The following is a 70,351-nucleotide window of genomic DNA, read 5'->3' as shown; positions in this document are numbered from 1 at the left end:
ACCTCGTTGCCTGATCTTGGAGTCTCATTCCCCATGAGCCTCTGAAGGTGTTCCTGTGTTTCCTCGTGTATTCAGCTCCTGCTGATTCCTGTTTATTCCATTGTGGTTTCCAGACCACTTCAACTCTCCTGTGTTCATCGTGTCTGCAACCAGCTGATTCCTATCCGCTGCCTCCGTTGCTTCTACAGAGTTCCTGCTCACTTTAACTCTCCTGTGTTCATCGTGTCTGCAACCAGCTGATTCCTATCCGCTGCCTCCGTTGCTTCTACAGAGTTCCTGCTCACTTCAACTCTCCTGTGTTCATCGTGTCTGCACCAGCTGATTCCTATCCGCTGCCTCCGTTGCTTCTACAGAGTTCCTGCTCACTTCAACTCTCCTGTGTTCATCGGGTCAGCGCTCCGCTGCTTCCATCTATACGACTGGATATCAGACCGCCTCAACTCTCCCGTGTTCTTCATGTTTCCAGTTCCACTTACTACTGCTTCCTGAGTATTGCCTCGTTCATGCTGGTTTACCTACCGTGCGCTGCACCAACCTGATTACTGCTTCCACCTTCCAGTGGTCTCTCCTCCTAACGGCCTTCAGCCGTTCAGGTATCCCTGCACATCTCTCTGACAGCCTGCTCTCCTGAACCGCGGTATGCATACTTCTCATTGACTTTGCTTGTGTATTGCATATCTAGCTGGACTGAGTTGTGTTCTCCTCCGGAGTCTCCTATCCACTGAGACTATTGCTACCATTGACTTTGTTTCCTATTGCCTGGATAGTTATTGTGACTTTGTATATTTAAGCAGTGCTGCTCAGTTATCATTGTATTGTGGATATCATCGTGGGATCAAGTTCTGTGTGCCCCGTGTATACTCTGCATTGCATTCATCTCCTCGTGCCCCTCCTCACTTATATATTGCAGTGGTACAACTTGCTGATGCAGACCACTGACTCCTGTTCCCTGTGACACCAGTTTCAAGTATCCTCTCACATAAGCAGTGGTACAACTTGCTAACGCAGACCACTGACTTCCCTGTTACCTACCTTCACCTGGATTCCATTCCTTCACCTAGACAGCGGTACAACTTGCTATACGCAGACCGCTGACTCTCACCAACTCCTCGCTACTCCTGGACATTCCTCCTCACTATAGCAGTGGTACAACTTGCTATACGCAGACCACTGACTATCCTCATGTTTCCTTGTCCATCTAGTTCCTTGTGTACAGTCATCTACTCATTACCAGTGCTGCTAGTCATAGACTTTCCTCGAGCATTCTCTCACCATCTGCTGTTTCTCCTGTTCCGTTGTCACCCTGCTACCAGAGTACCATATTACCAACTATATTACTCTGGTAAGTCCATCATCTGGTGATATCCTGGGCAAAGACTCCTAGTGCCCGTGACAGTAAGATCAGGCCTGACAGACCCAGATGCGGAACCTACAGCTAAAGAGATGCTGCAGCATCTGGTTACCCGTATGGAACAACAGGATGCTCGCCAACAACTTTTGCTGCAATGTTACCAGGCATTAGCCTCCCAAGGAACGTCTGTGCAAAATATCACAGCTACTGTTGATGCTCCTGTGCTTTCCTCCGTTTCCCCAGTGCCATCTACGGTGTCTACGGCTTCCACGCTTCACCTGCCTACTCCGTCAAAATATGATGGAGACCCCAAAACATGCAGGGGTTTTCTAAATCAATGCTCAGTTCATTTTGAGCTCCAACCTCAAAATTTCTCTACTCATCGTTCCAGAGTGGCCTATCTCATTTCCTTGTTTTCCGGACAAGCTCTGGCATGGGCTTCCCCTCTGTGGGAAAGAAATGATCCATTATTACAGGATAGTGCCAAATTTATTTCCATGTTCCGAAGTGTATTTGATGAACCAGGTCGTGTTATTTCTGCTGCATCCAGCATCCTCCGTCTACGTCAGGGTTCTCGTACAGTAGGCCAGTACGTCATTCAATTTCGGATATTAGCCTCTGAACTTCAGTGGAACACTGAAGCGTTAATTGCCGCCTTCTGGCAGGGGCTTTCTGATAAAATTAAAGATGCACTGACTACTCAAGAATTACCTACTTCGTTAGAAGATTTGATTTCTCTTTGCCACCGTGTAGACATGAGATTTCGTGAAAGAGAGTCTGAAAAAACAACTTCAGTTAAAGCACCTCTTCGCTCAAGTTCTCAACTTCGCCCAGCTTCATCTCCGGTGATACCCATGGAGATAGGTCGCTCCAAATTAACTTCAGAGGAGAGGGACCGAAGAGTAAAAAATAGACTTTGTATCTATTGTGCTGATTCCACGCATATGCTCAATTCATGCCCTAAAAAATCGGGAAATGCCAGGCCCTAACCAGTTCTGGAGAGGTGAAGTTAGGGTCCCTGGAGTCCTCTCCATGTTCTACGAAATTAAAAGTTTGTGCTTTTGATGTTACAGTTTCCTTTGCTACCAAATCCTTTAAGTCCCAAGCACTTATTGACTCCGGAGCTGCGGGAAACTTTATTTCTAAATCCCTCGTGAATCAATGGTCCCTACCAGTGATTACTTTGAAGACACCTATTACTGTGACTGCTATCGATGGATCACGCATTATTAATGGTCTCATCACCCAGAGTACGTCTCCAGTAACCCTTCAAATTGGTGTATTACACCAAGAAGAAATTTCATTTTTAATTCTTCCTGTTACTACCAGTCCGATTGTATTAGGCCTTTCATGGCTTCAACGTCACTCTCCCCAGATTGACTGGCACACTCCTCAAGTTACGTCTTGGGGAACTGAATGCCATCATCGTTGCCTCTCTCAAGTTGTTCCTCTTAAAATACAGCAATCCTCCATTTCACCTTCCTCACCGGGACTTCCTCCTCAGTATGCTTCGTTTGCCGATGTATTTGATAAAACTCAGTCTGAACGTCTTCCTCCTCACCGTTCGTGGGACTGTCCGATTGATCTTCAACCTGGCAAGATTCCTCCCAGGGGTCGTGTGTATCCACTTTCGTTACCTGAAACTCAAGCTACATCTGAATACATCCAAGAGAATCTCCAGCGAGGATTTATTCGACCTTCTACCTCTCCCGCTGGAGCCGGGTTTTTCTTTGTAAAAAAGAAGGATGGATCATTACGCCCCTGCATAGATTTCCGTGGACTTAATGCTGTAACTATCAAAAATCGGTATCCCATTCCACTTATTACTGAGTTATTTGATCGTATTAAGGGAGCTCGGATCTTTACCAAGTTGGATCTTCGTGGTGCCTACAATTTAATTAGAATCAGGTCCGGTGACGAATGGAAGACAGCTTTCAACACCAGAGACGGGCATTATGAATACTTAGTAATGCCCTTCGGGTTATGTAATGCCCCCGCTGTTTTCCAGGGTTTCATTAATGAGATCTTCCGGGACTTGTTATATGTTTGTGTCGTCGTCTATCTGGACGACATATTGATCTTTTCGCAGGACCTGCCTTCTCATCATCAACATGTGGCAGAGGTCCTTTCCAGACTCCGGAAAAATTGATTATTCTGCAAGTTAGAAAAGTGTTCATTCGAGTTGCCCCAGATTCCATTTCTGGGATATATTGTATCCGGAGTTGGTTTTCAGATGGATCCAGAAAAGGTGAATGCTGTGTTACATTGGCCTCAGCCAACTACTCTTCGTGCAATTCAGCGTTTTTTAGGTTTTGCCAATTACTATAGACGCTTCATTCAAGATTTCTCCTCGATTGCATCCCCTATTGTGGCCCTAACTCGTAAAGGGGCCAATACTAAGCAATGGTCCTCTGAGGCTCTTCAAGCCTTCCAGTTTCTTAAAGAGTCCTTCTCCTCTGCTCCTATTCTTCGACAGCCTGATGTGACGCTTCCCTTCTTCCTAGAGGTAGATGCCTCTAATGTTGGTTTAGGAGCCATTCTCTACCAAAGATCGGAGCAACAAAAATTCCATCCTTGTGCCTTTTACTCTCGGGGACTTCTGCCTGCGGAGAAGAATTACACCATCGGGGACAAGGAGTTGCTGGCTATTAAAGTAGCATTAGAGGAGTGGAGATACTTGTTGGAGGGAGCTCGTCATCCTGTGACAATTTTTACTGATCATAAGAATTTGTCATATTTACAGTCTGCTCAATGTTTGAATCCTCGTCAAGCAAGATGGTCTCTTTTCTTTTCTCGTTTTGAACTAATCATAACCTTCAAACCAGCTGCAAAGAATAAAAAAGCAGACGCTCTATCTCGAGCTTTTGTGACGTCCTCAGACGTTGAAGATGGTCCCAACCACTCTATATTAGACCCCAAATGTGTTTCTCTGGCTGCTTCTTCCACTAAGGTGCTACCATTTGGGAGAACCCTCGTACCTCCTGCTCTTAGGAAGAAAATCCTTTCGTGGTTTCACTCTTCTCGTTTTTCTGGACACTCTGGTGAACGCAAGACCTTTGAAATTCTTTCTCGAAGTTACTGGCGGCCTTCTATGAGGAGAGATGTCAAAGATTTTGTAGCCGCATGTGAATTGTGTTCCCAGTTCAAGACTCCCCACAGAACTCCAGCGGGTTTGCTTCAACCACTACCCATTCCGTCCAAGCCGTGGACCCATATTAGTATGGACTTTGTTACTGATCTTCCTCCTAGTAAAAACTGCAATACTATTTGGGTAGTGGTGGACAGATTTTCGAAGATGGCGCATTTAGTTCCTTTGTCTGGTTTGCCTTCTTCTTCTACTCTGGCTGAGTATTTCATCAAAGAAATCTTCCGTATTCATGGATGTCCGTCCGAGATTGTTTCAGATAGAGGAGTACAATTCGTTTCCAGATTCTGGCGGGCCCTCTGTAAGACCTTGGGCATCCGATTATCACTCTCATCCTCCTACCATCCTCAATCAAACGGACAAACCGAAAGAGTCAATCAAGATCTTGAGACTTTTATAAGGATGTTCTCTTCAGCCAACCAAGACAACTGGGTAGAACTGCTTCCATGGGCTGAATTCGCCCATAACAACATGTATCATGAGTCATCTTCTAGAACTCCATTCTTTGTGGTTTACGGTCACCATCCGTCTTTTCCGGAACTTCCTGCCCTCCCTCCCACCCAAGTTTCTGCTGTAGAGACTGTTTGTCAAACCTTCAAAAATATTTGGTCTCAGGTAAAACCTGTTTAAAGAAGACATCTGCCAGATATAAGTCTTTTGCAGATAAAAAGAGACGGGCTATTCCACCACTGAAAATCGGAGATCGTGTTTGGTTATCAACCAAAAATATTCGTTTGAAGGTCCCATCTATGAAGTTCGTACCTCGTTTTATTGGTCCGTATAGGATCATTCAAGTGATAAATCCAGTTTGTTTCAAACTTCTACTTCCTAAGAACCTTCGTATTTCCAACGCCTTCCATGTGTCTTTGGTCAAACCTCTTATCATCAACCGTTTCTCGATCCCTCCTTCAGCACCTCGGCCAGTTCAAATTCATCAAGAGGAGGACTTTGAGATTACTCACATATTGGATGCAAAAATTTCGCGAGGAGTTCTTCGTTTCCTCGTTCATTGGAAGGGCTTTGGTCCTGAGGAGCGTTCATGGATCAAAGCAGAAGATCTCAACGCTCCAGCTCTTCTTAAAAAGTTTTATTCCAAGTTTCTGGACAAACCCGGTTCCAGGTGTTCTGTGCCCACCTTTAAAAGGGGGGGTACTGTCACTCACCGGACTGTGAGTGCTACTTCCCGTGTATTCAGGAACCGTGGCCGTCCGCCATCCTGAGGGTCTGCGCATGTGCAGCCCTTTCAAGCCTTCAGTACCTGTTGCTTTTAGTTAATTGGCTGATCAGGCAACACTCCCTATTTAAAGCACCTGTGGTCAATACCTCGTTGCCTGATCTTGGAGTCTCATTCCCCATGAGCCTCTGAAGGTGTTCCTGTGTTTCCTCGTGTATTCAGCTCCTGCTGATTCCTGTTTATTCCATTGTGGTTTCCAGACCACTTCAACTCTCCTGTGTTCATCGTGTCTGCAACCAGCTGATTCCTATCCGCTGCCTCCGTTGCTTCTACAGAGTTCCTGCTCACTTCAACTCTCCTGTGTTCATCGTGTCTGCAACCAGCTGATTCCTATCCGCTGCCTCCGTTGCTTCTACAGAGTTCCTGCTCACTTCAACTCTCCTGTGTTCATCGTGTCTGCAACCAGCTGATTCCTATCCGCTGCCTCCGTTGCTTCTACAGAGTTCCTGCTCACTTCAACTCTCCTGTGTTCATCGTGTCTGCACCAGCTGATTCCTATCCGCTGCCTCCGTTGCTTCTACAGAGTTCCTGCTCACTTCAACTCTCCTGTGTTCATCGGGTCAGCGCTCTGCTGCTTCCATCTATACGACTGGATATCAGACCGCCTCAACTCTCCCGTGTTCTTCATGTTTCCAGTTCCACTTACTACTGCTTCCTGAGTATTGCCTCGTTCATGCTGGTTTACCTACCGTGCGCTGCACCAACCTGATTACCGCTTCCACCTTCCAGTGGTCTCTCCTCCTAACGGCCTTCAGCCGTTCAGGTATCCCTGCACGTCTCTCTGACAGCCTGCTCTCCTGAACCGCGGTATGCATACTTCTCATTGACTTTGCTTGTGTATTGCATATCTAGCTGGACTGAGTTGTGTTCTCCTCCGGAGTCTCCTATCCACTGAGACTATTGCTACCATTGACTTTGTTTCCTATTGCCTGGATAGTTATTGTGACTTTGTATATTTAAGCAGTGCTGCTCAGTTATCATTGTATTGTGGATATCATCGTGGGATCAAGTTCTGTGTGCCCCGTGTATACTCTGCATTGCATTCATCTCCTCGTGCCCCTCCTCACTTATATATTGCAGTGGTACAACTTGCTGATGCAGACCACTGACTCCTGTTCCCTGTGACACCAGTTTCAAGTATCCTCTCACATAAGCAGTGGTACAACTTGCTAACGCAGACCACTGACTTCCCTGTTACCTACCTTCACCTGGATTCCATTCCTTCACCTAGACAGCGGTACAACTTGCTATACACAGACCGCTGACTCTCACCAACTCCTCGCTACTACTGGACATTCCTCCTCACTATAGCAGTGGTACAACTTGCTATACGCAGACCACTGACTATCCTCACGTTTCCTTGTCCATCTAGTTCCTCGTGTACAGTCATCTACTCATTACCAGTGCTGCTAGTCATAGACTTTCCTCGAGCATTCTCTCACCATCTGCTGTTTCTCCTGTTCCGTTGTCACCCTGCTACCAGAGTACCATATTACCAACTATATTACTCTGGTAAGTCCATCATCTGGTGATATCCTGGGCAAAGACTCCTAGTGCCCGTGACAATTCCTTAGGATGAACCAGCCAATGATTGACAACCCCTTGGACATTCCTGAGCTTGTAGTAACGGTCAGTTCTCCAGAGGCTCTACTTCAGTTGTACCTCCCGTGAGCTCTATCTACCTATTCTACGCTCTTTCTCTTGTCTTTCACTGGGAACTTCCCTAGAAGGCTGCGACCTGAAAGTGGAAGCCGCAAAGTCCATATTCCCTTTCGGGAATCACTGGCGAACACCTTTCGCTTGTTAGACTCCGCGCCCCTAGCTGAAGTCACGACAATCCCAGCAGAACTACCAGGATCCAGTTGTCCCTCATTGGTATTGTGACATTAATACTTTGTATCCAACAACCTAGTCCCACTGGGAACATAAATACATAACATAAGTAGCGTAGTTTGGCAGGGTGAAAAGGGGTTATTCTGTGCAAGGAAATATGTGGAATGTATATGTATAAAAACAAATAACTTATCAGTAGGAGGACCGGAGACAAAGTGATGCGTACACAGTTCCAGACCCTGGCCATGTATGCATGAGGTGTGTAAATGTGTTTCACTGGTGAGATTGGCTGACCTGTGTGGAGCTGCATTTCATATTGATCAGAGTGTGTATGATACGCATGAAATAAAAACATCAGCAAATATATTCTCTATTTGTGTACAAGCAATGACATTATTGAGTGATTACAGCCTTTTGGGAGCCGCTGACACTAAATACTACCCAGGTGAGATCTGCTCTGATTGGATTGGATTCAAAGTTTTGGGATGTCTCTTGGCTTTCTTTTCACTGTAGACTCTTTGTTCAAGGAAACATGAAGTACAGTAATACCGATGATTGTTGCTCCCCACGGGAGGAGTATATGGGGAAGGTGGAGACCATGGACCATTTCATTCTCAGGTGTCCTTTTGAATGTAGAATTTTATAAGAGTGTTGCTAGTGCTCTGGGTATTCCGTGCCTTTTGGAGTTTAGTTACCCTGAGTTTTTTTTTTTTTTTTTTTTTGCTCAATATGCTCAGGGAGGGGTTTTGAGCCAAGCTCCAATTTTCTAGTTAGCATATTGGTTAGGTACTAACCATGGAGCGCATTGTGCCAGGTTTCTATCAGACAGAAAAAGCCTTCATCTGCAAATAGCTGGTGGGTGATATTCCCCATAAGGTTTGGAAGAGAAGGGGTATGGAGAGGCTCTGGATGGAGGCGTCAGTTGGGCCAGGATCTGGCACCAACTGAGATACTATTAGTGGTGCCCAAGATCAGGGGCCTCTTTATCTTCATCTATTGACTTTTCTGTTTTATGTTTAACATATGGAAATCTATGTGGTCACTTCTAATTATGAGGCATTGATTTTGCTGGTTTGCAATATGTACAATCCATTGTTTAGTTTATATAACAAATGTAAAAACTTATTCCGGTATTGAAAATGACTGCTCAGACGAGGTACCAACGCTGGGGATCTGCACCCCAAAAAATATATATATAAACACCCAAGGTAAGCGATGGAATACCAGATCTGCCACCAAGTACTCATGCACGGTATATACAATAAAAAGGTGTATTATTTATTAAAACATTCTAAAATCCACATTGTAATGGTAAAAACAATATGACCACATGTTGGAGATATCAGTGCCAATTAGAACATATAGCAAAGTAGGTGCACCTACACGATGTTCAAAAATCTTCAAAAATGTTGGTATATAACCAGTCCAGCAACTTCTGCAACCACTGCTCTTATTAATATATGGCGCTCAATAATATATGTTGCATGGAGACAAAGTCCCTAATGATCGGGGAGCCGCAGTGTGGAGCTATAAACATTGTGTTGTAGGAGGGTATCTTGCATGGATGGTAACAGGATTCCAAATAGTGTAATCAAAGGTATATCAAAGTCTCTTACCAGATCCCTGGCGTCATAACACAAGACCATATATTATTGAACGCCATATATTAATAAGAGCAGTGGTTGCAGAAGTTGCTGGACTGGTTATATACCAACATTTTTGAAGATTTTTGAACATCGTGTAGGTGCACCTACTTTGCTATATGTTCTAATTGGCACTGATATCTCCAACATGTGGTCATATTGTGTTTACCATTACAATGTGGATTTTAGAATGTTTTAATAAATAATATACCTTTTTTATTGCATATACCGTGCATGAGATTTGCTGTTTGGAGGTTTCTGGGTTACCTCTTTGGTAAGTTGGCTCTCAATTTAAAAACACATATGTATGGCCCAAATATATGGGACTCTCATTGTTTAGTGTAGGACCATCCTATTAGCAAAAGCGCCTTGGCGTGGCGGATGGCTTAAACATACATTTGCAAATGTGTGCAACAAAGACTTTTGCATTTTTATCTACAGTAGAAATGGCAGATCTGTTGCTGGCTATAGCAGTGTGCTGGGGGAAAAAATGTTGTGTGTATGTTCCTTGCAGGATAACCCCACCCTTTCAAGCACCTGTTATGGCCTATAAATTGATTTGAGCAGCTTCCACTTTTGTATTGGACTGGTTATATACCAACATTTTTGAAGATTTTTGAACATCGTGTAGGTGCACCTACTTTGCTATATGTTCTAATTGGCACTGATATCTCCAACATGTGGTCATATTGTGTTTACCATTACAATGTGGGTTTTAAAATAATTTAATAAATAATATACCTTTTTATTGTATATACCGTGCATGAGTACTTTGTGGCAGACCTGGTATTCCATCGCTTACCTTGGGTGTTTAGTTTATACACCCTCATAAGTGTTTTGATATTTTTATTTGGGTGAAGAAGCACCAATGTTTTAGGTTGGATTATGGATAATAATATGGTCATTACTAATTTATGTGTGATTTGCATTTGTAGCAAATAATTAAATACATTTCCACGGAGGAAAAATTATGTCGGAGGTTGTGATTCAGTGAAGTTCCAGATTACAGAGAAAGCAGCGGTTCTCAGCAGTAAGCCTGGGAGGATCGAGCTCCCCACATCCCCATATGGTATCATGTACAGGTTAGCTTTACACTGAGGCAAGAATCTCCCATAACTATATACAATTTATATAGATTAGCAGGCACAATGAAGAGGCTAATATACATTTAACAAGCAATATGGCACATGGTATGAAACAATACTGAACGCAACCAAATTTGGCAGTGGTTGGTCCCAACGTCACCCGGGTTTGGCGGTAACGCAAGGAATACAGATCTTTTTTGCAAGGTCCAATGACTGTAAGGACATTTTAGACTGTGGTCTCTTTCCAGGTGAGGGTCAATCCAGACAGTCCATCTGGAGTTGTAACCCTTAGCCAGCTTGTAATAAATAGAGAACCACAATATGTGCCTTGCATCACTCCTTTTAGCTCCTCTTGTGGTTCTCATGGACCAGGAGGCTGGGGTACCGATAGAGACATATTATCCCAGCATCAGGATTGAGAGCACTATCTAGCGGAGAGTACCAGTAAGTGAGTTTTAACATCACGTGCCCCAGGTCTCCATACTGTTTTGGCTCCCTGGAGTCTGTAGTAGGGAGTGATTAAACAATGGAGACACCAATTGGCACACAATTTAATATAATCCTAGAAAATGTCTATAATTCCAAAATAATCACAAAATTAACCAGTTATTTTTTTGTTTTTTCTTTCCAGAAGTGCTAGCAACAACCCAGTATTTCTGGCTCCTGCAATCTGACCGCTAGTGCCCAAAAACCTGCAGTTCATACTATTAGCGGTCAGTCACTGTACCCATGTAAGGTGCTACAAAACAGGACTTATTACAATAGTATGTGACCATGCTGTTTTAGTACTGAAGATATAACACTGTGATGCTGTAACCCCTTTGTACACCATATGGCAACATTTATGGTACTTTAATCTCTTCATTATGATGGCAACACAGGATGTCAAGTTGACTAAACCATTATTTTATAATGTGCCCAGCGCCCTGGTCTTGCCGCACCAACCTCTCTCCGTGGTAATGATGACAACTTAGTTCCTAGACAAGAGTGTCATAAACTTGTTTGGATTGGGAGCAGATACAATCTGCCTGTGCTAACCACCCGGGTGTACAAGAGTCCTGATCCTCTTTATGTCGTTCAATATGTACCCTGTTCTGTACAGAGTGTGACAAAGAGCATCGTCTTTATGACAAGGGCCAGGTGGGGAGAGAAGAGCCCCGATGGGCCATTTTAGCCTTGTAGAAACGGGGAGATGTGTCACATGCCGGGCAGATCCGACGGGGTATGGGGGAGCTTCCAGCGGGGATTCCTGGCTTCCTTAGTAACAACTAGTCCAGCAATGACCATAAAGGGTTAGGAGAGACCTTGGAGGACGGTTGTGGTGCAGAGAACCAGCTCGCTCGTCTTCTCATTTCGTATAAAAGTCTCTTTTCCTCGGTCACAGAAACACAACGTACGAGGAAAGCTCCCCTTACACTCAGACAGGGAAGGGTTTACGTGACTGCGTATCCGCCAATAGAAACACAGAGCGGACTGTGCACACCAGCCAATCACAGCGCAGCCGGCAGTGTATATAAGAGACTTCTGCAGCCCTCTATGGATAGTTCTTTTCTATTTGTGTACTTGTAGTGAAGATGGCAGAAACCGCACCAGTCGCCGCTGAGTCTGTTCCTCTATCAGAGGGCGCCGGCAAGAAGAAGAGACAGCCGAAGAAAGCCGCAGGAGGAGCCAAGAAGAGCCCCAAACCCTCTGGTCCTAAAGTGTCCGAGCTGATCCTGAAAGCCGTGTCCGCCTCCAAAGAGCGCAGCGGGGTTTCTTATACCGCCCTGAAGAAGGCTCTGGCTGCCGGAGGTTACGATGTGGAGAAGAATAACACCCGCGTCAAACTGGCTGTGAAAGGTTTGGTGAGCCAGGAAACCCTCATCCAGGTGAAAGGCAGCGGCGCTTCCGGCTCCTTCAAGCTGAATAAGAAGCAGCTGGAGAGCAAAGGGATGGCGGCCAAGAAGTCTGTGCAGCCCAAGAAGCCGGCGGCAAAGAAAGTGGCCAAATCCCCTAAGAAGCCCAAGAAAGCTCCGAGTGCGGCCAAGAGCCCGAAGAAGGTGAAGAAGCCAACGGCGGCTGCCGCAAAAAGCCCGAAGAAGGCAGCCAAGAGCCCGGCCAAGAAGGCGGCTAAGCCCAAAGCTGCCAAGAAAGCAGCTAAGCCCAAAGCTACCAAGAGCCCGGCTAAGAAAGCGGCTAAACCTAAAGCTACCAAGAGCCCGGCTAAAAAGGCGGCTAAGCCCAAAGCTACCAAGAGTCCGGCTAAGAAAGCTGCGGCAAAGAAGTGATGGAAGAGCCGCAGCCTGATCTTTCTTGACTCCCCCCAAAGGCTCTTTTCAGAGCCACCCACCCTCTCACGATAGAGCTGTATGCACATGGACTGATGTGAGTGAGTTCTCTGTACAGCGCTGCGGAATTAGTGGCGCTTTATAAATAAATGATGATGATGGTATGGTCTAGAAGGGGGACACACGGGGTATATATATTGGCCTCGAGTCCTTGCACTCAACCCCATTAGCTGCCATGAACTTGGGTATTGCTGGGTGGGTTGTGAACATCCAGGGTGACTTCATAGAGCCTGCAAACTCGCATGTGCCGATTTCTACACCACACTGATGGGTCTGTTGAGCACACAGGAAGGCACCGTGTCTCTTGCACCAACTGACAGTCATTCGTTCTGATTTGCAAAAGCTGACATTATGTAGATCAACGTACCTGAATTGTTGACATTAAAAGTCGGAATAAACCATTCAACAAGTAAATTGAATCCTAGGCTCCACCACATTTAAAATATAGTGTTATGCACGTTCTGGATCGAGGAAACCCTTCCAGGAAACATCACATTGTGACTAGAATCGAACATAAGTATACTTCTATGCACAAGTGATGTACTTTAAACAAAATAATTAGGAAAACAAACCATAAATGAGGAGCCAGACAATAAAGTGCTAATTTGCGTAGACACAACACAAATCACAATAATTACAGTATTATCAGTTTCCTCGCTTTGGACTCTACACAAATTTCTGTTTCTAGAGCCGCCCATTTCAACTTTATTTATTATTTATTTAGGAAACGCACGCAAATGTGGAATCACGCACTATTGGACAGACGTAGTATAAGCATAACTGCACCCTTCGCTTACTGACTGGTCTGTGCAGCATTGGTTAGTTTGTAAGCTGACCAATCACGGAGGAAGCTGTTTGTCCCTTCCCAGTACATAAAAGGAGGACGGAAACATTTGTTAGATTATACAGTGTGAGTATATTAGGCTGAACTGAACATGTCTGGAAGAGGGAAACAAGGCGGTAAGACCCGGGCTAAGGCCAAGACTCGCTCATCTCGGGCCGGTCTGCAGTTTCCTGTCGGCCGCGTAATGATTGTAAAGCAGTAAATATGTTCTTGTAAGCTGTCTAAATTTAAAGGCTTTAAGACCTTACTAAATTAATTGCGCAGAAGATGGCATACTAATACATTAATAGGTTAAGATAACTTATATTCTTGCACATGAAAGACTTTATTGAAGAATTAAAGAAAAAATAAACACAAATTCTTGGCGGGCTTTTTGACATCTGAAACGAGAAATCGTGAACCAATCAGTAAGAGTCTTAAACCATCCAATCATAGCGCACCACTGTGTATATATAGATGTGTTTTAACAGTTTCGTCTTTAATTCATTACACGCTTGTAATAGTACAATGGCCAGGACTAAGCAAACAGCCCGTAAATCCACCGGAGGGAAAGCTCCCCGCAAGCAGCTGGCAACTAAAGCCGCCCGGAAGAGCGCCCCAGCTACCGGCGGCGTGAAGAAGCCGCATCGTTACCGTCCCGGGACTGTTGCTCTCCGAGAGATCCGCCGCTACCAGAAATCCACTGAGCTGTTGATCCGCAAGCTGCCCTTCCAGCGTCTGGTGCGGGAGATCGCCCAGGACTTCAAGACCGACCTGCGCTTCCAGAGCTCGGCAGTCATGGCCCTGCAAGAGGCCAGCGAGGCTTACCTGGTGGGGCTCTTCGAGGACACCAACCTCTGCGCCATCCACGCCAAGAGGGTGACCATCATGCCCAAGGACATCCAGCTGGCCCGCAGAATCCGCGGGGAGAGGGCATAAGATGATCAGTACATCTATATACATAACACAAAGGCTCTTTTCAGAGCCACCAAATCTTTCTAAACGAGCTCTGGCACAACCTATATATTAACCATTTATTTGTAAGTTTAAGCGACTGTAACACATGCTCTCTCATTTACATTCCATAAAAGCTGCAACACATGGCATCTATACGTAGTGACAAACATGGATTGCTGCCATCTTCTCCCTGACTGTTTATAGGCTATAACCAGAACAAAGAACACTCCCGTCAAGTTGTCAGTATTCACCATTAAATATATTTCTTAAATGATGTGGGGAGGGAACCTTTTCTAGGGAAGGTAAAGCTACGTGTATACTGGTCAGAGTCCATAACGTTCTCCCGACAAAGGGAACACACACTAACTGCAAACATTTTGCATGAAATATTAAGATCTGAAAAGTATCTAATGAAAACCGCATTGTAATCAGCTCTTATAGGAAAACGTGGGTGGCTCTGAGAAGAGCCTTTGTGTTATAGGGGCGTCGGTTTTGTAGGGGTAACATGCAGATCAAATCACTTGCTCTTGGCCGGCTTGTGGCTCTCGGTCTTCTTGGGCAGCAGCACGGCCTGGATGTTGGGCAGGACACCTCCCTGGGCGATGGTCACCCCACCGAGCAGCTTATTGAGCTCCTCATCGTTGCGCACGGCGAGCTGCAGGTGGCGGGGGATGATACGGGTCTTCTTGTTATCACGGGCGGCGTTCCCGGCCAGCTCCAGAATCTCAGCCGTCAGGTACTCGAGTACTGCGGCCATATACACCGGGGCTCCGGCTCCCACACGCTGCGCATAGTTTCCCTTCCTCAGTAGACGGTGAACGCGACCGACAGGAAACTGCAGACCGGCCCGAGATGAGCGAGTCTTGGCCTTAGCCCGGGTCTTACCGCCTTGTTTCCCTCTTCCAGACATGTTCAGTTCAGCCTAATATACTCACGCTGTATAATCTAACAAATGTTTCCGTCCTCCATTTATATACTGGGAAGGGACAAACAGCTTCCTCCGTGATTGGTCAGTTTACAAACTAACCAATGCTGCACAGACCAGTCAGTAAGCGAAGGGTGCAGTTATGCTTATACTACGTCTGTCCAATAGTGCGTGATTCCACATTTGCGTGCGTTTCCTATAAATAAAGTTGAAATGGGCGGCTCTAGAAACAGAAATTTGTGTAGAGTCCAAAGCGAGGAAACTGATAATACTGTAATTATTGTGATTTGTGTTGTGTCTACGCAAATTAGCACTTTATTGTCTGGCTCTTCATTTATGGTTTGTTTTCCTAATTATTTTGTTTAAAGTACATCACTTGTGCATAGAAGTATACTTATGTTCGATTCTAGTCACAATGTGATGTCTCCTGGAAGGGTTTCCTCGATCCAGAACGTGCATAACACTATATTTTAAATGTAGTGGAGCCTAGGATTCAATTTACAAAGTAACTTGATGAATGGTTTATTCCGACTTTTAATGTTAACAATTCAGGTACGTTGATCTACATAATGTACAGAAAGAAACGAAGGTTGAGAGTGTTACTGGCATTTTGCTAAGCATCTCCTATAGCAGCCTGTAAAGCACGTATTTGTCACCAGATCGGTCATGTTGCAGACTGCAGTGTAACAATCAGCTTTTGCAAATCAGAACGAATGACTGTCAGTTGGTGCAAGAGACACGGTGCCTTCCTGTGTGCTCAACAGACCCATCTGTGTGGTGTAGAAATCGGCACATGCGAGTTTGCAGGCTCTATGAAGTCACCCTGGATGTTCACAACCCACCCAGCAATACCCAAGTTCATGGCAGCTAATGGGGTTGAGTGCAAGGACTCGAGGCCAATATATATACCCCGTGTGTCCCCCTTCTAGACCATACCATGTGCATACAGCTCTATCGTGAGAGGGTGGGTGGCTCTGAAAAGAGCCTTTGGGGGGAGTCAAGAAAGATCAGGCTGCGGCTCTTCCATCACTTCTTTGCCGCAGCTTTCTTAGCCGGACTCTTGGTAGCTTTGGGCTTAGCCGCCTTTTTAGCCGGGCTCTTGGCAGCTTTAGGTTTAGCCGCTTTCTTAGCCGTGCTCTTGGTAGCTTTGGGCTTAGCTGCAGCTTTGGGCTTAGCCGCCTTCTTGGCCGGGCTCTTGGCTGCCTTCTTCGGGCTTTTTGCGGCAGACGCCGTTGGCTTCTTCACCTTCTTCGGGCTCTTGGCTGCACTCGGAGATTTCTTGGGCTTCTTAGGGGATTTGGCCACTTTCTTTGCCGCCGGCTTCTTGGGCTGCACAGACTTCTTGGCCGCCTTCCCTTTGCTCTCCAGCTGCTTCTTATTCAGCTTGAAGGAGCCGGAAGCGCCGCTGCCTTTCACCTGGATGAGGGTTTCTTTGCTCACCAAACCTTTCACAGCCAGTTTGACGCGGGTGTTATTCTTCTCCACATCGTAACCTCCGGCAGCCAGAGCCTTCTTCAAGGCGGCAAGAGAAACCCCGCTGCGCTCTTTAGAGGCGGACACGGCTTTCAGGATCAGCTCGGACACTTTAGGACCAGAGGGTTTGGGGCTCTTCTTGGTTCCTCCTGCGGCTTTCTTCGGCTGTCTCTTCTTCTTGCCGGCGCCCTCTGATAGAGGAACAGACTCAGCGGCGACTGGTGCGGTTTCTGCCATCTTCACTACAAGTACACAAATAGAAAAGAACTATCCATAGAGGGCGGCAGAAGTCTCTTATATACACTGCCGGCTGCGCTGTGATTGGCTGGTGTGCACAGTCCGTCCTGTGTTTCTATTGGCGGATACGCAGACACGTAAACCCTTCCCTGTCTGAGTGTAAGGGGAGCTTTCCTCGTACGTTGTGTTTCTGTGACCGAGGAAAAGAGACTTTTATACGAAATGAGAAGACGAGCGAGCTGGTTCTCTGCACCACAACCGTCCTCCAAGGCCTCTCCTAACCCTTTATGGTCATTGCTGGACTAGTTGTTAATAAGGAAGCCAGGAATCCCCGCTGGCAGCTCACCCATACCCCGTCGGATCTGCCCGGCATGTGACACATCTCCCCGTTTCTACAAGGCTAAAATGGCCCATCCGGGCTCTTCTCTCTCCACCTGGCACTTGTCATAAAGAAGATGCTCTTTGTCACACTGTGTACAGAGCAGGGGACATATTGAACTACATAAAGATGATCAGGACTCTTGTACACCCGGATGGTTAGCACAGGCAGGTTGTCTCTGCTCCCAATCCAAACAAGTTGATGGCACTCTTGTCTAGGAATTAAATTGCCATAGTTATTGTGAAAAGAGGCTGGTGTGGAAAGAGCAGAGTGCTGGGCACATTGTTACATAATGACTGAGTCAACTTGATATCCTCTCTTGTCAGCACTTGCAGTTTTATGTCTTTGATAAGTGCAGGCTATAAATTACTGTCAATAAATGTTGTCCCTCCTGGGGATCCTCTCTCATCAGTAATAAAGCAAATATTAAAGTACCATAAATTTTACCATGTGGTGTACAAGGGGTTGTAGTATGAAAGTGTTATTTCTTCAGTTCTAAAGCAGCATGGTCACACACTATTGTATTTAGCTGCAGATATGGAGAATGGGCAGCAGTTCCGCGGCCATTTGTAAGAAGTTGGCTGGTCCAGGGGAAGGGAGCCAGTCACCTTCCTTGCTTAAAAAAAAAGCGTCAGGCAGCCTCATTAGGTCACAGGCCTACAGGGAATTTTCCCGGTGAGGCCTATGACCAATCCGCCCCTGGGCACAGTACAATGTGACTGCAGATTTTGAAGAACACTGCTAGCCCTATTATTTCTATTTCAGAAATGACAATCAGCAATGGAGCAATGCCACATAGACTGTAGACTGGCAACAACACTGGGACCTCTCCTCTGTCTGTGTGAGCTATAATAACATACCCACATGTTCATCAGTGCCATTCACTTCCTGAAGCAGTTCTCATCAGAGTCATTATACAGTACTATAGATATCCCACTGCCACATAAACAGCGACTGTACCTGATGTCACCACGCTTCTGGTGAGCACACAAAGGGGCCTATTTATGAAAGGTTTCCCCCCTTGTAAAAGATTAAACACTAATTTGCTATTTATGATAGCAGCATCGCAGCAGATATCATAGATATCTGCTGCTTTGCATCTCCTATCATTTTACTGAGCACTCCCCATAACAATGTATGGGGAGTGCTCAGTAACGCTATTTAACACTGAATGTAATTAACTTTTCAAACATGATAATGTACGCCAGCTGAAGTTTCAGTGCTGTCAGCTCTGCTCCGAAGAGCAGAGCTGGACAGCGCATGTGTGGAGGGATCACATGATCCCTCCCTTTCACTCACCGCTCACTCTCTGCAACTATAGTTGCAGATCGAGGGCAGAGATGTCTGTGCGCATGCCCGGGGGTTTCACGAAGATTGAGTGGTAAGTATGATTTCCACTTCACAGGAACAGCAGTTTTTCGGAACTGCTGTTCCTGTGTTGCTTTTTAAATAAATATGAGAAATAGTTCAATACTTATCAATGCGATAAGGATTAAAAACTATTTTTCATATTCTGCGAGTTTTGATAAATGTGCCCCAAAGTCTTTAGGGCTGGAGTAAACTTTTCTCCTGACTCTTGAAATCCTCGGAGCGGTTCATACAATTATTCAAGCAGCCCCAGCCAGAACCGTAATCCTGACCAGTTTGTAGGACACCAGAGCTGTTGGCGCTGGTCCCTCTGTTGAGTCCCCTCATTCTCCAACACTGTCACACACCCACTGGGAGGAGCGGGTGATACCATGACCAATGAACCAAAGAAAAGATATCTGAGGAGGGAAGGGTTTAGCAGCAATATCATTTCTGGAAGCAGAAGAACCCCGCCCCACCCCATGTATGGCCCCCACATGTCTGACTAATGGATGCAGGGATGCCAATAGAAATTGTGGGGCCCAGTACAATGGAAACAGGAAGGGTCATCCCCCACAGCTGGCATATAATAGGAGGTTTGAGGCACCAGAACAGAGCGAGGATCCCAAGTACTATGCATCCTACAGGCTGGTTTAAAAAATACCTAGATGATTGTGCAGTAAATTAATGCACAAACTTAAATCATAATCACAGAGTTTTATTAAATAGTGATCAGCCAAGCTTAAAGTGTTCCTATTGCTTACACAGAGTGAAGCCACTTTGTGGGCTCACAAGTAAACTGATATGCTGAACTCTGGCATCCATAAATAAATGTCTCGCCTGGAGATAGGTGACTATTACACTTCAACGGTTTATAGATAAATCTCAGTGCAGTGTGTGTCACAAAGGAGGTATCAGCACCTGCAAGTATTGGCACAACTACACAAGGAGGCGCGGAGTCTAACACGCCACCGGTTTTCACCAGGGACCCCCGCAAGGAGGCTTGGACTTCGCGGCGAACGACGTGCAGGTCGCGGCCCTCCCAGGTAGCTACTTGCGAGATGGCGGAGATATTCTTGGTTCTACAGGTTGGAGTCAGGAACCAGGCGGGCAGATAAGGTACAGAATCAGAAAGCGAAGAATAGTCAACAGGCCAAGGTCAAACCGGAGAATACAATGCTGGACAGAAGGGAGATCCAAGAGTGAGGTCAGAGAGAGCCAGGTTGGTAACAGGTATCAGACAGGATATATAAATATAACAGGTAACGCTGAAGGCTAGATAACTAGATGCTCTGGCACCCTAGTGGTGTCAAAACTGGCTATTTATAGGAAGTGGCCATCCCTCATTGGTGGGCAGTGGTTCGGCGGTCAGACGCGCTGACCGCCGACAGGAAGCTCAACAACGCGTCCCGTTGCTATGGCGACGGGCGAGCATGCGCACCACGCCGCCGGAAGAAGCGTCTCCATTGCTTAGCAACGGGGCGCTCAGAAGAAAGCAGAAGTCCATCCCTGCTTAGCGAGGAGGGGCAGTTTTGGGTTCTGATTTGTTTTGCCAAAACACCTGACGAAAGGTTTTGGTTCTGATTTAGGGTTTTGGGTTCTGATTTATTTTTAAAAAAGCATAAAAAGCACTAAAATCCAGTTTTTTTTGTTTTTTTTCACTCCTACGCTATTATTAACCTCTATAACATTCAATATCAATCATTTCCACTCATTTCCAGTCTATTCTGAACACCTCACACCTCACAATATTGTTTTTAGTCCAAAACGTTGCACCGAGGTAGCGTTCTTGACTGCATAGTGGAGTGGCAGCTTTCTGGACTGCGTAGTGGAGTGGCCCCAGTACCCAATTTGGTACCGGGGCCACAATACCTCCTCCAACTGGTCTCAATTCCACTGCACATATGGCTGCTCCTCCATCCGCTGCAGCATATAGAGGGTGGAGTTCTAGCGTGTCAATACCTCTTGTTTTCGATCATGACAGTGTATTTTAATTATTTTTGGATTTTGCCCAAACATGTAATTTAATATCTGATACGCAGCTATCTGGACTGCGTAGTGGAGTGGCCCCGGTACCCAATTTGGTACCGGGGCCACAATACCTCCTCTAACTGGTCTGAATTCCACTGCACAGATGTCTGCTCCTACCTCCTCCAACTGGTCTAAATTCCACTGCACAGATGGCGGACACCGGATGGACGTCTAACACCAACATAGCTGTTAAGGCCGCAGTTCCTCTTTTTTGGGACTGCACAAACAATTAACATAGTAATAGAAATGGCAGTTCCTCTGTTTTGGAACTATAAAAACAAAGAACATAGTAATAGAACTGGCAGTTCCTATTTTTTTGAACTACAGAAATAATGAACCTAGTAATAGAAATGGCAGGTCCTCTATTTTGGGACTGCAAGACTATATTGCTCTATAATAATTTTTATACTTTTTTAATTATTTTTTTATATATTTTTTTCTTTTTTCTTTTTCTTTTTTTTGGAGATTTTTTTTTAATTTGTTAAAAGATTTTTGGCTAATTAACAAATTGATATGGACTTATCAGAAACAAATACAGGACAAAAGCACCACTGGAATCAGCAGGATAGAGCACTGGAAAAGTACTACTGCACTCAGCAGGACAAAGCACCACTAGACTAAATAAATCAGCAGGACAGAGCACTGGACAAACTACTAATTCACTCAGCAGGACAAAGCACCACTTTAGTAAAGTTATCAGCAGGACAGAGCACATCAACCTCCCTCTTCACTAGAGATGGTCACTGACCCCCGTGTTTTGGTTTTGGATTCGGTTTTGGATCTGGATTACCGTTGTGTTTTGGTTTTGGTTTTGCAAAACCGCCATTGCGTGTTTTGGTTTTGTTTGGTTTTGTTTTGCTATTTTTTTGGAAAATCCATGTTTTTGGGCCTAAATTAACCCAATTTAGTGCTCCAACTGTTTTAGAGACAAGTATTCTAATTGTTGAGGTAATAAATCATCCAAAAAAACAGTTTAATTCTTCGTTGGTAGGCCTATTCTACACACAAAACAGATTGTCTTCCTCTCCATCTATGCATATTGGCAATGCAGCCATCGTCTTTGAATGTATATTACACCCTACACTTATAGTTAAATATGTAAAGAAATGGAAAAAGCCAGTTTGGTTTCTGTCTCTCAAAGCCCCCCTCCACTTGTATAAAATACTCAAAAATTCAGCCATTATAGACTGTACAATATTAATTGACATGGAGAAAGCCAGTTTGGTTTCTGTCTCTCTAGGCCCCCCTCCACTTGTATAAAATACTAAAAAATTCAGCCATTATAGACTGTACAATATTAATTGACATGGAGAAAGACAGTTTGGGATCACTCTGTCTCTCTAGGCCCCCCTCCACTTGTATAAAATACCAAAAAATTCAGCCATTATAGACTGTACAATATTAATTGACATGGAAAAAGCCAGTTTGGTTTCTGTCTCTCTAGGCCCCCCTCCACTTGTATAAAATACCCAAAAATTCAGCCATTATAGACTGTACAATATTATGAAAAATGGACAAAGCCAGTTTAGGGTCACTCTGTCTATGACACCCTACCCTTAAGGATAAATTGCCCTAACAGCAGCCTTTCAAGATGGTATGTGATATGGAAATGCCACAAGTCCCTTTCCTCTTTGGGGGTAGATTGCACCCTACACTTACATAGAAAGTTTTAAAAAGATGTTATCGGCATCATCTTCAGCTTAATCCTCATCAGTGTGTACGTCATCATCACAGACTATCAATTCATCGCCGCTTGAATCCGCCATTAGAGAACAGTCAGTGCTTGGATGTCTTGGATGGTGAAGGCCTTCCTCGTGGAAGATGTAGTTCATTTTTATAAACATCATTTTCTCCACATTTTTGGGAAGTAACCTTCTACGGCGATCACTGACTAAGTTCCCTGCTGTGCTGAACACTCGTTCAGAGTACACACTGGAGGGTGGGCAGCTTAGGTATTGCAAAGCAAGTTTGTACATGGGTTTCCAAATGGCCTGCTTTTCTTCCCAGTAAGGAAAGGGACTGTCTGACATTTCCATATCAACTACCTCTTGAAAGTAATCCTCCACCATCCTTTGCATGTTTATACTCATATTGGATGGAGTTATGGGCAAAGTGACACATTTTTTTGAAAAATCCTTCAAACCAGCCCAGATGTTAAATTGTTCTGGTCTGCCCCCTGTGTCTTCCCTGCTTCTTTTTTGGAAATTTAATTTTTTACGAGCAACAGCTTGAGAAAGTGAAGGAGGACACGTCGTCAAGCCGAGGCCCAGTTCAGCGGCCGACTTGCTGAGCAATAGCTCCTTGCAAAAGTTCACATCTCGCTCATTTACAAGTAAAGACTCAATGTAGGTTTTAAACCTTGGATCAAGCACAGTGGCCAAAACGTACTGATCCGAGTTCAAGATCTTAATAACTCGAGGATCATTGTGAAGCGAATTAAGTACTTGATCGACAAGGCCAACATACTTTGCTGAATTGCTTGCTTTCAGCTCCTCCTTCATTTTCTCAAGCTGCTTTTCCAATAGTCTAATTAAAGGAATGACTTGGCTCAAACTAGCAGAGTCTGCACTGACCTCACATGTCACAACTTCAAATGGTTTCAGCACCTTGCACAGCACTGAAAGGATTCCCCACTGTGCAAGAGTGAAATACATCCCCCCTCCTTTCCCAATGTCATGACTTGTGCAATATGCTTGGATGGCTTTGCGCTGTTCCTCCATCCTCTGAAGCATGTACAGGGTGGAATTCCACCGAGTTACCACCTCTTGCTTAAGTTGGTGGCAGGGCAAGTTAAACTGCTCTTGGAGCTGCTGTAATCTCCTACATGCTGTGGCTGAATGCCTGAAATGGCCTGAAATTTTACGGGCCACCGAAAGCATCTCCTGCACCTCACGGTTATTTCGTAGGAAGCTCTGCACCACCAAGTTGATGGTGTGAGCAAAACAGGGAATATGTTGGAAATCACCCAGCTGTAATGCTCGCACTATATTGTTGGCGTTATCTGAAATGACATACCCTGGGGAGAGTCCGAGTGGTATAAGCCATGCATCAATCACATCTCTCAGTTTGCGTAACAAATTGTCAGCCGTATGCCTGTTAGTAAAGCCGGTGATACAAAGAGTGGCCTGCCTGTGACAAATGTTACGTAGTGGTGTACATGCTGCTGCTGTTCCTGCTGGTGAAGGTGAATGACCAACCCAGTGGGCTGTCACAGTCATATAGTCTTTGGTTTGGCCACTTCCACTTGTCCACATATCTGTGGTTAAGTGAACAGTGGGCAGAATGGCATTTTTCAGCGCAATCTCTACATTTTTACACACTTTTTGGTATAGTTGTGGAATAGCTTTACGGGAGAAATGGTGTCGCGATGGAATTCTGTAACGCGGACACAAAACCTCAATTAACTGTAAAAAACCAGCTGCGTTTATTGTGGAGATTGGACGCAGATCTAACACTAACATTGCAGCCATGGCGTCTGTGATTCGCTTGGCGACTGGGTGACTGCTGTCATATTTGCTTCCCCTCGCAAATGATTGTTTCACAGTTAATTGCTGAAATGTAGGACTGCTCATTTTATTAACCTGCCTCTGGGATGACGATTCACCCCCAGCAGCAGCAACAGCAGCAGCAGGACTAACGCTTTCTTCAGAGGAATCAATAATAGTGCCGTAGTCATCCAGCCTTAAGTGGGATGCCGGGCTAACTCCGAGCGCTACTGAGGATATTGATGAGGATGGTGTGGTGGGTGTATTTTGTAGCCGTCGGTATGTCGGTGAGCGGAGGGTCTTAGCTGATGAGGGAGTGCTTGTATTCTTTTGGGAAGAACTTTCAGCTTTTCCCAACACTTTGCCATGAACTCTCGTTAAATGGCGTAACATAGACGAGGTTCCAAGATGGTTAAGGTCCCTTCCTCGACTGACTGTGGCTTCACATACACTACAAATGGCTATACAATTGTTGTCTGGATTTGGGTAGAAATAATTCCACACATAAGAAGTGGATTTTTTTGTTTTATGCCCAGGCATGACAATGGCCTTTTTCTTGTCACGTGCCAGAACTGCTGCCATTGGTGCAGGACTTACACAAACAACCTCATCCTCATCAACATCCTCATTAGCGCCCTCGTCGCCTACACAAATCTCCCCCTCATCCTCTTCTAATTCCAAAGTGGCATCCTCAATTTGGGTATCACCGGCTACACTCGGGCTATTAAGGCACACATCAGCAGAATGCTCACGATTAGACATCCCACTGTTGGATGGACTCTCCACAGGGATTGTTGTCATTTGTGAATCAGAGCAAATATTCTCCTGTAATGCCTCACTGTTATCTTGCAGCTCGGCTTTGACGCGTAACAGTAGTTGTGCACCAATTGTAGGCTGGGTAACTTTTTGGGATCTGCCACTAATAGCCAAAGGTGAAGGCCTCATTCTCTCTTTGCCACTGCGTGTGTAGAATGTCATGCTTGCAATTTTATTTTTATCGTCACTTAACTTTTGCTCAGTTACACTTCTTTTTCGCTTCAATACAGTAAATTTTTTTTTGGTTTTTGTTTTTTGCACTAATTTTTAAAACACTCTGTTGTTTGACATCGCCTTGGCCAGATGACGTACTGGGAACACTAACATCAGGACTGGTGACAGAACCTGGTTGCTCATTCAGATCATATATGGACTCCTTTGAATCCATTCTGAGCGCAAACCACTGGGGAGTGCTAAAAATTATTTAGTAGATACTGCTGACAGTTATGACTTTTGACAGCCAGAAATATTAATGCACAATTAGGGAGGACACCCCAAAAGCACTGAGGAGTGCTAAAAATTATTTAGTAGATACTGCTGACAGATATGACTTTTGACAGCCAGAAATATTAATGCACAATTAGGGAGGACACCCCAAAAGCACTGAGGAGTGCTAAAAATTATTTAGTAGATATTGGTGACAGATATGACTTTTGACAGCCAGAAATATTAATGCACAAATAGGGAGGACACCCCAAAAGCACTGAGGAGTGCTAAAAATTATTTAGTAGATACTGCTGACAGATATGACTTTTGACAGCCAGAAATATTAATGCACAATTAGGGAGGACACCCCAAAAGCACTGAGGAGTGCTAAAAATTATTTAGTAGATACTGCTGACAGATATGACTTTTGACAGCCAGAAATATTAATGCACAATTAGGGAGGACACCCCAAAAGCACTGAGGAGTGCTAAAAAATATTTAGTAGATACTGCTGACAGATATGACTTTTGACAGCCAGAAATATTAATGCACAATTAGGGAGGACACCCCAAAAGCACTGAGGAGTGCTAAAAATTATTTAGTAGATACTGGTGACAGATATGACTTTTGACAGCCAGAAATATTAATGCACAAATAGGGAGGACACCCCAAAAGCACTGAGGAGTGCTAAAAATTATTTAGTAGATACTGCTGACAGATATGACTTTTGACAGCCAGAAATATTAATGCACAATTAGGGAGGACACCCCAAAAGCACTGAGGAGTGCTAAAAATTATTTAGTAGATACTGCTGACAGATATGACTTTTGACAGCCAGAAATATTAATGCACAATTAGGGAGGACACCCCAAAAGCACTGAGGTGTGCTAAAAATTATTTAGTAGATACTGCTGACAGAAATGACTTTTGACAGCCAGAAATATTAATGCACAATTATGGGGGACACCCCAAAAGCGCTGGGGAGTGCCAAATATGAAGAAAAAATAATAAACCTCTATCCTCCTCTCTGCACTAGCGATTTTGGTTAGAGCAATTGCAAGAACAATATTGTATTCTCTGTCCCTGCTCTAATTAGCCTATGACTACACCCTGCTCTCTCCCTCTGTCAAATGACGATGGATTGCTGTGGAGGCGTGTATTTATAAAGTTGAAGTATCGCGAGAACCGAGCCCCGAGATCCGACGACGTCACAATGACGTTCGGCCTCGATTTGGATTCGGAACGGGCGGGAGAGTACCGAGCTGCTCAGCTCGGTACTCGGATACCCAAAGTTCGGGTGGGTTTGGTTCTCGGAGAACCGGACCCGCCCATCTCTACTCTTCACTAACCACAGGGAGAATGAAGATGGCGGCTGCGAGCGGAGCATTTATGAGATCCGAGTCTCGTGAGATCCGACGCGAGACTTGGATGTCATAGCCTCGGTTTGGCTTCATTTGGCGGCCGGAAGTTCCCGAACAGTGCTCCCGTCGGATCCGCACTGTTCGGGTGGGCTCGGATTAGCGAAATCCGAGCCCGCTCATCTCTAGTTCCTTTCAGTGGTTGGAGTGCAAATTTAAAAGTGGAGGTATGGAAAATGTAAGTGAATGGAGTATGATATTTTTTTTTAACACATGTCCCTCTGTACAATTCCATTTTTCATTACTACTTGTGTTTTGTGGTGGCTGCATCCAAAAATAGTACTGATAAGTCCTCCATAGTTTATCCCCTTATATGTTTTTCGGGGCATGGAAGGATATGGAGAACATTGTAATTGTGTTGCTGTGTTACTGTGTTGCTGTGTTACACAATGTCCAACATCACCTTTCTAAACAACATGCAGTAGTTATATAGAATATCAAAATAACCAGTCCTCTGATGAAACCGTCACGGATGACGGAGAAAAGCGTCAGGTGATCTCCGATACGTCACTTCCGGGAATTCCCACCAGCAGCAACACGTACGTGCATCAGCTGCTGAATCCACTCTGACTACTATCCGGACCATTCAATTGACCATTTTACAGACCAAGAAGCGATGGAAAACAGTGTCGTCTAATAAGCTAAGTCACAGCTATTATTCCTCATACTTTGGGCAATGCGTCCTTAAGATATGCAGACTTAGGACTGGCAATAGACAGAGATACTCTCCCATATCACATTGCTATCTATACATTGGCTGTATTTAGGTCTAATGAGGATCATTGATTGAAAGATAAAGATCACATATGACGGTCTGTTGTGGATATTATAGATTCAGGACATTTTATACCTTATGACTTATGGTATATATGCGCAAATACCATGGTATATTTATTTCCATCAACCTTAAATATCATATGATCATAGATCATCATTGATCTTTATAATTCATGCAATCTGGAATGCTATAGAGTTGGGATATATTTTTTTGATGCAATATTCATGTTATTATTATTATTATTATTATTATTTTTTATTTATAGGGCGCCACAAAGTATCCGTAGCGCCGTACAAGGACAAACAATGGCACAGTACAAGGTGAAACAGAACAGTACAAGTGACAGTAAGCACTATAACTCTGGGGGCTCAGGCACAGCATGAAAGAGAGGGAGGGAGGGAGGGGAAAAGTGAGTACAGGCAGGTAACTATGGCCCAAGAGGGTGGGCACGGATGACAGGTAAAGAGTCACTGAGGGGAGCGGAGAGAAGCGAGAGGAGACAGAGGGCAGAGGGACTGAGAGGAGGTGAGCTGAGTAGCTGGAGAGCGCAGTTAAAAGTGATGGAAACAGAAGGTAGGAGAGCCCTGCTCAAAGGAGCGAACAATCTAAAGGGAGGGGAAGACAGACAGACACATGGATGAGACGGGAGGAAGGGGCAGAAGGGAAGAAGGGATGAGAAAGAGAGGTAGCCGACCGGTGGGAGTTTAGGCATGAGACTGGAAGGCTTTAAGGAAAAGGTGGGTTTTTAATGTTCAATTGAAGGAGGACAGATTAGGGGAAGTTCTGATGGAGCGGGGGAGCTTGTTCCAATGGAGGGGAGCGGCGCGGGAGAAGTCTTGGATACGTGCGTGAGTGGAGGTAATCAGAGGGGAAGAGAGGCGACGATCGTTGGACGATCGCAGTGAGCGGGAGGGAGTGTGAATAGAGATAAGGTTAGAGATGTAGGGAGCAGTGGAGTTGGCGAGGGCCTTGTAAGTCAGAGTGAGCAGCTTGAAAAGGATTCTGTAGGGGAAGGGGAGCCAGTGAAGGGCTTGGTAGAGTGGGGATACAGAGGTGGAACGGCGAGAGAGGAAAATAAGCCTAGCAGCGGCGTTAAGTACAGATCTAAGGGGAGCGAGATGAGAGAGGGGGAGGCCGATAAGGAGAAGGTTGCAGTAGTCCAAGCGGGGGATAATCAGAGAGTGGACGAAAGATTTGGTGGCATCCTGGGAGAGGAAGGGCCGAATGCGGGCAATGTTGCGAAGCTGGAAACGGCAGGATTTGGCGAGAGAGTGAATGTGAGGGGCAAAGGAGAGAGAGGAGTCGAGGATGACACCTAGGCAGCGGAGTTGGGGAACAGGGGAGATAGATGAGTTGTCAACAGTGATGGAGAGGTCAGAGGGGAAGGAGGTACGAGAGGGAGGAAAGACAATGAGTTCAGTTTTAGCAAGATTGAGTTTAAGAAATCTAGAGGACATCCAGGAGGAGATGGCAGAGAGGCATGTGGATACCCTGGAAAGAAGGGAGGGAGAGAGATCAGGAGAGGAAAGGTAGAGTTGAGTGTCATCAGCATAAAGGTGGTATTCGAGGCCGAAGGAGCTGATGAGTGCACCCAGAGAAGAGGTGTATAGTGAGAATAGTAAGGGTCCAAGGACAGAGCCCTGTGGGACCCCGACTGGAAGGGAGGAAGAAGGGGAGAGAGAATCAGAGGTGGAAACAGAGAAGGAACGGTCGGCAAGGTAAGAGGTGAACCAGGAGAGGACGGTACTGGAGAGGCCAATGGACTGAAGGGTGTGAAGCAGGAGCATGTGTTTTATTTGTGTTCTATTATACATACTATTGATATGTTTTTTATTAAATTGCTAATTTTATCAGCGCTTCCCTTTTCATCATTTATATCCCATGTGGAAGGAGGCATTTCAACAACTGCACTTATAGCAATTAGCAAACATTAAATCATGAAACATGCAAAAGTGTTGTAACAGTACACATGGCAGTGTATTAGATTACTAGGGAAAGTGCCACCTGCACCTTTCCTGATAAGACAGGGTGGGGATGGCGGGGATGGACATAGTGAACATTTTTGCCTATCAAAATGGCCACTGAGCTCCATTTTGTGGTTTTCATACTTTCTGTTTGTATTATAAAATGCTTATCTGAACAAAGGCCGGGCTGAGATATCTCCACATATTATGCCAGGGCGGTGTCTCAGATGCTTTCTGCACATGTAGGGGTAAGTGTACCAAGGGCCAAATTTTTCAGCGATTTAAAATCGTTGCAAATCGCTGGAGATTACTGGCGATTTGAGTCCCTAAGTCGCTATATGTATTAAGTAGCGATTTTTAGTCTGAACTGTAAAATCGTTGTTCATTACTCGTGTTTTGCATCACATTAAACTCGGCCATGTTCAGCTGAAAATCGCCATTTACAATCCAATAATCATTTGAGATTGGATGAATGTTTTACATTGAAAAGTCACGCGATTTAGCCATCTCGAAAATGTGATTGTTCAATAAAAAAATGTGCTGGGTCCTATTCTAAGCACTTTTAACCCTATTGCTGCCGGCCTGCTGCTGGTTGTGCAAAGATCAGGTAAAAATTTGCGTGGGATCCCTCCGATATTCACGCAACCAGCACTAGGCAAACCAGTCGGGGTGGTTGCACTATAGCAGGGGGACACCCGCCAGGGGTTCCCCTGCCATAATGACAAACCAACCCTGGGTTGTTCAGTGCTGGGTTGGATGCCCTAGGGAGTGGGATCCGTAAAAAAACAGTGGGCCTTCCCTCTAGGAATAATCAGCCCAATGCATAAAACATGAAGCCTCTTCCTAGACCCCTGGGCAGTGGGTGTTTGGTGATAACGGCAATGAAAGTGAAAAAAAAAAAATGCCATTTTTGTTTGTGGAACTACAAGCCCCAGCCAGGCTGTGCTGCCCTAAACAGTCTAGTCATGCTGGTGCTTATAGAACTAAAAACATCGGCATCCCCATGGCAGCCAGGTCATTCTGGCACTTGGAGAACCACAAGTGCCAACATGGTCTGACACCCATGCCTTGCTGTGACCTGTAGTTCCTCCACAAAAATGTTTAAAAAGCCACAACACCCTCATTAAAACCACTGCATTTTAATAAAAAAATAAAACCCCAATAAAAACACAAAACACTCTCTTTAATACCACATCTATTTATAAAAAAATAAATAAACCCCATATACTCACCAATATGTCTTCTTATTTTGTCAGCAGCTTTTAATCCAAAATTGCCTGTAAACCATGTCCATATAAATATGTATTCCAAAATAAGGTCCATGAAGATGTCCAGAAAATATTTGTATATCCAAAAGTCCATGCTTGAAAATTTCTTGTGTTCTTCGGGTCACATAGACCCCCATGTCTGTGATTCCACATGTAAAAGCTTGTACACAATCTTCTGATCTTCGTGTCAGAAGGATCCCCCATTTGTAAATCCAAACCAAAACATGCTTGTAAAAAAAACAAACCCAATGACAGGGAAAACCCCTTAGACTATAAATAGAGCTTTCATCTCTGTTATGGTCATTTGATTTGCGTTGCTTGTACAGTGTACAAGCCTTGTTTCCATCGTCTGTGTAGAGGGTTAGTTTCATTTTTTACAAGCATGTTCCGGTTTGGATTTACAAATGGGGGGTTCTTGGAGCCATGAGTCATTAACTCTTTGAAACCAAAAAAACCTCATTCAACCCTGAACAAACATATTGAAATAACCTTATTGCATAGTACCTGGGCCCCCCATCTCTACTAGTATCGTATTAAGGTTCAGTTGCCACTTTGACAGATATCATTTAAAATAAGAAACAGGATTATATGAACGTTAAATCATATATAACTCAATGGCTACAATTCGTCTACAGTGTAGCAGTATACATAATGTAACAAAATACACATGAAGGGTGACAATACATTAAACTCAGGAGCAGCGGTCACGGTGGATGGGATCTTCTGAAAAATCAATGATGACAGATGATTTTAGTAAGTATTTTTTTAAAATTACCCCGGGACAGCGCTTCCGATAGGAGGATGTCCCAGCAATGATTTCACTTACCTTAAAGGTCAAGGTCCGAGCAAAAAGTTTTCACTAAACACTATTCTACCAAGAGCCCTACTAACCAATAGGATCTAATTTCCGTCCTAAACAACTGAGGCGTAGTGACCCCTCAACAACTAAATAGTACCTAGAATTAAGGATGAGCGGGCTCGGATTCCGCTAATCCGAGCCCACCCGAACAGTGCGGATCCGACGGGATCCGAGCACTGTTCGGGAACTTCCGGGCGCCAAACGAATCCAAACCGAGGCTATGACATCCAAGTCTCGCGTCGGATCTCGCGAGACTCAGATGTCATAAATACTCACCTTGCGGCCGCCATCTTCATTTCGCCTGACATCCGGGAAGAGGGAGGGTGTGTAGGGTAGTGGTGCTCTGTCCTTGTGTCCAGTGCTCTGTCCTTGCTGAGTCCAGTGGTGCATCAGTCCAGTGCTCTGTCCTTGCTGAGTCCAGTGGTGCATCAGTCCAGTGGTGCATCAGTCCAGTGCTCTGTCCTTGCTGAGTCCAGTGGTCTATCAGTCCAGTGCTCTGTCCTTGCTAAATCCAGTGGTCTATCAGTCCAGTGCTCTGTCCTTGCTGAGTCCAGTGGTGCATCAGTCCAGTGCTCTGTCCTTGCTGAGTCCAGTGGTGCATCAGTCCAGTGCTCTGTCCTTGCTGAGTCCAGTGGTCTATCAGTCCAGTGCTCTGTCCTTGCTGAGTCCAGTGGTGCATCAGTCCAGTGCTCTGTCCTTGCTGAGTCCAGTGGTGCATCAGTCCAGTGCTCTGTCCTTGCTGAGTCCAGTGGTGCATCAGTCCAGTGCTCTGTCCTTGCTGAGTCCAGTGGTCTATCAGTCCAGTGCTCTGTCCTTGCTGAGTCCAGTGGTGCATCAGTCCAGTGCTCTGTCCTTGCTGAGTCCAGTGGTGCATCAGTCCAGTGCTCTGTCCTTGCTGAGTCCAGTGGTGCATCAGTCCAGTGCTCTGTCCTTGCTGAGTCCAGTGGTGCTTTTGTCCTGTGCTCTGTGCTGCAATAATTTTTTTTTTAAAAAAGTATAAAAAAAATTATTGCAGTCCAGAAACATTAATACTGCAATCTATAAAAAAAATGTTCACTGTTCTTGCAGTCCAGAAACAATAATACTGCAATCTATTAAAAATTGTTCACTGTTCCAGCAGTATTTAAAAAATAGTACTGTAACACGTGTACTGCATATAATGGAGTATCAAAATTTGGAGGATAAAGTAGGGAAAGATAAAGACCCACTTCCTTCTAATGCTGAACCTGCTGCCACTATTGATAACATAGACGATGAAATGCCATCAACGTCGTCTGACAAGGCCGATGCCCAATCTCCTAGTAGAGGGCATGTAAAATCCAAAAACCCAAAGTTGACCAAAATTACTAAAAAAAGTAAATTAAAACATCTGAGGAGAAACAAAAACTTGTCAATATGCCATTTACGACACTGAGTGGCAAGGAACGGCTTAGGCCCTCGCCCGTGTTCAGGACTAGTGGTTCAGCTTCACCCAAGGATCTAAGCCCTCCTCCCCCCCCTCTAAAAAATACTTAAGCTGTCATAAAAAACACAGCAAACAACTCTGCCTTCTAAAGAGATGGCATCACAAATCCCCAAGGCGAGTCCAAGGGTGTTGGTGGTTGCGAAGCCTGACCTTCCCATCACTGTACGGGAAGAGATGGCCCCCTTCCACCATTTGCAGCACGCCCTCTGCATATGCTGGAAGGATCACCCACAGTCCAGTTACAGATTTGGCTAATGAAGGTGTGAATGTTGTACACCGGGAGAAGGATAGTGATGTAGCTGGCGCTGAGGAGGAACTTGACGAGGATGATGCTGATGTGGTTATCTTAAATGAGGCACCAGGGGGGGAGAACAAAAATATAATGATCAGGGTGCATCCAAAAAGGATGTAAAAATATATTTATTTATATATAAAGACATATTTTAAAAAGTTAGCATACTGCTAACAAAACGCGTTAGTGTCAGGACTCTCTCACATCCGGATCGTTATTTGAAGGAGAACACATCTCCATTATCTCCAAGTAGACTATTTTGCATCATTTTGAAGATTCAGGACGAATATATTCACTCAGTGTGTATGCCGAAACTGCCCTCACTCCTGAAGTTTTACAACGGGATATCACTCCTTGGCACAACGGAACTCCGACACCTGAGAACACTCCTCCTGATACCTATTGGTATACACCACCCATGTCCACCAGCGGTGGTTTGTCAGCTATCTTCTCGGGATTTCCAGTGGTGAGATAAATACCCCAGCATTTTCACCATCTATAAGAACTTTATTGATCATTGTGGGATTATATGAGAGCCACATTAAGGAAAATTGACACATCACGCATCAGACCACGCTGAATCCTATTATGGATATGTGTTCATTCACCCTCACGTTGCAGCTGCACCTTACTATTGGGTGAGGTCTCTCCTGCTACATTTTTGTTGATTATCAGGACTTGGTCTACAATACATGTTTTTATGATACTGTGTACTGGCCAGACACTCATTTTATTATTATCTCATTGGGAATGTGTTCATTGTAACATTGTATCGGGTATTAGCCGCCATATCATTTGGATGATATACATGTGAGCTTGGTCACTTATTCTTTTTATATATAAATAAATATATTTTTACATCCTTTTTGGACGCACCCTGATCATTATATTTTTTTGTTCTACACACTTTTGGGTGCTGGCAATCTCCTCAGGGTATGCGACAAGAAGATATGTGAAGCCATGTTTGATATATAATATAATATATTGAGGTGATATTTACGGTTGTAGCATAGTGAGCATATTTGTCTGTTAGTCACCAGGGGGGGAATCAGTTGTTGTCCATGGGATGAAAAAGCCCATTGTCATGCTTGGTCAGAAGACCAAAAAATGCACCTCTTCGGTCTGGAGTTATTTTTATCCCATTCCGGACAACAAATGTATGGCCATATGTAGCTTATGTAAAGCTCAAATAAGCAGGGGTAAGGATCTTGGCCACCTAGGGACATTCTCCCTTATACGTCACCTGAATAACCTTCATAGTTCAGTGGTTAGTTCAGGATCTGTGGCTAGGACCCTCATCGGTACAGGGACACCTAAATCCCTTGGTCCTGTTGTATCCACACCAGCAACACCCTCCTCGTCAGTTTCCTCCTCGATCAGGATCGGAGGTAGTCCTGCAGGCCATGTCACCGGCATGACTCCTCTTCAATCCGGGATTCATCCGAGGAATCCTGCAGCGGTACGCCTACTACTGCCACTGCTGGTAGTCGGTCATCTTCCCAGAAGGGAAGTCGTAAGAACGCTACGTCTTTTACCAAACAATTGACCGTCCAACAGTAGTTTGCCATGAGCACCAAGTATGACACTAGTTATCCTATGGCAAAGCGGATAACTGCGTCAATAACAGCAATGTTGGTGCTAGACGTGCGTCCGGTATCCGCCATCAGTGGAGTGGAATTTAGACGGTTGATGGAGCTATTGTGTCCCTGGTACCAAATCACGTCGAGATTACACTTCACTAGGCAGGCGATACCCGGGATGTACAGCGCTTCCGATAGGAGAATGTCCCTGCAATGATTTCACTTACCTTAAAGGTCAAGGTCCGAGCAAAAAGTTTTCACTAAACACTATTCTACCAAGAGCCCTACTAACCAATAGGATCTAATTTCCGTCCTAAACAACTGAGGCGTAGGGACCCCTCAACAACTAAATAGAACCTAGAACCTCTACACCATGGGCCGGTGCCCACTAAGCTGCTCCGGGTTAAATAAATAATGGTCTTGTGCCCACCTATTAGAGGGCTTTAGTCCTGCTCACTACTGGAGGCCTTATGCCTCAACTCCCTAACTAAAGGGCCTTGTACCCTTTTCATAACTAAAGGGCATTGTGCCATTTTCTCTAATTAAAGGGCCTTGTGCCCTAGCTATCTACAAGGAGCCTGGTGCCCCTTCCTTGACTATATGGGGCCTGATGCCGCTTCTATGTACCTAAGGGCTAATGCCCAGATCTCCTTACTGTGCCGGCGCTTGTGCCCTCCTATCTGTCTGACGGGCCAAATACCCGAATTGCGGCAGGGCCTTGTGCCCATTGGTGTAAGGAGAGGGGTGCGGGCGTAGATCCAGGAGGATGGCGGTGCCCAGAAGAGCCCTACCCCGCTCCCAAGTCTTCGGAGATCATCTCCAGAGATTTCCCAGTCTGCCGACGCCACAAAGCTCTGCCGCTGTCTTCGGGTTTTGATTCCGCTGGGTCTTCAGGAAGCAGAGTAATTATTAGCCCTCACAAGGGCTCTCTACCACCGTTTCCTCTTCCATACCATCTTCTGTCTTACCTACTTATCTGCGCCGTCTTCTTCAGTCCAACGCCTTCCTCTTCTGTTTCCCGCGCCTTATCTTCGCCGACGTCCTCTTCCGTTGCTCTCCACCGTCGAACTGAACATGTGGGCACGCATGCCTAACTGGCTCACCACGGCTCTTCTCCGGTTGCCTGTAGTAACGGTCAGTTCTCCAGAGGCTCTACTTCGGTTGTACCTCCCGTGAGCTCTATCTACCTATTCTACGCTCTTTCTCTCGTGGTTCACTGGGAACTTCCCTTGGGGGCCGTGACCTGCAAGTGGAAGCCGCGAAGTCCATATTCACTTTCAGGAATCACTGGCGAACACCTTTTGCTTGTTAGACTTCGCCCCCCCTAGCAGAAGTCACGCCAATCACAGCAGAACTACCAGGATCCAGTTGTCCCTCATTGGTATCGTGACATTAATTCTTTGTATCCAAAACCTAGTCCCACTGGGAACATAAATACATAACATAAGTAGTGTAGTTTGGCAGGGTGAAAAGGGGTTATTCTGTGCAAGGAAATATGTGGAATGTATATGTATAAAGACAAATAACTTATCAGTAGGAGGACCGGAGACACAGTGATGCGTACACAGTTCCAGGCCCTGGCCATCTTACATGAGGTGTGTAAATGTGTTTCACTGGTGAGATTTGCTGACCTGTGTGGAGCCGCATTTTATATTGATCAGAGTGTGTATGATACGCATGAAATAAAAACATCAGCAAATATATTCTCTATTTGTGTACAAGCAATGACATTATTGAGTGATTACAGCCTTTTGGGAGCCGCTGACACTAAATACTACCCAGGTGAGATCTGCTCTGATTGGATTGCTCTGGTTAACTTTGTGTTAAATCCTTCAAAGTTTTGGGATGTCTCTTGGCTCTCTTTTCACTGTAGACTCTTTGTTCAAGGAAACATGAAGTACAGTAATACAGATGATTGTTGCTCCCCACGGGAGGAGTATATGGGGAAGGTGGAGACCATGGACCATTTCATTCTCAGGTGTCCTTTTGAATGTAGAGTTTTATAAGAGTGTTGCTAGTGCTCTGGGTATTCCGTGCCTTTTGGAGTTTAGTTACCCTGAGTTGTTTTTTTTTTTTTTTGCTCAATATGCTCAAGGAGGGGTTTTGAGCCAAGCTCCAATTTTCTAGTTAGCATATTGGTTAGGTACTAACCATGGAGCGCATGGTGCCAGGTTTCTATCAGACAGAAAAAGCCTTCATCTGCAAATAGCTGGTGGGTGATATTCCCCATAAGGTTTGGAAGAGAAGGGGTATGGAGAGGCTCTGGATGGAGGCGTCAGTTGGGCCAGGATCTGGCACCATCTGAGATACTATTAGTGGTGCCCAAGATCAGGGGCCTCTTTATCTTCATCTATTGACTTTTCTGTTTTATGTTAAACATATGGAAATCTATGTGGTCACTTCTAATTGTGAGGCATTGATTTTGCTGCTTTGCAATATGTACAATCCATTGTTTAGTTTATATAACAAATGTAAAAACTTATTCCGGTATTGAAAATGACTGCTCAGACGAGGTACCAACGCTGGGGATCTGCACCCCAAAAAATATATATATAAACACCCAAGGTAAGCGATGGAATACCAGATCTGCCACAAAGTACTCATGCACGGTATATACAATAAAAAGGTGTATTATTTATTAAAACATTCTAAAATCCACATTGTAATGGTAAACACAATATGACCACATGTTGGAGATATCAGTGCCAATTAGAACATATAGCAAAGTAGGTGCACCTACACGATGTTCAAAAATCTTCAAAAATGTTGGTATATAACCAGTCCAGCAACTTCTGCAACCACTCCTCTTATTAATATATGGCGCTCAATAATATATGTTGCATGGAGACAAAGTCCCTAATGATCGGGGAGCCGCAGTGTGGAGCTATAAACAGTGTGTTGTAGGAGGGTATCTTGCATGGATGGTAACAGGATTCCAAATAGTGTAATCAAAGGTATATCAAAGTCTCTTACCAGATCCCTGGCGTCATAACACAAGACCATATATTATTGAGCGCCATATATTAATAAGAGCAGTGGTTGCAGAAGTTGCTGGACTGGTTATATACCAACATTTTTGAAGATTTTTGAACATCGTGTAGGTGCACCTACTTTGCTATATGTTCTAATTGGCACTGATATCTCCAACATGTGGTCATATTGTGTTTACCATTACAATGTGGATTTTAGAATGTTTTAATAAATAATATACCTTTTTTATTGTATATACCGTGCATGAGATTTGCTGTTTGGAGGCTTCTGGGTTACCTCTTTGGTAAGTTGGCTCTCAATTTAAAAACACATATGTATGGCCCAAATATATGGGACTCTCATTGTTTAGTGTAGGACCATCCTATTAGCAAAAGCGCCTTGGCGTGGCGGATGGCTTAAACATACATTTGCAAATGTGTGCAACAAAGACTTTTGCATTTTTATCTACAGTAGAAATGGCAGATCTGTTGCTGGCTATAGCAGTGTGCTGAGGGAAAAAATGTTGTGTGTATGTTCCTTGCAGGTTAACCCCACCCTTTCAAGCACCTGTTATGGCCTATAAATTGATTTGAGCAGCTTCCACTTTTGTATTGGACTGGTTATATACCAACATTTTTGAAGATTTTTGAACATCGTGTAGGTGCACCTACTTTGCTATATGTTCTAATTGGCACTGATATCTCCAACATGTGGTCATATTGTGTTTACCATTACAATGTGGGTTTTAAAATAATTTAATAAATAATATACCTTTTTATTGTATATACCGTGCATGAGTACTTTGTGGCAGACCTGGTATTCCATCGCTTACCTTGGGTGTTTAGTTTATACACCCTCATAAGTGTTTTGATATTTTTATTTGGGTGAAGAAGCACCAATGTTTTAGGTTGGATTATGGATAATAATATGGTCATTACTAATTTATGTGTGATTTGCATTTGTAGCAAATAATTAAATACATTTCCACGGAGGAAAAATTATGTCGGAGGTTGTGGTTCAGTGAAGTTCCAGATTACAGAGAAAGCAGCGGTTCTCAGCAGTAAGCCTGGGAGGATCGAGCTCCCCACATCCCCATATGGTATCATGTACAGGTTAGCTTTACACTGAGGCAAGAATCTCCCATAACTATATACAATTTATATAGATTAGCAGGCACAATGAAGAGGCTAATATACATTTAACAAGCAATATGGCACATGGTATGAAACAATACTGAACGCAACCAAATTTGGCAGTGGTTGGTCCCAACGTCACCCGGGTTTGGCGGTAACGCAAGGAATACAGGTCTTTTTTGCAAGGTCCAATGACTGTAAGGACCTTTTAGACTGTGGTCTCTTTCCAGGTGAGGGTCAATCCAGACAGTCCATCTGGAGTTGTAACCCTTAGCCAGCTTGTAATAAATAGAGAACCACAATATGTGCCTTGCATCACTCCTTTTAGCTCCTCTTGTGGTTCTCATGGACCAGGAGGCTGGGGTACCGATAGAGACATATTATCCCAGCATCAGGATTGAGAGCACTATCTAGCGGAGAGTACCAGTAAGTGAGTTTTAACATCACGTGCCCCAGGTCTCCATACTGTTTTGGCTCCCTGGAGTCTGTAGTAGGGAGTGATTAAACAATGGAGACACCAATTGGCACACAATTTAATATAATCCTAGAAAATGTCTATAATTCCAAAATAATCACAAAATTAACCAGTTATTTTTTTGTTTTTTCTTTCCAGAAGTGCTAGCAACAACCCAGTATTTCTGGCTCCTGCAATCTGACCGCTAGTGCCCAAAAACCTGCAGTTCATACTATTAGCGGTCAGTCACTGTACCCATGTAAGGTGCTACAAAACAGGACTTATTACAATAGTATGTGACCATGCTGTTTTAGTACTGAAGATATAACACTGTGATTCTGTAACCCCTTTGTACACCATATGGCAACATTTATGGTACTTTAATCTCTTCATTATGATGGCAACACAGGATGTCAAGTTGACTAAACCGTTATTTTATAATGTGCCCAGGGCCCTGGTCTTGCCGCACCAGCCTCTCTCCGTGGTAATGATGACAACTTAGTTCCTAGACAAGAGTGTCATAAACTTGTTTGGATTGGGAGCAGATACAATCTGCCTGTGCTAACCATCCGGGTGTACAAGAGTCCTGATCATCTTTATGTCGTTCAATATGTACCCTGCTCTGTACAGAGTGTGACAAAGAGCATCTTCTTTATGACAAGGTCCAGGTGGAGAGAGAAGAGCCCCGATGGGCCATTTTAGCCTTGTAGAAACGGGGAGATGTGTCACATGCCGGGCAGATCCGACGGGGTATGGGTGAGCTGCTAGCGGGGATTCCTGGCTTCCTTAGCAGCACCTAGTCCAGCAATGACCATAAAGGGTTAGGAGAGACCTTGGAGGACGGTTGTGGTGCAGAGAACCAGCTCGCTCGTCTTCTCATTTCGTATAAAAGTCTCTTTTCCTCGGTCACGGAAACACACCGTACGAGGAAAGCTCCCCTTACACTCAGACAGGGAAGGGTTTACGTGTCTGCGTATCCGCCAATAGAAACACAGAGGAGATGGTGCCTACCAGCCAATCACAGCGCAGCCGGCAGTGTATATAAGAGGCTGCTGCCGCCCTCTATGGATAGTACTTTTCTATTTGTGTACTTGTAGTGAAGATGGCAGAAACCGCACCAGTCGCCGCTGAGTCTGTTCCTCTATCAGAGGGCGCCGGCAAGAAGAAGAGACAGCCGAAGAAAGCCGCAGGAGGAGCCAAGAAGAGCCCCAAACCCTCTGGTCCTAAAGTGTCCGAGCTGATCCTGAAAGCCGTGTCCGCCTCCAAAGACCGCAGCGGGGTTTCTTATACCGCCCTGAAGAAGGCTCTGGCTGCCGGAGGTTACGATGTGGAAAAGAATAACACCCGCGTCAAACTGGCTGTGAAAGGTTTGGTGAGCAAAGAAACCCTCATCCAGGTGAAAGGCAGCGGCGCTTCCGGCTCCTTCAAGCTGAATAAGAAGCAGCTGGAGAGTAAAGGGAAGGCGGCCAAGAAGTCTGTGCAGCCCAAGAAGCCGGCGGCAAAGAAAGTGGCCAAATCCCCTAAGAAGCCCAAGAAAGCTCCGAGTGCGGCCAAGAGCCCGAAGAAGGTGAAGAAGCCAACGGCGTCTGCCGCAAAAAGCCCGAAGAAGGCTGCCAAGAGCCCGGCTAAGAAGGCGGCTAAGCCCAAAGCTGCCAAGAAAGCAGCTAAGCCCAAAGCTGCCAAGAGCCCGGCTAAGAAAGCGGCTAAACCTAAAGCTACCAAGAGCCCGGCTAAAAAGGTGGCTAAGCCCAAAGCTACCAAGAGTCCGGCTAAGAAAGCTGCGGCAAAGAAGTGATGGAAGAGCCGCAGCCTGATATTTCTTAACTCCCCCAAAGGCTCTTTTTAGAGCCACCCAACCTCTCACGATAGAGCTGTATGCACACGATATGGTCTAGAAGGGGGACACACGGGCTATATATTGGCCTCGAGTCCTTGCACTCAACCCCATTAGCTGCCATAACTTTGGGTATTGCTGGGTGGGTTGTGAACATCCAGGGTGACTTCATAGCACTATTGCAGGAAGAGCCTGCAACCTCGCATGTGCCGATTTCTGCACCACACTGATGGGTCTGTTGAGCACTCAGAAAGGCACCGTGTCTCTTGCACCAACTGACAATCATTCGTTCTGATTTGCAAAAGCTGATTGTTACACTGCAGTCTGCAACATGACCGATCTGGTGACAAATACGTGCTTTACAGGCTGCTATAGGAGATGCTTAGCAAAATGCCAGTAACACTCTCAACCTTCGTTTCTTTCTGTACATTATGTAGATCAACGTACCTGAATTGTTAACATTAAAAGTCGGAATAAACCATTCATCAAGTTACATTGTAAATTGAATCCTAGGCTCCATTACATTTAAAATATAGTGTTATGCACGTATTGGATCGAGGAAACCCTTCCAGGAGACATCACATTGTGACTAGAATCGAACATAAGTGTACTTCTATGCACAAGTGATGTACTTTAAACAAAATAATTAGGAAAACAAACCATAAATGAAGAGCCAGACAATAAAGTGCTAATTTGCGTAGACACAACACAAATCACAATAATTACAGTATTATCAGTTTTTCTCGCTTTGGACTCTACACAAATTTATGTTTCTAGAGCCGCCCATTTCAACTTTATTTATAGGAAACGCACGCAAATGTGGAATCACGCACTATTGGACAGACGTAGTATAAGCATAACTGCACCCTTCGCTTACTGACTGGTCTGTGCAGCATTGGTTAGTTTGTAAGCTGACCAATCACGGAGGAAGCTGATTGTCCCTTCCCAGTATATAAAAGGAGGACGGAAACATTTGTTAGATTACACAGCGTGAGAATATTAGGCTGAACTGAACATGTCTGGAAGAGGGAAACAAGGCGGTAAGACCCGGGCTAAGGCCAAGACTCGCTCATCTCGGGCCGGTCTACAGTTTCCTGTCGGTCGCGTTCACCGTCTACTGAGGAAGGGAAACTATGCGCAGCGTGTGGGAGCCGGAGCCCCGGTGTATATGGCCGCAGTACTCGAGTACCTGACGGCTGAGATTCTGGAGCTGGCCGGGAACGCCGCCCGTGATAACAAGAAGACCCGTATCATCCCCCGCCACCTGCAGCTCGCCGTGCGCAACGATGAGGAGCTCAATAAGCTGCTCGGTGGGGTGACCATCGCCCAGGGAGGTGTCCTGCCCAACATCCAGGCCGTGCTGCTGCCCAAGAAGACCGAGAGCCACAAGACGGCCAAGAGCAAGTGATTTGCCGCTGGATATTTCCACTAAAGAACCGACGTCCCTACAACACAAAGGCTCTTCTCAGAGCCACCCACGTTTTCCTATAGGAGCTGATTACAGCGCGGATGTTTCCATTGCAGTTTATTTGTGTAATTTTACAGGCCATTATTTTACTTCTACACCGAGACCATGTAGCACCAGTCAATATAGATTTGTGAGCTTCCCGACAGAAAGGAGCTGTGCCGCGGGGAATTTAATGTTTGGCTCGTGTCATTTTTATGCACTGTAAGAACTCAATGTTATAGAAAAAATTTGTAGCTTAGCGTGGGTGTAACGTTTGCACGATATAGGCTCTTACCAGTATACAAACTGGAATGACATTTGTCTTTACATACCACATAAGCCAATAAACAGCGGATGTTGCAGACTCTTATAAAGTAATATACAGATAATGCCTGAGCTCGTTTAGAAGGATTTGGTGGCTCTGAAAAGAGCCTTTGTGTTATGTATGTAGATGTACGGATTATCTTATGCCCTCTCCCCGCGGATTCTGCGGGCCAGCTGGATGTCTTTGGGCATGATGGTCACCCTCTTGGCGTGGATGGCGCAGAGGTTGGTGTCCTCGAAGAGCCCCACCAGGTAAGCCTCGCTGGCCTCTTGCAGGGCCATGACTGCCGAGCTCTGGAAGCGCAGGTCGGTCTTGAAGTCCTGGGCGATCTCCCGCACCAGACGCTGGAAGGGCAGCTTGCGGATCAGCAGCTCAGTGGATTTCTGGTAGCGGCGGATCTCTCGGAGAGCAACTGTCCCGGGACGGTAACGATGCGGCTTCTTCACGCCGCCTGTAGCTGGGGCGCTCTTCCGGGCGGCTTTAGTTGCCAGCTGCTTGCGGGGAGCTTTCCCTCCGGTAGATTTACGGGCTGTCTGCTTGGTCCTGGCCATTGTTCTAATACAAGTGTGTAACGAATTAAAGACGGAACTGTCTTAACACATCTATATATACACAGTGGTGCGCTATGATTGGATGGTTTAAGACTCTTACTGATTGGTTCACGATTTCTCGTTTCAGATTTTAAAAAGCCCGCCAAGAATTTGTGTTTATTTTTTCTTTAATTCTTCAATAATGTCTTTCATGTGCAAGAATATAAGTTATCTTAACCTATTAATGTATTAGTATGCCATCTTCTGCGCAATTAATTTAGTAAGGTCTTAAAGCCTTTAAATTTAGACAGCTTACAAGAACATGTTTACTGCTTTACAATCATTAAATTAGCTATATTGTTTATTTATTAGTCCAATTAGACGACAAGATAATTACCATACCAATATTTTACATATATTATCCAGGACCACAATTCCAGCCTTCATTTAATATATAAAGTACATTTTATATACATGAACATTCTTAATGTGTTTAGTTAAATTTATAAAATCAAGTAATCTTTCCTCTTTTTTTGTTGTTAAACTTTCAGCATATATACGTAATTAATCCTTCACAAAACAAGTACATGAAGTTACACAGGACCAAATCTTTTGCCCCATCCCTGATGCAGTATAGTTTGGTCTGACACACCGTTCACTCACTACTTATCCACCCAGCAAAGAACCGAATGTAGGTACAAATTACACACAAACCTCCACAATTGGCTTCTTTCTTGTTTAATTATCTTAGTGACTTGTTAAAAGTCTGAAAAGAAAGTTTGTCATGTCTCTAATAGAAAGTAAAACGTGATCTAGTCTTAAATTGTAATGATGGAGAACCAGTGCCCAACGGGATATGGGTAGGAATCTAAGTTTTAGGAAGAACATCAGTTTCAACCAATCTTATGATTTTTATTCCATAACAACTGATGGTTCTTTTGTGTGCTTTTTACTGATTATTATTAAAAGAATATTAAAAACAGGGACCTTTTTTCTGTAATCACTTCTCAGAATCTGCTAATAATCACGTATAGAGGATCTGATGAAAAAAAACTAAGTTTTACGTATTCTATACCCCAAGCAAATGTTCACAAAGCAGATTATTTTGCAATGTAGGATAAGACATTGATGTAAATAGATCGTACACGTTAGTGATCACATTTCATTAAATGCAAACCAGCCTTGTTACTCGTCTCTGGTGTCCTAACCTTAATTCTCTGAGTAGCACACTCAGGAAAATAATACCTCATTGGTATACATGGTGTTGTTTAAGGAAATCTGGAGAAGTACCACTGGTAGTCTTCCAAATGAGATGGGTGGTTCGAAAAATCAGTGTGGAGCAGTATGGGCATAGCCTTACAGAAATAAGGAAGAAGATTCGGAGATGATAAATCTATCACAACACATGGGTCGTCGGGGAGAGAGGTGATGCAGAGATGGAGACAAACGAAGATCTGCATTCAGCAAACAGCCAGGGAACCTATACTTGATTAAACATATGGCCTATACTGTGAAGGTAGTAAGTTATCTCCTCCATGGCCGCAATTTGCCAAATCTGCTTTTTAAGCGTAGACAGAAACGGGGCAGCGGGGCTCTTGGGGAGGTGTTCTTATAATTTAGAGCTAAGAGGGATTTGGCTGCTGCTAAGAAATGTGCAGCTAGCTGTCTAGGAAATGTATCTAGGTCTTGGGGAGGGATAGCACAGCAAGAATACCCAGGATCCATCACCACCGGTGTCTCAAAGAAGCTGTTCATGAGTCTATAACCCATTCACTTTACTGGGCACCATTCCGTTCTTCTCCAATTGTCCAGCCAGTAAATATACATGGACAGCTTCTCCCCTGGTTTTTAGAAGGTATTCCTAAACGTGTGCAGTAAACCAGTCATGTCTTGGGGAGCTGTAACCGTCTCTCCCAGAGTGGAGAAGTAGTGACCAATGGTTTGATTTTTTTCATGAAAAATTACAACGCTTTAAACACATATGAAACTTTGTCACTTAATTGCATAAAATGTATACAGTAAATACTGGAGAGTGGGGATGTCAAGTGGGCTGAACCTTTACTTTTCAACAAGTCTGGCATCTTGCTCTCCCCACATCATATATCATCATCTATTTATTTATATAGTGCCACTAATTACGCAGTGCTGTGCAGAGAACTCACTCACATCAGTCCCAGCCCCATTGGGGCTTACAGTCTAAATTCCCTAATATAGACACACACTCACACAGACAGAGAGGGAGACAGACAGACAGAGACTAGGGTCAATTTTTGATAGCAGCCAATTAACCTACCAGTATGTTTTTGGAGTGTGGGAGGAAACTGGAGCGCCTGGAGGAAACCCACGCAAACACAGGGAGAACATACAAACTCCACACAGATAAGGCCATGGTCAGGAATCAAACTCATGCTGAACATCAGTGCTGTGAAGCAGAGTTGCTAACCACTAGGCCACTGTGCTGCCCCATATATTATTATTCCTTTTATAGTACAGCACATTATTTACAATATATAATACACAGAGACAACTTATTTGAGACAGTCATAAAAGATTTATAATTTAAAACCACTGATTATATCATTAATGAAATCAATAAAAAATGTATTGTGGAGATATGAAGACACGATAAGTGTATATTTCATGTGTATTTGAAGACGTTGGTATATTTGGACCTTAGTACTGCATTGCAGTATGTGGTGCAATATCACCACCGTGTGGTGAGTATGTGTATCTACTTGTTATTTATTCCCTCAGGATTACCAGACATAACTTCCCGGGTGAATTACATCGTAATGATCATATCTGAAACATGAAAATAAAGCTTGTTGTAACTAATTTACTTTTAAGCTCTGGCTGATCACTTATATTAATAATAGCAAAGTACTAAACAGAAATATTGGCGGGATTTTTGAAACCTGAAATGAGAAATCGTGAACCAATCAGTAAGATTTTTAAATGATCCAATCACAGCGCAGCACTGTGTATAAATAGATGTGTTTAAGGGCTGCGGCTTAAACTCCTAGTACACATCTGTAATAGAACAATGGCCAGGACCAAGCAAACAGCCCGTAAATCTACCGGAGGGAAAGCTCCCCGCAAGCAGCTGGCAACTAAAGCCGCCCGGAAGAGCGCCCCAGCTACCGGCGGCGTGAAGAAGCCGCATCGGTACCGTCCCGGGACAGTTGCTCTCCGAGAGATCCGCCGCTACCAGAAATCCACTGAGCTGCTGATCCGCAAGTTGCCCTTCCAGCGTCTGGTGCGGGAGATCGCCCAGGACTTCAAGACCGACCTGCGCTTCCAGAGCTCGGCAGTCATGGCCCTGCAAGAGGCCAGCGAGGCTTACCTGGTGGGGCTCTTCGAGGACACCAACCTCTGCGCCATCCACGCCAAGAGGGTGACCATCATGCCCAAAGACATCCAGCTGGCCCGCAGAATCCGCGGGGAGAGGGCATAAGATAATCAGTACATCTACATACATAACACAAAGGCTCTTTTCAGAGCCACCAAATCTTGGTAAACGAGCTCTGGCACAACCTATATATTAACCATTTATTTGTAAGTTTAAGCGACTGTAACACATGGCGTCTCTACGTAGTGACAAACATGAATTGCTGCCATCTTCTGGTTATAGCCTATAAACAGGCAGGGAGAACAAAAAACACTCCCGTCAAGTTGTCAGTATTCACCATTAAATATAGTTCCTAAATGATGTGGGGAGGGAACTTTTTCTAGGGAAGGTAAAGCTACGTGTATACTGGTCAGAGTCCACACACTAACTGCAAACATGTTGCATGACATATTGAGATCTTAAAAGTATCAAATGAAAACAACCGCATTGTAATCAGCTCTTATAGGAAAACGTGGGTGGCTCTGAGAAGAGCCTTTGTGTTATAGGGACGTCGGTTTTGTAGGGGTAACATGCAGATCAAATCACTTGCTCTTGGCCGTCTTGTGGCTCTCGGTCTTCTTGGGCAGCAGCACGACCTGGATGTTGGGCAGGACACCTCCCTGGGCGATGGTCACCCCACCGAGCAGCTTATTGAGCTCCTCATCGTTGCGCACGGCGAGCTGCAGGTGGCGGGGGATGATACGGGTCTTCTTGTTATCACGGGCGGCGTTCCCGGCCAGCTCCAGAATCTCAGCCGTCAGGTACTCGAGTACTGCGGCCATATACACCGGGGCTCCGGCTCCCACACGCTGCGCATAGTTTCCCTTCCTCAGTAGACGGTGAACGCGACCGACAGGAAACTGTAGACCGGCCCGAGATGAGCGAGTCTTGGCCTTAGCCCGGGTCTTACCGCCTTGTTTCCCTCTTCCAGACATGTTTTTTCAGCTTAATATTCTCACGCTGTATAATATAAAAAATATATCCGTCCTCCATTTATATACTGGGAAGGGACAAACAGCTTCCCCCGTGATTCATCAGCTTACAAACTAACTAAATCTGCTCAGGTTCATGTACAGACCAGTTAGCAAGTGAAGGGTGGAATTATGAATATACAACCCGTCACATGATATATCTGTCCAATAGATCGTGGTTTGCATGCACTGCACATAAATGAAGCAGATTTAAGCGCTGCTGAAAAAAGTTTTGCATCAACGTGTGTAAAGAGAAAAGAATGGTCAGAATGAGTGCTGGAAGTTTCCTCGATCCAGAACATGCTCTAATCTATCTTTACAGTATATTTTAAATGTAGTGGAGCCTAGGATTCAATTTTAAATAGAATTTATGTAAATGGTTTACTCCGACTTTTAATGGTAATTCAGGTACGTTGGATCTATAGTGTACAGAAAGAAAGGTATGTTGAGAATGTCACTGGTATTTTGCAAAGCATCTTCTATAGCAGCCTGTAAAGAACTGATTTGGTACCAGATCGGTCATGTTGCAGACTGCAGTGTAACAATCAGCTTTTGCAAATCAGAACGAATGATTGTCAATTGGTGCAAGAGACACGGTGCCTTCCTGTGTGCTCAACAGACCCATCAGTGTGGTGTAGAAATCGGCACATGCGAGGTTGCAGGCTCTTCCTGCAATAGTGCTATGAAGTCACCCTGGATGTTCACAACCCACCCAGCAATACCCAAAGTTACGGAAGCTAAAGGGGTTGAGTGCAAGGACTCGAAACGTATATGATTGGCCAATATATACCCCATGTATCCCCCTTCTAGACCATGCAATGTGCATACAGCTCTGTCGTGAGAGGGTGGGTGGCTCTGAAAAGAGCCTTTGGGGGAGTTAAAAAAGAAAGATCAGGCTGCGACTCTTCCATCACTTCTTTGCCGCAGCTTTCTTAGCCGGACTCTTGGTAGCTTTGGGCTTAGCCGCCTTTTTAGCCGGGCTCTTGGCAGCTTTAGGTTTAGCCGCTTTCTTAGCCGGGCTGTTGGCAGCTTTGGGCTTAGCTGCTTTCTTGGCAGCTTTGGGCTTAGCCGCCTTCTTAGCCGGGCTCTTGGCAGCCTTCTTCGGGCTTTTTGCGGCAGACGCCGTTGGCTTCTTCACCTTCTTCGGGCTCTTGGCCGCACTCGGAGCTTTCTTGGGCTTCTTAGGGGATTTGGCCACTTTCTTAGCCGCAGGTTTCTTGGGCTGCACAGACTTCTTGGCCGCCTTCTCTTTGCTCTCCAGCTGCTTCTTATTCAGCTTGAAGGACCCGGAAGCGCCGCTGCCTTTCACCTGGATGAGGGTTTCTTTGCTCACCAAACCTTTCACAGCCAGTTTGACGCGGGTGTTATTCTTCTCCACATCGTAACCTCCGGCAGCCAGAGCCTTCTTCAGGGCGGCAAGAGAAACCCCGCTGCGCTCATTGGAGGCGGACACGGCTTTCAGGATCAGCTCGGACACTTTAGGACCAGAGGGTTTGGGGCTCTTCTTGGCTCCTCCTGCGGCTTTCTTCGGCTGTCTCTTCTTCTTGCCGGCGCCCTCTGATAGAGGAACAGACTCAGCAGCGACTGGTGCGGTTTCTGCCATCTTCACTACAAGTACACAAATAGAAAAGTACTATCCATAGAGGGCGGCAGAAGTCTCTTATATACACTGCCGGCTGCGCTGTGATTGGCTGGTGGGCACCATCTCCTCTGTGTTTCTATTGGCGGATACGCAGACACGTAAACCCTTCCCTGTCTGAGTGTAATGGGAGCTTTCCTCGTACGTTGTGTTTCCGTGACCGAGGAAAAGAGACTTTTATACGAAATGAGAAGACGAGCGAGCTGGTTCTCTGCACCACAACCGTCCTCCAAGGTCTCTCCTAACCCTTTATGGTCATTGCTGGACTAGGTGCTGCTAAGGAAGCCAGGAATCCCCGCTGGCAGCTCACCCATACCCCGTCGGATCTGCCCGGCATGTGACACATCTCCCCGTTTCTACAAGGCTAAAATGGCCCATCGGGGCTCTTCTCTCTCCACCTGGCCCTTGTCATAAAGAAGATGCTCTTTGTCACACTCTGTACAGAGCAGGGTACATATTGAACGACAGAAAGATGATCAGGACTCTTGTACACCCGGATGGTTAGCACAGGCAGATTGTATCTGCTCCCAAATCAAACAAGTTGATGGCACTGTTGTCTAGGAATTAAATTGCCATAGTTATTGTGAAAAGAGGCTGGTGTGGAAAGAGCAGAGTGCTGGGCACATTGTTAAATAATAACTGAGTCAACTTGATATCCTCTCTTGTCAGCACTTGCAGTTTTATGTCTTTGATAAGAGCAGGCTATAAATTACTGTCAATAAATGTTGTCCTTCTTGGGGATCCTCTCTCATCAGTAATAAAGCAAATATTAAAGTACCATAAATTTTGCCATGTGGTGTACAAGGGGGTTGTAGTATGAAAGTGTTATTTCTTCAGTTCTAAAGCAGCATGGTCACACACTATTGTATTTAGCTGCAGATATAGAGAATGGGCAGCAGTTCCACGGCCATTTGTAGGAAGTTGGCTGGTCCAGGGGAAGGGAGCCAGTCACCTTCCTTGCTTAAAAAAAAAGGGTCAGGCAGCCTCATTAGGTCACAGGCCTACAGGCAATTTTCCCGGTGAGGCCTATGACCAATCCGCCCCAGGGCACAGTACAATGTGACTGCAGATTTTGAAGAACACTGCTAGCCCTATTATTTCTATTTCAGAAATGACAATTAGCAATGGAGCAATGCCACATAGACTGTAGACTGGCAACAACACTGGGACCTCTCCTGTGTCTGTGTGAGCTATAATAACATACCCACATGTTCATCAGTGCCATTCACTTCCTGAAGCAGTTCTCATCAGAGTCATTATACAGTACTATAGATATCCCACTGCCACATAAACAGTGACTGTACCTGATGTCACCACGCTTCTGGTGAGCACACAAAGGGGCCTATTTATGAAAGGTTTCCCCCCTTGTATAATCCCCGAAACTGTTGTTTTCGGGGATTAAACACTAATTTACTATTTATGATAGCAGCATCGCAGCTAATAATTAATTAACTTTTCAAACATGATAATGTACGACAGCTGAAGTTTCAGTGCTGTCAGCTCTGCTCCGAAGAGCAGAGCTGGACAGCGCATGTGTGGAGGGATCACATGATCCCTCCCTGTCACTCACCGCTCACTCTCTGCAACTATAGTTGCAGATCGAGGGCAGAGATGTCTGTGCGCATGCCCGGGGGTTTCACGAAGATTGAGTGGTAAGTATGATTTCCACTTCACAGGAACAGCAGTTTTTCGGAACTGCTGTTCCTGTGTTGCTTTTTAAATAAATATGAGAAATAGTTCAATCCTTATCATTACGATAAGGATTGAAAACTAGTTTTCATATTCTGCGAGTTTTGATAAATGTGCCCCAAAGTCTTTAGGGCTGGAGTAAACTTTTCTCCTGACTCTTGAAATCCTCGGAGCGGTTCATACAATTATTCAAGCAGCCCCAGCTAGAACCGTAATCCTGACCAGTTTGTAGGACACCAGAGCTGTCGGTGCTGGTCCCTCTGTTGAGTCCCCTCATTCTCCAACACTGTCACACACCCACAGGGAGGAGCGGGTGATACCATGACCAATGAACCAAAGAAAAGATATCTGAGGAGGGAAGGGTATAGCAGCAATATCATTTCTGGAAGCAGAAGAACCCCGCCCCACTCCATGTATGGCCCCCACATGTCTGACTAATGGATGCAGGGATGCCAATAGAAATTGTGGGGCCCAGTACAAAGGAAACAGGAAGGGTCATCCCCCACAGCTGGCATATAATAGGAGGTTTGAGTCACCAGAACAGAGCGAGGATCCCAAGTAAGATGCATCCTTCAGGCTGGTTTAAAAAATACCTAGATGATTGTGCAGTAAATTAATGCACAAACTTAAATCATAATCACAGAGTTTTATTAAATAGTGTTCAGCAAAGCTTAAAGTGTACCTACTGCTTACACAGAGTGAAGCCACTTTGTGGGCTCACAAGTAAACTGATATGCTGAACTCTCGCATCCATAAATAAATGTCTCTCCTGGAGATAGGTGACTATTACACTTCAACGGTTTATAGATAAATCTCAGTGCAGTGTGTGTCACTAAGGAGGTATCAGCACCTGCAAGTATTGGCACAACTACACAAGGAGGCGCGGAGTCTAACAAGCCACCAGTTTTCACCAGGGACCCCCGCAAGGAGGCTTGGACTTCGCGGCGAACAACGTGCAGGTCGCGGCCCTCCCAGGTAGCTACTTGCGAGATGGCGGAGATATTCTTGGTCGTACAGGTTGGAGCCAGGAACCAGGCGGGCAGATAAGGTACCGAATCAGAAAGCGAAGAATAGTCAACAGGCCGAGGTCAAACCGGAGAATACAATGCTGGACAGAAGGGAGATCCAAGAGCGAGGTCAGAGAGAGCCGGGTTGGTAACAGGTATCAGACAGGATATATAAATATAACAGGTAACGCTGGAGGCTAGATAACTAGTTGCTCTGGCACCCTAGTGGTGTCAGAACAGGCTATTTATAGGAAGTGGCCATCCCTTATTGGTGGGCAGTGGTTCGGCGGTCAGACGCGCTGACCGCCGACAGGAAGCCCAACAACGCATCCCGTTGCTATGGTGATGGGCGCGCATGCGCACCACGCCGCCGGAAGAAGCGTCTCCATTGCTTAGCAACGGGGCACTCAGAAGAAAGCAGACGTCCATCCCTGCTTAGCGAGGAGGGGCAGTTTTGGGTTCTGATTTGTTTTGCCAAAACACCTGACGAAAGGTTTTGGTTCTGATTTAGGGTTTTGGGTTCTGATTTATTTTTAAAAAAGCATAAAAAGCACTAAAATCCAGTTTTTCGTTTTTTTTTTCACTCCTACACTATTATTAACCTCTATAACATTCAATAACAATCATTTCCACTAATTTCCAGTCTATTCTGAACACCTCACACCTCACAATATTGTTTTTAGTCCAAAACGTTGTACCGAGGTAGCTTTCTGGACTGCGTAGTGGAGTGGCAGCTTTCTGGACTGCGTAGTGGAGTGGCCCCAGTACCCAATTTGGTACCGGGGCCACAATACCTCCTCCAACTGGTCTCAATTCCACTGCACATATGGCTGCTCCTCCATCCTCTGCAGCATATAGAGGGTGCAGTTCTAGCGTGTCAATACCTCTTGTTTTCGATCATGACAGTGCATTTTAAATATTTTTGGATTTGGCCCAAACATGTAATTTAATATCTGATACGCAGCTATCTGGACTGCGAAATCATGAAACATGCAAAAGTGTTGTAACAGTACACATGGCAGTGTATTAGATTACTAGGGAAAGTGCCACCTGCACCTTTCCTGATAAGACAGGGTGGGGATGGCGGGGATGGACATAGTGAACATTTTTGCCTATCAAAATGGCCACTGAGCTCCATTTTGTGGTTTTCATACTTTCTGTTTGTATTATAAAATGCTTATCTGAACAAAGGCCGGGCTGAGATATCTCCACATATTATGCCAGGGCGGTGTCTCAGATGCTTTCTGCACATGTAGGGGTAAGTGTACCAAGGGCCAAATTTTTCAGCGATTTAAAATCGTTGCAAATCGCTGGAGATTACTGGCGATTTGAGTCCCTAAGTCGCTATATGTATTAAGTAGCGATTTTTAGTCTGAACTGTAAAATTGTTGTTCATTACACGTGTTTTGCATCGCATTAAACTCGGCCATGTTCAGCTGAAAATCGCCATTTACAATCCAATAATCATTTGAGATTGGATGAGTGTTTTACATTGAAAAGTCACGCGATTTAGCCCTCTCGAAAATGTGATTGTTTAATAAAAAAATGCGCTGGGTCCTATTCTAAGCACTTTTAACCCTATTGCTGCCAGCCTGCTGCTGGTTGTGCAAAGATCAGGTAAAAATTTGCGTGGGATCCCTCCGATATTCACGCAACCAGCACTAGGCAAACCAGTCGGGGTGGTTGCACTATAGCAGGGGGACACCCGCCAGGGGTTCCCCTGCCATAATGACAAACCAACCCTGGGTTGTTCAGTGCTGAGTTGGATGCCCTAGGGAGTGGGAGTGGGCCTTCCCTCTAGGAATAATCAGCCCAATGCATAAAACATGAAGCCTCTTCCTAGACCCCTGGGCAGTGGGTGTTTGGTGATAACGGCAATGAAAGTAAAATAAAAAGATAAAAAAAAATAAAAATGCCATTTTTGTTTGTGGAACTACAAGCCCCAGCCAGGCTGGGCTGCCATAAACAGTCTAGTCATGCTGGTGCTTATAGAACTAAAAACACCAGCATACCCATGGCAGCCAGGTCATTCTGGCACTTGGAGAACCACAAGTGCCAACATGGTCTGACACCCGTGCCTTGCTGTGACCTGTATTTGAATCAGGGCTCCATTCAGTTTGAGCTCTTACCACAGAATTTCCTCACTTCCAGGTCAAAAGTGGCCTACATGGTTTCCCTCCTCTCTGAACAAGCTTTGGCATGGGCCTCTCCTCTTTGTGAGCGGAATGACGACCTCCTCAATGATGTTTCAGCCTTCACCTCAGCATTTCGGAGGATTTTCGACGAACCCGGATGAGTGACTTCCTCGGCTTCCAGCATCCTTAGACTAAGCCAAAGTTCCCGCTCAGTGGCTCAATGCGTTCGGGTTCCGGACCCTATCCTCCGAACTCCAGTGGAATGATGAGACTCTTGTTGCTGCCTTTTGGCAAGGGCTATCCGATAAGGTCAAAGACGCCCTTTCTTCTCAAGAATTGCCACCTACCTTGGATGCCCTAATTTTTCTCTGCAATCGGGTAGATCTTCGGTTCCGGGAGAGATCCTCTGAGAAGGACTTTCCTAGACGCTCTACCTTTCGTCTAGCCCCTTGCTTTCAACCACACACTTCAACGGATGAGCCAATGCAGCTTGGACGCTCTCGTTTAACTCCTAAAGAAAGGGAAAGAAGGATGAAAAATCAATTATGTCTATATTGCGGCGATTCTGGCCATCTCTTGGCCTCCTGTCCCCGGCGCTCGGGAAACGACAGACCTTAGCCTGCACAGGAGAGGTCAGACTAGGGACTTTTACTTCCTCTCCAACTTCTTTTCCAGACCCGACATGTTCTTTCCCTGTCAGTTTACATTTGCCTTCAGGGTCCATTTCGTCCATGGCATTATTGAATTCATGAGCAGCCGGGAATTTTATTTCCCTATCTTTAGTAACCCAGCTTGGCTTGCCTACTATCCCACTGAGGAAGTCCGTAGTCACTACTGGCATTGATGGTTCCCGTCTCCCTAATGGCAGCATTCATAAACAAACCAGACCTATCTCCATGCAAGTTGGGGCACTCCACTGGGAAAAAATTCCCTTCCTTGTCCTGCCGCTGACCATCAGCCCTATCATCCTTGGATTACCTTGGCTTCATCTCCATTCACCCCAACTGGATTGGCCTTCTTCACAAATCATCGCATTGGGTCCTACATGCTCCCGCAAGTGCTTGACGCCTGTCAAGCCTCTCTGCTCTACTCAAATTCCCTTGGAATCTACTACAGACATCTTACCTTCCCAGTATTCTTTTTTTCAGATGTCTTCCCTAAGGCCTCCTGCGAGCGTCAACCACCCCACCGACCCTGGGATTGCCCCATTGATCTTCTTCCTGGGAAAATTCCTCCACGAGGCCGGGTCAATCCGCTTTCGCTACCTGAAACTGAGGCTACTTTGCTCTACATCAAGGAAAACCTGCAACTTGGTTTCATTAGACCCTCATCCTCACCCGCCGAGGCCAGGTTTTTCTTCGTGAAAAAGAAAGATGGAGCCCTCCGTCCCTACATTGACTACAGAGGGTTGAATGCCATCACTATCAAAAACCGTTACCCTATCCCATTGATCACTGAGCTTTTAGATCGCATTAAAGGTGCGAAGATCTTCACTAAACTAGACCTACATGGAGCATACAACCTTATTAGTATCCGCCTTGTGGAACGAGTGGAAAACTGCTTTTAATACACAGGACCGCCATTACGAATACCAAGTGATGCCATTCGGCTAATGTAACGCCCCTGCCATTTTTCAAAGCTTTGTTAATGAAATCTTCCGTAACCTGTTATATTCCTATGTAGTGGTATACGTGGACGATATCCGAAACTTTTCCAGAGGTCTTCTCTCACACCGCCTGCATGTGGCTGAAGTCCTCTCCAGACTGCGGTCCAACCATCTGTTCTGCAAGCTGTAAAAATGTATTTTTCGAGGCTCCCAAGTTTCCTTTCCTTGGTTACTTAGTTTCTGGATCAGGTCTACAAATGGATCCTGGAAAGGTTCGCTCTATTATCGACTGACCCTAGCCAAATACCCTCAAATCCATTAAATGTTTCCTGGGCTTCCCCAATTATTATAGACTATTTATAGCAGGTTACTCTCCTATTGTGGCGCCCCTGGTGGCTCTCACTCGGAAAGGGGCAAACCCTCAAATATGGTCCTCAGAAGCAGTGGAAGCCTTACAACTCCTAAAAAGAGCCTTTTCTTCGGCCCCAATCCTCCAGCAACCCAATGTTTTGCTTTCTTTTTTATTAGAGGTTGAAGCTTCCTCCACTGGAGTGGGGGCAGTTCTCTCCCCAAAAACCATTCCAGGTAAGTTCCATCCATGTGCGTTCTTTTCCCGCAAGTTCCTACCTAATTACGCCATCGGGACAAAGAACTCCTGGCCATGAAGTTGGCCTTAAGTGAGTGGCGTTACCTCCCGTCATCCAGTTACGATCTTCACGGATCACAAAAATCTACTCTATCTTCAGACAGCCTGTCACTCACCGGACTGTGAGTGCCTCTTCTCCCGTTGTTAGGAACCGTGGCGGCCCGCCATCCTGAAGGTCTGCGCATGCGCAGCCTCTATGAACTCTTTAGACCTGTTGCTTTTAGTTAATTGGCTGATCAGGCAACACTCCCTATTTAAAGCACCTGTGGTCAATACCTCGTTGCCTGATCTTGGAGTCTCATTCCCTGTGAGTCTCTGAAGGTGTTCCTGTGTCTCCTCGTGTCTTCAGTTCCAGCTGATTCCTCGCTACTGCATTACCGGTTTCCAGACCGCTTCAACTCTACGGTGTTTCATCGTGTCTTCAGCTCCAGCTGATTCCTCGCTACTGCATTACCGGTTTCCAGACCGCTTCAACCTTCCTGTGTTTCACCGTGTCTTCAGTTCCAGCTGATTCCTCGCTACTGCATTACCGGTTTCCAGACCGCTTCAACTCTTCTGTGTTTCATTGTGTCTTCAGTTCCAGCTGATTCCTTGCTACGGCATTACTGGTTTCCAGACCGCTTCAACTCTCCTGTGTTCATCGTGTCTTCAGTTTCAGCTGATTCCTCGCTACGGCATTACTGGTTTCCAGACCGCTTCAACTCTCCTGTGTTCATCGTGTCTTCAGTCCTAGCTGATTCCTGACTACTGCATTGCCGGTTGCCTGACCGCTTCAACTCTCCTGTGTTTCATCGTGTCTACTATTCCTGCTGACCTCCGCAAGAATCATCATTGCTCGTCTCGTGTGATGTTCTCTGTCTGTGTGCTTCACAGACACGGATTACCGCTACCACTCTCCTGTGGTCTCTACGCGTGTCGGCGTTCAGCCACTCAGCTATCCCTGTGTTTCTCTCGTGACAGCCTGCTCAACTGAACCACAGTATGCTTATCTTTTATTGACTTTACCAGCTTATTGCATATCCGCTTGGACTGTGTTCTGCTCATCTACGGAGTCCTCTATCTCACGAAGTTATAGATGCTATTGACTTTGTCTCATATGTCCTGGATCTCAGTAGTGACTTTGTATCTCCAAGCAGCGCTAGTCATTTGCTATTGTATTATATATACCATTGGAATCAAGTTCCTTGTGCTCTCCGTGTTACATTTGATGCTCCATTCATCTACCCTAGTGCCTATCCTCACCTATATATGCAGTGGTACAACTTGCTGAACGCAGACCACTGACTCCCTGTTTCCTATTGGCACCAGTTACAAGTTTCCTCACTATAAGCAGTGGTACAACTTGCTATACGCAGACCACTGACTTCCCCGTTACCTACTTGCACCTGGAACCTGTCCCATCACTACAAGCAGGGGTACAACTTGCTGTACGCAGACCACCGACTTCACTACCTCCTATCTATCCCTGGACATTCCTCTCACTATAGCAGTGGTACAACTTGCTGTACGCAGACCACTGACTTTCCTCACGTCTTCACGTACATCAAGATCCTCGTGTTCATATTGTTTAACTCATAACCTGTTACTGCTAGTCATAGACTTTCCTCGAGCATCCTCTCACCATCTGCTGATTCTCCTGTTCCGCTAGTCACCCTGCTACCAGAAGACCACTGTGTGCATACACTACTCTGGTAAGACTACATCTGGTGATATCCTGGGCAAAGACTCCTAGTGCCCGTGACACAGCCCAATGCCCGAATCCGCATCAAGCCCGCTGGTCGATTTTCTTTACCCGCTTCGATCTTCGGGTCACCTTCAAACCTGGTCTCAAAAACAAAAAGGCATCCGCCTTTTCTCGGGCCTTCCCCAGAAGTTTGGGCTCAGACGCTTTTCTAGAAACGTCCTATCTTGGACTCCTAATGCCTGAATTTGCTCTCACTCACTCCTACTCCCCCGCAGGGGAAAACTTTCGTCCCTCTCCATCTACGGAAGAGTCTCCTACGCTGGTTCCATGCTTTATGATTTTCAGGACATCTTGGTTCCCGTAAAACTTCTGAACTGATTTCCCGACAGTATTGGTGGTCCAATTTCCACTCCAAAGTTAAAGATTTTGTGGTTGCCTGTTCTATCTGTGCTCAGAACAAGACCCCCGCCAAGTCCCACCTCTTCCTCTACCTACCGAACCGTGGACCCATATTAGCATAGATTTCATCACTGACTTACCCATAGCTAAAAAGTTCAATTCCATCTGGGTGATAGTGGACCGTTTCTCCAAAATGGCACAATTCGTTCCACTCATTGGACTTCCGTGCTCAGTGTGCCTAGCTCAACATTTCTTGAAGGAAGTATTCCGACTACATGGGTGTCCTGCCGAAATTGTCTCGGACCGCAGTGTCCAATTTGTTTTGAAGTTCTGGAGATCCCTCTGTCATCTTCTGGGTATCCGTCTGAAATTCTCCTCTGCATATCATCCCCAGACAAACGGTCAGACTGAGAGAGTGAATCAAGATCTTGAAACGTTTCTCAGAATATTTTCCTCGGACAACCAAGACAATTGGGTGGATCTGTTGCTCTGGCCAGAATTTGTTCACATCAATTCCTTTCACGAGTCCACTCTAGCTACAGCTTTTTCTAAAGTATTTGGCAGCCATCCTCGTATCCAGGAGTTTTCAGACCTCCCTTCCACCCAAGTTCCCGCAGTTAATACCCTTCGACAAGATTTTCTATCCGGTTGGTCTCAAGTCAGAAAGTCCCTTAAGAAATCTTCTACTCGCTACAAGTTGGCGGCAGATAAGAAGCGCAGAGCTATTCCTCTTTTGAAAGTCGGTGACAAGGTGTGGTTGTCTACAAAAAAACATTTGTCTTAAAGTCTCCTGATTGAAGCTGGCTCCTCGCTACATTGGTCCTTATAAGATCGCTCAAGTAATCAGCCCCGTTTGTTTTAAATTACGACTACCACCCACTCTGCGAATTGCTAATGCTTTCCACGTTTCTCTACTAAGACAACTCACCATCAATCGGTTCCCTGTTCCTGCTACACCTACTACTCCTCCTTCCCTCCAACAAAGTGACAAATTCGAGATCAGCCATATTCTGGATTGCAAGACTTCTAGAGGAACAATCAAATACCTAGTGGACTGGAAGGGCTACGGTCCTGAAGAGCGCTCTTGGGTGCGGGCTGCTGACATTAGTGCTCCACTTCTGCTGAAGAGGTTCCACTCCAGATTTCTGAAGAAACCAGGTTCTAGGTGTTCGTTGTCCACCTCTAAAGGGGGAGGTACTGTCACACGCCGGGCTCCCGCTGTATCCCCCCGGGACCCGGCGTGCGCACCCACAGCTCTCCCGCTACACTCCCCGCCAGCCTGTCTTACCTGATCAGCGGCGGCAGTCCTGCTTCCTTAGATCGCTGTGTCTCTTCCCCCGGCAGTCGGCACTTCTGCGCATGCGCAGAAGACTCCAAACCTTTTTTTTACCTGCTACTGCCCTCTATTGGCTGTCTAAATAAACCAGCCCTATAAATTGCCTTTCAACACTAGATTCAGGGCTGGTTCTTTCAGTCAGTCCCTGACTCCTGCATTGGATACAGCGCCTGTGCCTTTTCATGCTTCTGGGAATTCCTTACTCTGCGTTGCTGTGTTCCTGCTCCTCCAGGCTCCTATGCTGCAGACCATTCCTCCTAACCACTTCTAAGTGGTGTCAAAGTCAGCAAATTGGATAAAGTCATATCAATTAAAGTCTAGCAAACTTGGTTGTCTTTGTCTGAAAAGATGCGTATGGTACGCATCGACGTACAAGGGCACGCTACGGCGTGAAAGGGCGTACGCATCCACTACACGTGGCAGCAACAGTAATTGGTCTTTTACCATACATTCGTACAAACACGCATACTTAAAAAATAGTTCACATTAATGGTAGTTGCAACACATAGTCAGTTATGTAGAGATATAGTAGTATTTATATGTTATATCAGAGTTACATGCATATTAGTGAAATACACGGAACAGGTTGAAGGAATCACATCATGAGTGGTATCATAATGAACCTCGTTACATATCCTACTGTTTGGTTCACTCTGCGAGGGAATCGCAGAGTGCATACGCAAGTTATGAATGATAGGGAATTATGAACTACTTAAGACTAAGGAATCCTGGCGGGAAGAGCAGAGCATACCCCCTGCAGAGATGACCCCCTCCTTTGGATTCCTTAGGATGAACCAGCCAATGATTGACAACCCCTTGGACATTCCTGAGACCTGGACCAATAGATGCAAGCTATACCATCTTCATTGTATTACTGTATTTGATTGTGTATATAAGCAGCAGCTTGTGATCCAATGTGCAGACATCTTGTCCCTAGACTTCAGGATTGAATGACTGCACTGGATCCAGAGCGCCTGTGATAAGTAACGGCTGTATTTACTATTACTTCGCTTGAGCATATTATTCTACTTATTGCGAATAAATCTTTGTGCTTTGGAAACACAAATCGAGGTTCGACAATCGTTATTGGTTAGCGACAACACGCACATAACTATTTGGGGGCTCGTGAGCTTTGGAGGTTTCGTTGCCGACGATACGCAAGACCAACGGATTTCGGTTCCTCAACAAAGGGTGGAGACACATCATAAACGGGTAAGAACGCATGGTGTTCAAAACCTGAATTTTACTCTGTGTTGCGAAACCGAATGTCCGTTTTGCATTATCTAGGGCACGCTAACTAGAACCTAGGGACAAAAGAGAAAACTGTTTCTTTTTTCTGTCATTGTGCGTTTTAACTGTATTGCATTGCTTAGCGTATGTGTATTTCTTGCTGTGCGTACGCGAACTTCCGGTAGATTTTCCACGTGGTTAAACAATCGTCTTGATAGTTATTATATGTGCATAATATAATTACTTGTGAAAACCTCTGGGACATTATTACTATTGTTGGGAATTCTTTTATTTTCTGCGCAGAAAAGGTGTATGTCGTGTGATTTGTTGACTTTAAATACGCTAAGGTTTTATCTATTGCAAAATAGAGTGTCAGTTGCTGTTTGACGAGGCAGGTGCCCAACTGGTGTATGGTATACAAGGCAGGTATACCGGGGGGCGGAAACTGAATAAGTTTTCGCGACGTGCACCCAAGGGTAATCACATCGCTTACGGATTAGCTTTAAGCGTTGCGATTGCACTGCACGGCAAGGAAAGCCGTGATTGTGACTTGGGAGTAACGGGGAGGAATTACGTTGGTAAGGCTGGTAATTGACTTTACCGGATGCTACCAGTTGTAATAAACTCAACAGATTTTGTTGGAGAGTCAGGGGTGATCAGGAAGCTGATAACCCTTTAGTCCACATTGATATTTCTGTATTAGGGGTCCTTGTTTAATACAAGAGGAAGCGAGTGGACGCGACTTGTAGCAAATACGTCCACAGGCCGGTAAAATATCTCTAGCGGTAGTGTTGAAAATTAGTGGCTGAATATTGTGTTATTTCTGGAACCCTATTTTGTGGCAGGATATTGTGATATTTCTGGGACCCTACTGTTCAATATGGGTGCTAAGCAAACGCTAGAGAAGGCCAAGGTACTGCCTAAGGAAGGTCCTATTGGTTCAGCGATATTTCTCATGTGTAAGAAATATGGTGCATACGCAACTGCTTATTGCGACACGTGGGTCAAGATGACCAAAGGTTGTGATAGGCCTTTCCCAACAATAGGGAGTTTTAATGCAGAGGTACTAAATACTGTAAAAGATAAAGTATGGTTGATTACCTCAACGAAAGTGAGGAATAAACATAATGATTGTTTAAAATTGTGGCAAATGGAAGGTAACACGTTGCAGAGCAGCGAATGCAAAGCGGAAGTAGGCGTGGCTAAAAGCACGGAAGTAACCGCCGGGAAGCTTGGCGAACTCAGCGCAAGCGCGCTCCCGCCACCTTTTGTGGCGGGAGGGGTAAGTACAGCCGTTGTTAAAACTGAAAATAGAAAAATTGCTAAGTTGTATCCTGTTTTAAGCTAGTTTAAATCAAGTGTATCTGAAAATGAAGATGAACCCACTGTGATTTCGGCCATTGCCCATGCCGTTAGTGTACTAGAGGCTCAGCGCAAGTATGAGAAAATGGCTGAGATAGGTGAGAGTAGCGTGATCACTAGGACTGAAAGCGTTCTAAATCTAGAACCAGCAAATCCTGTAGTGTCCCCTGAAGTCAGTGTACCAGAGGGTGCGTTCCCAGTCCGCACAATATCAGTTCCCAATGGGAAACCGGATAAGGATGGTGTAGTTCCTTTAAGAAATGTTACAATGCATTGTCCATAGGACTAGATCAGAATTACGTTCCATTATGACTGAATTCCCAGATCCTAGAAAGGAGTTAGCTAAATGTCAGAAATTTGTTAAAGACTTAGGAAATGCCCACGAACCAACCAATAAGAATTGGCGTGTAGTGTTGAGGGCGTGTCTTCCTCCCAATACTAACATACAAAAATTTATTGAAGATTGTTTAAGATGACACCTTGACTGATGAGATTAACCAAAAGAATATAGAAAGAATTGTCAAACACTTAGCCATATATTTTCCAGTAGTGGTAAATTGGAGTAAGATTTTCACCATTAAACAAAAAGACAGTGAAACTGCAGCAGATTATTTTGGTAGAGCTCTTGCATCAATGACACAGTTTACGGGGGTATCAGATATAAGGGAGAACCCACATCATAGGGAAGTAGCGGTAACAGTACTGATGGATGGTTTAAAGGAAAATCTAAAAACAAGAGTACAAACCTCAACCCCTGGTTGGAGAGGCAGCACGGTAGATTCTCTTAGAGAAGTTGCTGTGGAACATGACAAAAATATCTTTAGGAAAAGGGAAGTAAAGAGTGACAAGTTGATGACAGTGAGTATACAGGCATTAGGGGAAATGCATACACGACCACCAGCATATAACCCACATAACGGGAAACGCAGAATGTTCAGATGTTACAGATGCAAAGAAGAAGGACATATGAGAAAAGATTGTACAAAGGGAAGGTATAATCCTAATGAAGGGTCACATAGATATCCTCCAAGGAGGGATTCACATAGACTAGAGGACTCACATTTACCCGCGCTTATTACAGCAGCAAATGCTGTGCGGGAAATCAATAGTCAGCGCTAGGGGTCAGGTCATACCTGTAGTCTACAGCCAGTGAGGTAAACTGAGAGTCAGAGTGAAGAACAAAAAATGATAGTTGACATAGCTGGTAGGAAACAAACTTTTCTTGTAGATACAGGGGCAGCCCGATCTGTGATAACCTCTCCTTTCAATCTACAGGTGACCAGTAAAACCATTCCAGCTATGGGGGTAATGGGAAAAGTGTTACATTATCCTCTAACTAAACCCGCTGAAGTTACTATCGGCCCTCTGCATACTAAGCATTCGTTTCTTTTGGCTGCAGCGGCTCCTACTAACTTGCTAGGGAGAGACTTGTTATGTAAAATGGGATGTGTCATATACTGTACTTCTGATGGTGTGTTCTTAGATATACCGGAGAAGGTCGCACATGAGGTACAGGATATATTGGACACCCCTCAAAGGTTAATGTTACACTCTCCTGTTATAGAATAAAGTCCATCTCAAGTAAAGGGGATGTTGCTGGAAATACCAGGTTCCCTATGGACCAGAGATGGACAGGACACTGGACTGATGGCAAACGTAGCCCCTGTCATGGTCAATCTAAAAAGTGGTAGGATAGCTCCAAAAATCCCACAGTATCCATTAAAACCGGAGGTGGAACTAGGGGTATATCCTGTTATTGAGAGGCTGTTACAATAAGGGATTTTAATTCGTACAGCCAGTACAGCAAATAGTCCCAGTTTCCCTGTGAAGAAGAATGGGGGGAGGGGCTATAGATTAGTCCAGGACTTAAGGGGAATTAATAAAGTTGTTGATAGCCAATTCCCCGTAGTGCCGAATCCAGCTGTCATCCTCATGCAGATTCCACCGTCTGCCAGTCATTTTACTGTCATTGATCTATGTTCTGCTTTCTTCTCAGTCCCTCTTCACCCTGACTGCCAATACCTTTTTGCATTCTCCTACAGGGGAGTGCAATACACATGGACCAGACTACCCCAGGGGTTCATTGACAGCCCCAGTATTTTCTCCCAAGCCTTACATGACTGTTTGCAATCCTTTCAACCCCACAATGGGTCTGTTCTAATTCAATATGTGGACGATTTGTTGTTGTGCTCTGATTCTTTTATGTCATGTTTACATGATACTAAATTGTTGTTGCTTCATCTTTCACAAACAGGGCACAAGGTGGCAAAGGATAAATTACAGCCATGTCAGACTAAGGTCAAATACTTAGGACACTGCCTCACTAAGGGGCTAAGACACCTGACAACCGACAGAATTGAGGCCATACAACACATGACTCTGCCGCAGAGCCAGAAGCAGATTCGTACTTTCTTGGGGATGTGTGGATACTGTAGATCCTGGATCCCAGGTTTTTCTATTCTGGCATTACCATTGCAGGAGCTAGACTCTTCCTCAAAACCAGAACGTGTTGTACACACAGAAGAGTCAGAGCAAGCGTTCTTTAATCTTAAAGATAGTCTGACTAGAGCACCTGCATTGGGAATACCTGATTATGAAAAGCCTTTTGAGCTATTTTGTACAGAAGCTGATGGATGTGCAGCAGGTGTCCTCGCACAGAAACATGGTGACGCTAGCAGACCGGTAGCATACTACAGTGCACAATTAGACAATGTGGCAAGATCACTCCCAACATGTCTCAGAAGTGTAGCAGCAACGGCTTTTCTGGTGAGTAAGAGCGAGGACGTAGTATTAGGGCATAATTCAACTATCTATACACCCCATGCTGTATCAGCTCTGTTAAATTCAGCCCAAACCAGACATGTTTCTTCAGCTAGATTCACAAAGTGGGAACTAGCCCTGATGGCACCCTCAAACATCACCATCAAACGATGTAGCACCTTAAATCCAGCTACATACCTTCCGTATGTGTCTCTAGAGTCACAAAGGGTGGGAGGTGAGGAGACCCTGGTTGATGATGAGTTAGGCAAGAATACTGACACGCATGACTGTATGGAACACCTGAATCAGACCTTTACTGCAAGGCCCGACATACCTGACGCCCCCTTTGAAAATGTAGATTTTACGTTTTATACAGACGGAAGTTGCCATAGACAGATAGAGACAGGAGAGCTATGTACTGGTTACGCTGTTGTAGACGATCAGGATGTGGTAGAAGCTGAACCCCTTGGTCCACCTCACTCAGCCCAGGTGGCGGAACTAGTAGCACTAAGGAGAGCGTGTGAATTGGCAGAGGGTAAATCAGCCAATATATATACTGACTCTAGGTACGCCTTCGGGGTAGTGCACGATTTTGGGGCCCTTTGGCATCTTAGAAACTTTACGACAGCAGCAGGTACACCAGTGGCACACTCACAACACATAAAAGGACTTCTGACAGCGATACAGTTACCCAGAACAGTAGCCGTCATAAAGTGCAAAGCCCATACCTTTGAAGAAGACCCAGTGTCATTGGGCAACAACAGGGCAGACGAAGCTGCTAAATGGGCAGCAGGGCAACCTATGACTGTATCGACCGAGACTATGATGGTTTTTCAGACATTAGACATGCAGAAATTAATTGAAATGCAAGATTTGTGTTCCCTGCAGGAAAAGGCGGTCTGGAAGGCGAAGGGATGTGGTCAAGAGTCCTCAGGACTCTGGAGGGATGGACAAGGTAAGCCTGTAGCTCCCCGAACATACTATCCAAGCCTGGCTGAAGCAGCACATGGTCTGACTCACCTGGGTAAAGAAGCTATGTGCAAACTGGTGAGAGCATACTGGTGTGCTCCCGGATTTTCCTCTCAGGCAGGTAAGAAAGCATTGTCATGTCTTACTTGTTTGAGGAAAAATGTTGGGAAAACTATTCCAACTGAGCCATCCCACATCCCTCCTACAGACGGACCTTTTCAGGTAATACAAATTGACTATATCCAATTACCACCGTGCAGGAATTTAAAGTATGTGTTAGTGTGTATTGATGTGTTTTCCGGTTGGGTAGAAGCATATCCGGCAGCCACTAATACTGCTGTGTTCACTGCAAAGAAAATTGTACAAGACTTTGTGTGTAGGTTCGGTATCCCTAGAATCATTGAAAGTGATAGGGGTACCCATTTTACTGGTGATATCTTCCGAAATATGTGTAAACTCATGGGAATCGGTAGCAGACTTCACACCCCTTACCGACCACAAGCCAGTGGTAAGGTAGAGAGAGTAAACGATACTATAAAGAACAAGCTTAGTAAGATAATGGCTAAAACTGGGTTGGCATGGCCTGAGGCTTTGCCGTTGGTCCTCCATAGCATTCAAACCACTCCTAGACCTCCTCTTAATCTGTCCCCCTTTGAGATACTGTTCGGACGACAGCCTCATTTGATCGTGAGTCCACAAGACGACTTGAAGTGTAATAATGAAGTGACTGTACAATATCTTATAAGAATGAGTAGACAGCTAAAACAACAACAACAAAAACTAAAAATGCTGTCATCTGGTATGCCAGAAACGAACTGTCATGATGTTGAACCTGGAGACTATGTTATGATCCGCAATTTCTTACGTTCAGGTTGTTTAACAGACCGTTGGGAAGGCCCGTACCAAGTGCTGCTGACCAGTACTACATCACTGAAGGTTGCAGAGAGAGACACTTGGGTCCATTCCACCCACTGCAGGAGAGTCCATAATCCAGAGAAAGTGCAAGATAAAACTAAGACCGACGACATAGATCTGTCACTTGTGAGCCTGTTCCGGGAGACCTAAAGCCTGCAGTCGAGACACCTGAACCAGAGACGTTGCCTCAGAACTATCTTTCCAGCGATGGAGTGGCGGTTTTTGTTTTTCTTTTGTTCCAGGATTTTCCTTGTTTTTACTCTTTCTAGGACATTCTATTTTTGTGAAGAAGGATGGAGGACGGAGGAGAGTTCAGGGAGTGATACGGATGAAATGGAAGCCGAAGAAAAGTTAATAGGATACTCAGAGCAGCCCATTATCAAACTTGGTCCAGGGGTTATAAAAAAAGGTCTGCTAGCTCAGGAACTCGGAGGCAGTGTGAGGGGCTATTGTCTGATGAGTATTGTATCTGCAAGTTCTGCGACTCCCTAGTTGAAGAGAGATGCATCCAACGATGCCAGTCCCCCAGTACTCTGAATATAGGCGGGCATCCTTTGGAGGATTATTACTCCCTGGTGGGTAAGGTGCTAAACCAAACTGAGTGTTGGGTGTGCTCTCACGTGCCTCAAGGGCAGCATAATATAGGACTAGTGCCATTCCCTTTAAACATATCTGAAGTACTCGAATTGAGGGGTGGGAGGCCCATAGAAGGGAGGTACAATAATACTAGGTCCCCTAGTCTGACGCTTCGACAATACTCCATAGGCAGATCTTTGCTGTGCTTAAACATATCTCATGCAAAGCGCCTGGAGAATTGGGAGGCTGACCTATCAGATCAGACAATGGCTCGCCACACTCATTTTAGAGGGAGACTAACAAGGTCACTACTAGGCAGGAATGTTGATGGAGGTCACAAATTAGGGTGTATCACCAAACATAAGAAGGTATCCATTGGAAAAGTCTCTACAGATAAATGTAAAAATGTCATTAATGCCGACACGTGTCTAGAACAAATGGAGACACTAGGCATGGGTAGTTTTATCAAAACTCTGTGTGATATAATTCATGGGCATACTGCTCCTTATGTTCTCCCTGATGATGTGTATTTTGTTTGTGGAAGGAAAGCTTATTCCTGGGTGACTCCGAGTTCCAAAGGCTTGTGTTTCTTAGCTAAACTGGTTCCTGAAATCATGACAATTACTCATGAAGAAATGGTTGGTATTCACAAGACTACATCACCACCATACATACACACACAGTATGAACACTGTGGCAAGAGAAATATGATTCCTGGTGAGGAACCCATAGCTACAAAATTGATTAGTGAAACTGCTGGTTTCCAAGTTATGGTTGCTCTAGATCTCACCAGGACCACTCGGGGAACATTAAACTTTAAATATATCCAAGACCTAGCTAAATTAATAGATAATATCACCGAGATGTATGATGACACTTTCAGGTATACTGGAAGGGAGCTACAAGCGTACAAGAATTAGTTGGTGCAACATAGACTGGTACTAAATTATCTCACCTCTATTACTGGTGGGTACTGTGTGACACTGGCCACCCAGTTCGGTGTCAAATGTTGCACGTACATTACTAATAATACGGATGACCCTAAAGAGATTATAGACCGGAAGATGGACGAAATTTTACAGCTAAAATGGGAATTTCGAAAAAGTCACAATTCTTCGTTATATGAGGTCGGGGAAAAGGTGGCGGGTTGGTTCTCGTGGTTGAACCCTGTGAAATGGTTCTCCGGTCTGGGGGAGTGGGTACAGGAAATGGTTGCTAGTGTAGGTAAGCTCCTTCTCCTTATACTGGGTGTCATCTTAGCAATTGGTTTAGTTGTCAAATGTGTTCCTACTGTGTTGAAGTGTGGAAAACGGTCTCATAGGAGTAACACTGAGAAAGAGACTGAAAGGGTGGTACCAGATACCGAGATCATGGTCTGTGAAGAAGTATTGTATAATCCTGAACTTGAAACGGTGATTGAGTGATAGTTTAGTACACTATCAAAGGGTGGAGCTGTCGAAGTCAGCAAATTGGATAAAGCCATATCAATTAAAGTCTAGCAAACTTGGTTGTCTTTGTCTGAAAAGATGCGTATGGTACGCATCGACGTACAAGGGCACGCAACGGCGTGAAAGGGCGTACGCATCCACTACACGTGGCAGCAACAGTAATTGGTCTTTTACCATACATTCGCACAAACACGCATACTTATAAAATAGTACACATTAATGGTAGTTGCAACACATAGTCAGTTATGTCGAGATATAGTAGTATTTATATGTTATATCCGAGTTACATGCATATTAGTGAAATACACGGAACAGGTTGAAGGAATCACATCATGAGTGGTATCATATTGAACCTCGTTACATATCCTACTGTTTGGTTCACTCTGCGAGGGAATCGCAGAGTGCATACGCAAGTTATGAATGATAGGGAATTATGAACTACTTAAGACTAGGGAATCCTGGCGGGAAGAGCAGAGCATACCCCCTGCAGAGATGACCCCCTCCTTTGGATTCCTTAGGATGAACCAGCCTTTGGATTCCTGTCACTCACCGGACTGTGAGTGCTACTTCCCTTGTATTCAGGAACCGTGGCCGTCCGCCATCCTGAGGGTCTGCGCATGTGCAGCCCTTTCAAGCCTTCAGTACCTGTTGCTTTTAGTTAATTGGCTGATCAGGCAACACTCCCTATTTAAAGCACCTGTGGTCAATACCTCGTTGCCTGATCTTGGAGTCTCATTCCCCATGAGCCTCTGAAGGT

General features: G+C 45.1%; 10 protein-coding genes across 10 annotated transcripts; 5 read left to right on the top strand and 5 right to left on the bottom strand.

Annotated features, from left to right (window-relative positions):
- The first annotated feature begins 11,855 nt into the window (after positions 1 to 11,855).
- LOC142149855 (histone H1-like) lies at positions 11,856 to 12,558 on the top strand. Its single transcript, XM_075205157.1, has one exon. It carries the CDS (start codon positions 11,866 to 11,868, stop codon positions 12,556 to 12,558), a length of 693 nt encoding a protein of 230 aa, XP_075061258.1. The 5' UTR covers positions 11,856 to 11,865.
- A 1,411-nt stretch (positions 12,559 to 13,969) lies between these two features.
- On the top strand, positions 13,970 to 14,380 carry LOC142150680 (histone H3). The gene has a single exon (XM_075205876.1). It carries the CDS (start codon positions 13,970 to 13,972, stop codon positions 14,378 to 14,380), a length of 411 nt encoding a protein of 136 aa, XP_075061977.1.
- Positions 14,381 to 14,541: 161 nt separating this feature from the next.
- LOC142149854 (histone H2A type 2-B) lies at positions 14,542 to 15,380 on the bottom strand. Its single transcript, XM_075205156.1, has one exon. The coding sequence runs from the start codon at positions 15,306 to 15,308 to the stop codon at positions 14,916 to 14,918; it is 393 nt and encodes a 130-aa protein (XP_075061257.1). The 5' UTR covers positions 15,309 to 15,380; the 3' UTR covers positions 14,542 to 14,915.
- Positions 15,381 to 16,200: 820 nt separating this feature from the next.
- LOC142149853 (histone H1-like) lies at positions 16,201 to 17,033 on the bottom strand. The gene has a single exon (XM_075205155.1). The coding sequence runs from the start codon at positions 17,031 to 17,033 to the stop codon at positions 16,350 to 16,352; it is 684 nt and encodes a 227-aa protein (XP_075061256.1). The 3' UTR covers positions 16,201 to 16,349.
- A 23,755-nt stretch (positions 17,034 to 40,788) lies between these two features.
- LOC142149852 (histone H1-like) lies at positions 40,789 to 41,998 on the top strand. The gene has a single exon (XM_075205154.1). The coding sequence runs from the start codon at positions 40,801 to 40,803 to the stop codon at positions 41,491 to 41,493; it is 693 nt and encodes a 230-aa protein (XP_075061255.1). The 5' UTR covers positions 40,789 to 40,800; the 3' UTR covers positions 41,494 to 41,998.
- Positions 41,999 to 42,436: 438 nt separating this feature from the next.
- Positions 42,437 to 43,416, top strand: LOC142149851 (histone H2A type 1-like). Its single transcript, XM_075205153.1, has one exon. The coding sequence runs from the start codon at positions 42,548 to 42,550 to the stop codon at positions 42,938 to 42,940; it is 393 nt and encodes a 130-aa protein (XP_075061254.1). The 5' UTR covers positions 42,437 to 42,547; the 3' UTR covers positions 42,941 to 43,416.
- Positions 43,417 to 43,444: 28 nt separating this feature from the next.
- On the bottom strand, positions 43,445 to 43,855 carry LOC142150679 (histone H3). Its single transcript, XM_075205875.1, has one exon. The coding sequence runs from the start codon at positions 43,853 to 43,855 to the stop codon at positions 43,445 to 43,447; it is 411 nt and encodes a 136-aa protein (XP_075061976.1).
- Positions 43,856 to 46,877: 3,022 nt separating this feature from the next.
- Positions 46,878 to 47,288, top strand: LOC142150678 (histone H3). Its single transcript, XM_075205873.1, has one exon. It carries the CDS (start codon positions 46,878 to 46,880, stop codon positions 47,286 to 47,288), a length of 411 nt encoding a protein of 136 aa, XP_075061974.1.
- A 322-nt stretch (positions 47,289 to 47,610) lies between these two features.
- On the bottom strand, positions 47,611 to 48,518 carry LOC142149850 (histone H2A type 1-like). The gene has a single exon (XM_075205152.1). The coding sequence runs from the start codon at positions 48,155 to 48,157 to the stop codon at positions 47,765 to 47,767; it is 393 nt and encodes a 130-aa protein (XP_075061253.1). The 5' UTR covers positions 48,158 to 48,518; the 3' UTR covers positions 47,611 to 47,764.
- A 567-nt stretch (positions 48,519 to 49,085) lies between these two features.
- LOC142149849 (histone H1-like) lies at positions 49,086 to 50,087 on the bottom strand. The gene has a single exon (XM_075205151.1). It carries the CDS (start codon positions 49,794 to 49,796, stop codon positions 49,104 to 49,106), a length of 693 nt encoding a protein of 230 aa, XP_075061252.1. The 5' UTR covers positions 49,797 to 50,087; the 3' UTR covers positions 49,086 to 49,103.
- Between the last annotated feature and the right edge of the window lie 20,264 nt (positions 50,088 to 70,351).

This window comes from Mixophyes fleayi, chromosome 4 (genome assembly GCF_038048845.1).
Source record: "Mixophyes fleayi isolate aMixFle1 chromosome 4, aMixFle1.hap1, whole genome shotgun sequence".
Lineage (NCBI taxonomy): Eukaryota > Metazoa > Chordata > Amphibia > Anura > Limnodynastidae > Mixophyes > Mixophyes fleayi.
This window is presented reverse-complemented; position numbering and strand designations above follow the sequence as displayed.

Excerpts from the sequence above, each read along its gene's own strand:
- LOC142149855 (XM_075205157.1), top strand. The coding sequence starts at position 11,866 with ATGGCAGAAACCGCACCAGTCGCCGCTGAGTCTGTTCCTCTATCAGAG.
- LOC142150680 (XM_075205876.1), top strand. The coding sequence starts at position 13,970 with ATGGCCAGGACTAAGCAAACAGCCCGTAAATCCACCGGAGGGAAAGCT.
- LOC142149854 (XM_075205156.1), bottom strand. The coding sequence starts at position 15,308 with ATGTCTGGAAGAGGGAAACAAGGCGGTAAGACCCGGGCTAAGGCCAAG.
- LOC142149853 (XM_075205155.1), bottom strand. The coding sequence starts at position 17,033 with ATGGCAGAAACCGCACCAGTCGCCGCTGAGTCTGTTCCTCTATCAGAG.
- LOC142149852 (XM_075205154.1), top strand. The coding sequence starts at position 40,801 with ATGGCAGAAACCGCACCAGTCGCCGCTGAGTCTGTTCCTCTATCAGAG.
- LOC142149851 (XM_075205153.1), top strand. The coding sequence starts at position 42,548 with ATGTCTGGAAGAGGGAAACAAGGCGGTAAGACCCGGGCTAAGGCCAAG.
- LOC142150679 (XM_075205875.1), bottom strand. The coding sequence starts at position 43,855 with ATGGCCAGGACCAAGCAGACAGCCCGTAAATCTACCGGAGGGAAAGCT.
- LOC142150678 (XM_075205873.1), top strand. The coding sequence starts at position 46,878 with ATGGCCAGGACCAAGCAAACAGCCCGTAAATCTACCGGAGGGAAAGCT.
- LOC142149850 (XM_075205152.1), bottom strand. The coding sequence starts at position 48,157 with ATGTCTGGAAGAGGGAAACAAGGCGGTAAGACCCGGGCTAAGGCCAAG.
- LOC142149849 (XM_075205151.1), bottom strand. The coding sequence starts at position 49,796 with ATGGCAGAAACCGCACCAGTCGCTGCTGAGTCTGTTCCTCTATCAGAG.